Source organism: Ochotona curzoniae, unplaced genomic scaffold, assembly GCF_017591425.1.
Source record: "Ochotona curzoniae isolate NIBS_2020 unplaced genomic scaffold, NIBS_Ocur_1.0 scaffold_4683, whole genome shotgun sequence".
Classification (NCBI taxonomy): domain Eukaryota; kingdom Metazoa; phylum Chordata; class Mammalia; order Lagomorpha; family Ochotonidae; genus Ochotona; species Ochotona curzoniae.
The window spans coordinates 6748981-6809928 of record NW_024467121.1 but is presented as its reverse complement, the minus strand read 5'-3'; the positions used below and the strand labels follow the sequence as shown (position 1 = coordinate 6809928).

Below are 60948 nucleotides of genomic sequence, written 5' to 3'. Positions count from 1 at the left end.
AGTTACATGTTCCTATTCAAGAACTGAGGAAATTGTGGCAAAGAAGCAAAATAGGTTCAATGAAGCATTAAACAAACAAACTAACAAACCAAAATCATGAGCACTGCCAGCCTGATACAGGGCAAAAAACAAATGAGGCAATCTCAGGTCTGGTGAAGCTTCTAAAAAGTTGTAAGGGAGCTACTCACTACTGGGAAACGATGATAGAGATGAACCTGGAAATGCCACCAACACTGCAGTTTGAGAAGAACAAAAGCAAAAACATACAGGGGCAGATCTGAATAGAAAGCTGGATTGGACACACTGAGCCCACCACCTGCTCTTTGGGCCTCCTGAAGAAACCCATACATGCCAGACAAGTAATGGATATCTCTAAAAGGCACACACGTCCCGACTAACCAAGACTCCTATCTCAAATGACAAGGACAGCGCAAACGCTGTGTGTCTTTCAGAGGTTACTGAAACCCGTGCTGGTCCTGCAACAGCTTCCGTGGTGAAAACGCACACAGAGCCTGAGATCAATGGCATTCTTGTCGATGCCTATCCTTGCTCTTAAATCCCAGGAAATGTGTGACTTGCCAGCTGGCAAGGCCAAGTCAGCGCAGGCACGACTGCTCACCAGGGTGGCGGCCTTCGCTTCGGTGAGGACAGGCAGCGAGGCTGGCGGGTGCTGGGGTGTGCAGCTCCACACGCTGCTCGGGTCTCGCAAAGCCAGGGAGCAGAGGAGAGCCTTCCTGACACCGTAACAATGGGCTCTGAGGCTCAGCCTCGCGCCTCCTCCCAGAGAGCACCAGGGTTTCTTTCAAGCGCCCAGTGTTGTTTCTCTTTCAGCTGCCTCCCGCTTCAGTCGGCCTCAGTCACCAGGCCAATTCTGCTTGCCTGTGCCTGTGGAATTGGCGGAAAGAACGAAGCGTCTCCCAAACAGCATCTCTCAGGCATAGGAGGTTGAAGAGGTGCGTGTGCAGATGCGGGCAGGTGTGTGTGGCTTTTAAAAGAACAACCACCCATGTCCTAAAACCCTTTAATTGTCTTTTTAAAAAACCCACCTTTAGAGAAAGTTCTATTGCATACAAGTGACAAGTAGTTCCTCGTATATTGAAGCCACTAATTTTAAAGTACTCTTAAAAGTATTTTTAAAGTACTGTATTAATCCAGAAAAGATGACCTAAAGGTGTCTTGCAGTGAGTAAAACAAAATTTAGAAAGAGCTTTCATGTTTGGCATTCATGGATGCTTTGCAGTTTCGGTATAAAGATGCGACTTTAATTAGTAAATGGTTGATAGCTGTCCACTCGCTGCAGAAGTGTATCTGAAAACCCAGGGGAGTAATACCTAGAAGACAAACATGGTGGTTAGATCTTCACGGAAAGACTTGGCACCAGGGGCACCAAAGTTTAATACAAAGTAATTATCTAAAAATTATTCTGTCAAGCCCCAAATACAGCCTGAACAATCATGCTGACGATGCCCCAGTCTTGCTAGAGGCATGAGGAAAAGAGAGTGCTAGCCCACGGTAGAGAAAGCAAAGCCAGGCAGCGATGGGATAGGCAGGTGGTGACAAGGGCAAGCTGCTCACGCTGGGGGGCTTGTCAGAGAGACTACGTATTGTATGGAGTGACTAAGGTTGGGTTCAGAGCCCAGCTGATACACTTGTTATGGAGGTTAGACCCCCCAGACTATTGTAAATCAAGTTCTGACATTAACGATCCCGTTAAGGATTCTCATCAGACCTGGTGACCCATAGAGACAGATTCTAGGAGTATAACGCACACTGAAGAACTATTTAGTAAATAGTCAACAAATACTTCTATCACACTAATCTAGAAAGGTAACTGTTTTCGTTGGTTCTTGGCCATATGTATACATATATTTACATTTATAAATTGAACATTTCATAAATGATTTACTAAAAATATTAAATTACTGATTAATGAGGTATGGGATGTATTACATGCCACAGAAAGAATTTATATGCATATAAAAGTATGTCAAGTAAAATATGGCAGTCATTCTAGAATATGATAAATGGGTTTTTTAAATTGAAGGGAAATAACAATTTCACAATTTCCCCAGCACTCAAAGAAATTAAGCCTGCAAAGGCATTTTCTCCAGAAAAAGCCTAACTTCAGGGACTTGCTTCGTTCTTTGTTATCATGACATTAGATGTTTGATTTAAAAGCTCATACCGGACGTGACACTAATTTCTCCCAAAGCTCGTCAGGTCAGGATGAGCGAATCAGGACCGTTTTCTCAACACTGTGCTTGTAGGCAGTTGGGGTTAAACAATGACACACGCCCATGCATGAAAAGACACCTTGGGGGTGGCCAAGCAGCTGGCAGTTAAGGTGCCAGTGTCCCAGAGCAGAGTGCCTGGGACTTGATGCCCACCTTGGGTTCCTGACACCAGTCTCCTGAGGGGAACTGGGCCACCCTCATGAGAGAGCTGGCTTGAGTTTCTGGCTCCCCCGAAAATCCCATGCCAACCAGTGCCCAGCTAAGTTCTCATCAGGAAAAAGTCTGGTATCCTGTGTAGCAGTAAAAGTCATTGAAACCTAACCAGAGCAATGTCTGCATTTTGTGTATTTGAAAAGAGAGAGAGAGAATGGAAGGGAAGGGGACAAAAAAAATTCACCTGACAAGAATTTATCATCAAAATCAAGGGAAAATTCTGTGGCTAAGAGCTGCTGTTTTGTTTTCCAACATCATTACAACATTCGGTCTCATACACCTAATGCCTTTAATTTCGGTAAGAAACAGAAGTGCGGAAGGACAATAACAGATGTTTACCAAATTGAATTCTTCCTGTGTGGAAGCCCTTTGGCTAAACATTATCTCATTTAATTCTAGCTCAATGAAACAGATAATTATCTTTATCCACATTCTTGCAGATGCACAACTGTGGCTTAAAGGGTTAAATATTATCTCTGAAGTCAGGCAGTAATTACTTGCTGCTGAGATCCCGGTGCGGGTCTGTTTGACACCTCAGCCATAGTTATTAGCCATACCCACAGAAAAGAGGCCGCGAGGACACAGGGGCTCCTCCCTCCAGCTGCCGGCGCTGCTGCCTGTCCCATCTCTGAATGGCCTTCAAGAGGGTACCCTTGCTTGCAGACCCATGCACACTGCAGGCTAGTATTATTAGATTGTTATGGTGCCAGAAGTGCGCTGAGTGGCAGGCTGCACGAAGGCCTCCTTGCCCAAATTAGATGCTTCCCCAAAGCCACTTCCCCTCCTTCATCTGGGCAGAGACCCAAAAGACAGAGGAGGGTTAAAAAAAAACACCTGCTGGGTGTGAAGGGGCCAGGCTTCAGCTCTGGCCTGGGCCTCTTTCCTCCTAAACCAACTGCCTTTCTGAAAAACATCCGAAGATTACTAAAGTTGGGAAAGCAATACAAAATCAATATTTAGGCTAATGACAGACGAGAGACCGGATCCCTCCATAAGCTAACTTGTAAAGGACTCCCTCCCTTGGGAGAGTGACCCCCACACCAGCCACCCCACCCGCAGCACTTCTTGAGAATTACATCATTGCAAAAATAAACCATTTTAAAATTACATTTGTCTATTTTCATAGAAAGACAGTGTTTCAAATATGATAAGTACCATATTACAGATTCCAACACTTTAGAAAACCATCAGAAACTTGAAAAAGCCAATCAATCAAAATTCTCCATGTAGATTCACTCAGATTTAATCTCCTCCCCTCCCCCACCGCTTCTCTAGAGGAAGAGAGAGAGAGAGAGAGAGAGAGAGTAACGCATCTTCTGATTCACTCCCCAAATGCCTGCAACAGGAGGGCTGGACCAGCCCGGAGCCAGGAGCCAGGAGTCAGTCTAGGCTCCCACAGGGGTGGCAGGGGTCAGGTCACTTCAGCCAACAGCTGCTGCTGCCCATGCGTGCTTTGGGAGGAAGACTCCTTGCAGAGCCAACCCCTACTCTAAGTCACTGCTCGCGTACTCAGCCAATTCTTAAAATGTTATCCTGGTTCACAGAATTCGAAAAGTTAAAAATTGACAATGGCATTTTGACAAAACACTTGATTAAATTGTAATATCACAGAGCTTTTTAAATTTCCTCCAGTGCTCAATTAAAATATGCCCAAAAGAGAGCAGTAAAAACATAAATAAAAAGTTTCAAAAAGCCTTTCTTTTAAAGAAAATACATTGGTTGATTATAATAGGTCATTCCATTTGGGGGTCCATTTCTCTATAGTTTTATGTTATAAAATTGCACTGAAAGGTTTCTTTTAAACTTACAAAATTCTCCCCGAAGAGACATATATTCCATGCATAAAAATTCAACTTAATTTTTCTTACTAAAATATTTTTGTTTCCTTTATGTAGTAGTTCACACATTTTATATTATATACTTTTAATATATTTGTATGTTTTATATATAGTAGTTTTGCACATTATGCTATACTACTCCTTTGCTACATTATATAGATTTATACATATTTTTTTCAGAGGTGACACACTGGAACCACTTTAGTCAAGGAGTTCTTGTGAGCCTCTCAAAATGCATTTTCTCACTCCTCTCTCTACAATTCTGGCTTTCAAAATAAGCAAACAGATTTCTCTAAAAACAGAAATTTATGTTTTCTACTAATAATGTGAAGGATTAGAGGAGCATAAATAAGCACATTTTTATTTTTGTAAGCATTTATCAAGGTTCAGTTTTTTGGAATCAATTTTCCAGGCAATTTTGTTTTTACTTATTTGTGGTTTAATGGTATCATTGTCCATTAGGGTTATACGGACTAAGGGGCTTAGGTCTAACACTCTGCAAATCAATGTCATTAAAAAAAAAAATATATATATATATATATATATCAGGGCCTGGTACGGTAGCCCAGCAGCTAAAGTCCTCACCTTACACATGCCAGGATCCCATATGGATGCCAGTTCTAATCCTAGCAGTTCCATTTCCCATCCAGCTCCCTGTTTGTGGCCTGGGAAAGCAGTCAGGATGGCCCAAAGCCTTGGGACTCTGCACTCGCATGGGAGACCCAGAAGGGCCTCCTGGCTCCTGGCTTCAGATCAGCTCAGCTCTGGCTATTGATGCTACTTGGGGAGTGAATCAGTGGACAGGCAATCTCCCTCTCTGTCTCTCCCCCTCTCTGTATATCTGACTTTCCAATCAAAATAAAACAAATCTTTAAAAAACATATTAGCCTTGAAAGTAGCATTCTACAACAATACTAGAGAGAACTGCATATTATAAAGAACATCATTTAAGTAAAATTTGGTATTTAAATGCCAACTGCCTTTCCCTCTCTCCTTTTCACTCATAGTAACCCTGTTCATGTACAAGGGAGCTTAGGGCAGAGAGATAATAGGCAGAGAACTACGAAAATCTAAATCTACAGGCCTCTTCTAAATTAGATATGCACCACTTAGCAACTGCTGGTCTAATCTGAACTCCATATTTGTGTACTCACTAGTAAACACATGTGAGAGTAAAATGAGAACATCTGAAAGAGCTCTCCAAGTCGGTATGAAAATCTGCGTGTCAATCAGATCGCCATTTATTACACGGCTTGTAAGGGTGGAGATGAGATCAGGAATCCCATGATAGGACACGCTAGCCTCACGTATTCCAAAGTACATGTTTTGACAGCAGATATGAATCTGGATTTGAAATCAGAAAAAGTACATTATGTTTTTTTAAAATTATTTGAGAATCAGAGTCAGAATCACGGAAAAAGAACAACAGCGTGTCTATCCCCTGATTCACCCTGCCGATGTTTGCAACAGCCGGAAGCCAGGTACTCCAACAGGGCACACAGGTCTCAGCCACAGGACGAAATGCCTACCCCTGTAAGAGAGAACTTGTCCAAGTCCCTTGTCCCCACCTTACTATTTCTTCTGGGTAGCAATTGTTAATATTGTTGATGTACTCCTGAAGGAGAGAGCCAGGTTCTGCTTTTATCTCTTGAATCTTTTTAAGTCCACCACTTGTCACAAAAAGTCGCCGAGCTTTACTGTCATGCGGCAGCACCTGGAAGGAAGAAACACAGGAACGTGTCAGCTCTGCTGCTCTGGGTCAGAGCCTTGCAGAGTCATCGCAGTGCGACGGAGAGAATGCAGGAGAGAGTGTGAGCCCAAATCCACTGCTGATCTGAAGTGAAACGCAGCACCGCCCCCCTCCCCCCCCCCCCGCGAAGTCCTTTAGATTTCTTAGATCGTTGAGGTAGATTACAGGGCGGGAATGCCATTCAAGGTGCTGGAAAGCCATGCCAAGTCATGGCACCGCTTGCGATGCTACAGGCAAGCACCTGTAGAGCAAGATGCATCCCAGAAGCCTCCCTGGCCCCCTAACTGGTCAGTCCACATCTCAAGCTTTGTTTCAGGGACATCAAAGCAGTCACACTGGGCCGACAGGCTTCCTGCAGAATGTCCTCTTCCACCACCTACCCTCATCCCTGGGTTATCACCTCCTTGTTAAAACTCAGCTTTTTAAAACTCAGCTCAAGTGTTCAAGTCTTCTCTGGGACACTTGCACACCCTAAGCTAAGGATGAACTGGATCCTGGTCCCCCTGCACCCCCCCCCATCTCCTCCACCCCAAACACTCTGTGAAAGCGCTATCAGTGCATTGCCACTGATAAATTAATTACCCGCTTATAGGTCTGTCATGCATAAATGTCACTGAAGGCAGAAACTATGCATTCATTCATTCAGTGACTCATTCAGTCATTTCCCTCATGCCCAGTGACCGACAGATGCTCAACAGATGTTTAACAAATGAATGAGTGAACCAAGCAATGGGCAAAGAAAAGCAGATTATGGAGACAGATGTTAAGGAGATAGTAATCAGAAAGGTAGAGATCAGCAAATCCAAAAGAGGATTTTAAAAAGCAACCTTTGAGAATGTATGGGGGCAGGAAGGACTAATCACTAATTTGTGATCAAATGTGAAAGTACTGCACACTAAAGCATGAGCAGGTGCATGGCAAAGGCGCATGGTGTGGAAAGCACATTGCTACAGGTGAGGCAAGCTTGTGTGGGGGGGGGGCGGGGGGGGCGGTGAGAAAGTCAATTCTGCATTCAAACTTGAGCGAGGGGCCAGTCCTGTGGCACAGCCAGTTGAGCTGCCACCTGTGATGCAGGAACCCCCTATGAGCCAGCAAACCAGTGGCAATTTAAGTCTTGGCTGCTTAGCTTCCTAATCAGCTCCCTGCTAACACGCTGGGAAAGCATCAGGAGGTGGCCCAAATGCTTGGGCCCTTGTACCCATGTAGGAGACTAAGGAAAAGCTCCTGACTCCTGCTTTCAACCTGCTCCAAACTCTGGCTTTCGTAGTTATTTGGGATGTGAACCACCGGATGGAAGATTCATTTTGTCTGTCTCTGTTAACTGTTTCACATCAATCAATCTTAATAAGAGAACTGGATCCATTTTCCCCTGGATAATTTAGCTGTTTTTCTGCATTATTGGTTGTTAGTTGATTTCTCAAGGGTAGATCCCAGTGAATTTCCTTTGTCCAGGTTAACTCAGAGAGGGAAAAAAATGACCAATTTTTCTTGAAAGAAGAGATGAACTCAGAAGGGCACCTTGAGACAGCTTCAAGAGAATGGCTGCTTCCTGTGACCTGTGGCACTGGAGGCTGAGCAGCTGGAGGCTGAGCAGCTGGAGGCTGAGAGAAGCACTAAGAAAACCGAGGCTGCCAGAATCTGCCTTTCAGATGGGCGCTGGGAACCAAGTCTACCTAGCTAGAACGACAGACAGTTGTCTGTTATTTACAGAAATACAACCTGCAAACAGCACTTCGCTTCCTGCAGCATTAAAATGAAATTGCTCCATTCCAGTTAAGCAAAGCATTTTAGCAAGTCACTTGCATGCTTTATCACCTAAGACACAATTTTATAAATTACTCCTCAGCCTTTTGGTTAAGATTAAAAGTAAGAAATGACATTCTGGTTTTTTCTGGTTTTACATGTAACCTCTGTTGGGATCCAGTTCTTGTTGTGGAGCCTCTTGTTTAATCTTGATAAAGATCCCGTGATATAAGCACTCTTTGTGCTTCTATTTTGGGGGCGGGTTAACTGACTCCAGGGCTGGAGTGCCCATATGCTGTGCTCTGTCACCTGCCAGACCCCCGTCCCTGGAGTGTTTGGGGTGGAGCAAGATGTAACAGCCACCTGACCACCTCATCCCTCATCCCTCGGTGCCAGCGGTGGTAATCTCTGCTGGATGCGTTTACCTCCAGCAGCCTGACCTGTCTTCCCTAGCACGGCTGTCATTTATAAGATCTTTGCAGCATCCCCAAGGTGACAGAGACTTAAAAGACACGGTGAACATTACTCAAAGTTACCATCTATGTGAATTATTTGTACTAAAAACCTTATGTATTGGTATACTACTTCTTCAGAACACTGAGGACAAAAACAATATGGAGCTGGTGAAAACAATGAGTGTTTTATTTGTGTGTCAATTGTGCAACCCGTGCCACCTTCCCCAGTGGTGCAGATCAGTGCAAGGTCTCAGTGCAGAACAGAGCTCAGATGTACCCGAACATTTCTCACCTTACTGAATTGCTCCAGCACGTGCTTGAGGATGTTGGGGGGTGCGTCATACAGGAGGGGCTCGAGGGCTGGGAGGTAGATGCACTTCTGGAGGATGTTCTTGATGGCTTTTTCACTCTAACAAAATGTGAACAAAATGTGAGTGGGTCAATGGAAGCACCTCAAGAATTAATTCATCATGTCTCAAAGTCCTGGAACTTGAAGATAAAATGCATTTCCCAGTCCATCCTGCAACTATCTTGTTTTAAAAATAGTTGTCAGGAAAACTCCTTCCACTTTGGATTAGTCATCACACGAAGCCCTGCCAGCTGTCTTGGTGTTAAGCCCTGAGTGCCACACTGTGTCATTGAAAAGACCTGGGAGAAAATTAAAGTTTTAAAGCACAAAGCTATAGCCTGTGAATTAAGATGTATCTTATTTTACTAATATAAATTTTAAACATATGGAAACTGAAATAATGAATCCATCCTGTTTCATTTAGTCAGCTAACAGGAGCAAAATAACTTAGTGTATTCTAACCTGTCATTGTCAGGTAATCTCTCCAAGCCAAAACGTTTCTCAGCTTCCATGCATGCGGTTAAACAGGTCCACTGTGGGCATTACTCACTGAGCACTCACAGAGAGCTGCTACGGATCATGGAGCAGAGACTTTCCCAGCCAAAGAGAAAAGCACAACAGATTCAGTTTCCTCAACTGCTGAGAAAAGCTCCTCTCGGCAACAGGAAATATCCCCCCTCCACACACACACATGCACACACTTCCCACTTTCCCAGTGCGCTCTTCCAAGTGACACCACACACAGTACCGCCCCCCTGGCCCCCTGCTGAAACTGCTTTACCACCAAGACCATGCTGGTTTCACGAAGGCCTGCTTCCCTGAAGTTTCACAACAAGTGGGTGTGGCTGCTCTGTGCTGGAAACCAGTCTGCCTGTGAGGTTCCGTGCTTCGGTGCATCCTTGGGGTCCTCCCTGTTAACCTGTTCTCACTCTGAGTTTTTGGGATCAGAATGCTTAGTGACACTCTCAGAGAAAAGCATCTTTAATTCCCACACCATGAGTTTTATAATCAATCAGTAAATGGGTTCAGAAAATACTTTCACAGCGTGTGTGTTATCAGTTGAAGATCTCTTCAATGTAAGATTTCCCAGAGACCCAGACTGAGGAGTCTTGAATCTCTTACCTCTCAACATCATTTGTCTTCAAATGTTGTTTTATGAATCAGATGGAATACAATGATATAAGAAAAGAAAGAAAGAATCCAACCTTTTTTTCCCCCCCTTAAGTAGAATAACCAACATTGGCTCATTCCCAACACACCTTACCGCATCAATGCAAGCTACCTTGATATGATGCAGATCTTAGCAGGCCAACCTAATTACTCCTATCAGACACATGATTTACTAACTGCATAGCAGAAATCACATCCACCGTGCCACACTCTGATTTTAGCAGTTCCCAGTTGATGATGCACTGTCAAGTCACGAACAAAGAATTCTAGTAGGAGTTCAATGACACAGGAAATTCACAAGCTATTACTGGTTTTCATTTAGAATAACTCTGCTCAGTTTGCTACTATATTCTTCCAGAGAGGAATTATGTGTGTGCTGTGATTAATAATCAGCTGTATCATCCACTATTAGCTAATTGAGGTTGTGTTTACTTGTCTAATTCTGACCTTAGGACTTCTTTTTAGCAACTTTATATTGAGATATAATTTACTTACTTTAAATTCACTCGGTTCAAATACACTATTTAATGATTGTTAACAAGTTTATAAAATTATGCAATCATCTTCTCAATCTAATTTCAGAACACTTTTCCTCATCTCCCAAAATAAACCTCATGCCTGTGCAAAATCTTTTCCTGCTACCCATCACCAGCCAGGGGCAGACAACTACCTGGTCTACCTTCGATAGGATATTTGACTTTTCTGGACATTTTGTAGATATGAAATTACACAATACATGAGTTCATTCCCCAGATGATGACAATGGCCAGCACTGGGCCACGCTGAAATCAGAATCCAGGAGCTTCATCCAGGTTTCCCTTTTTTTTTAGCTGTTGCTATTAAACAGGCTTAATTCATTTTATTTTTCTTCTGTAAAAACCTGTGTTGTAGCCAAAGCGGGAGCCTGGATTCTCTGCACACAAACTCTGGTGTGGATCTCTACAGGATGGAATTCCTGATAGGAATACATGGTCAGGAGATCAGGGGTCAGGCGGCTGTAGTCTTGGAGATGGCATCAAAGGGCTCAGAGTGACCCTGCAGTCCTTGACCGAGATGTGGCAGCGGTCAGTGCCAGCCACCAGTGGTAGCTTCTTGGACACAGGGGCCGAGACTTTGGCTGCCTCTAGGGGTAGAAAGGAGACACTAACTACCACAAAGCCCCTGGTCACTATGTGACAGTGCAGTATGGGACTGACAGATTTTGTTCCTCATCACAGCCTTTCCATACAGGCACAGTGGAGACTTTGGTCAGGTGATGGACCCCTGGACAGTGGTGGCTGGCTCCCTGGAGGACTTCACACCCAGGCTGACAAGATCACTGTGGTCTCTGATAGCACCAGCACAATCTTAAAATCCCAATTCTCCAGTGATGCCCTGAGGACAAAGTTAGTCTCAGTTAGACTCCTCGACAAGCAGGGGGAGAGACAGATCTTCTCTGGGGACTTGGTTCTCATGTCCATAGTCAGGCACTCTAGGTTAGTGTCAAGGAGCCACTCCTAGCACTTCTCTGATGCTGCTGCCAGAGCATCCCATTCCAGGACCCTCCTGCTGCACCAGCATTGCCCGCCATTTGGTGTTCTCTTACGGAAGTTTCAGGGTATCTTTAGAAGCACCAAACTTTTAAATTTTAATGAAACGTTAACAAGTTTCTCTCCATGCCCCGCTTTATCACTTGAGTTTTAGGCACCATATTCAAGAGCTTATTCCATAATCTAAGGTCATGAAAATGTGCTCCTTTTTCTCTATGGGGTTGTAGTTGTGGGGTTTACATTTCAATTTGTGATAAAATTCTGATCAGCTTTTTATGACTACAATGAAATACATGCAGTGGACCATTTACCAAGGAAGGAGAGTTTCTATTTTGGAGACTACCAAGTCCAAGATCAAATGGGCCTCACGTATCTGTTGGGGAGATCTTTGTGACTGTATTGCAACATGGTAAAAGGCACACGGTATGAGCGTATAGGAGAGGAGATGATCATAAGACCAGATGAGAAAATAAAGAGAGACTGAGTGGGGTCAAATTCGGGCTTTTAAAACAATCCTCTTAGGAGAACTACCTTCTGAAGCAGTTTCTCTGACCTAAAGACCTTCCACTAGGTGTCACTGCCTAAAGATTCCATCATCTGCCGACGGTGCCACCGTGAGTTGAATAAGCCTTCCACACAAAGGTCTCAGGGCTCATTCAGCATCCAATCCTCTCCAGGGTCCACATTCACATTTCTACAAGAGGATCTAAGAAGTATCCCAGTGCCATTTGTTGCAAAGACTAGTCTTTCCATGTTAAGTTGCCTTGGCACCTTCGTGAAAAGTCAGTTAACTAACCATAAGAGAATCTATTCTATATTCTCAATCCCATTCATTTGTTTTTCTGCAAGCAAGTACCACATCACCTTGAATTGGAGCCATCGGCTATAGCTTGGTAGCACATTTTGAAACTGGATACTGTAAAAAACACAGTAGGAGACAACACCACTATTTTTTAACCTCAGCTATACCTAAAAACAGTAATTAACATAATAGAATTGTCAGTACTACGTGAATACTTGCTACAACTTCAGTGTTCTTTCACAGAAAAGGGGAATGATAAGAAATATTCATTGTTGCTTTCCTTTATGGGTGATTTTTGCTAAAAACTGTTTCAATGTTTTAAAACTTTAACAAAAAGTTAAGCTGGAAAAACATTCTGGTTCAGAGTTTCCGTTATTAAAACGGAGGGGGAGTATGGGGAGCTTGATTCCCTGACCTTCAGCGAGGCAGAGCTCTCTCAGATCTGACATTAAAAAACTAACAATAAAATTACACATAAACTCGATTTCCTTAAAATTTGAAATTTTTATGCTGTAAACGATACCGCCAAGGAAGTATTTTGATGACTCACAAAACCAGAGAAAATACATGCAAATCACAGATCTTATTTGACCTTTTTGAAAACTCAATATTAAAATATAAATAATCCAATTTTAAGATATGCAAGGATAGGGCCTGAAGATACATTTCTCCAAAGAAGATATTTGAGTGATCAATACAAATATGAAAATATTCTCAGCTTCATTAGTTATTAGGGAGCTACAAATCAAAAACCATGAGGTTGCAGTTCATATCCACTAAGATGGTTCTCAGCAAAAATAAGATAATAATAAAGTTGCCAAGGTTGAAGAAAAATTGGAAGCCTCATGTATAGGTTGTGATAATGTAAAATGGCACAGCCACATTAGAAAACAGTCTGGTTGACAATCACTAATGATCTAGAATGTTCACCTGTGGAAATGAAAATATGCCAAAAAGTTATAGACAAAGAGAATTGTTTTGGTGCAAAAAAGGGAAAGCCAGGCATAGTTTTTTCATAATATATGTTTTTCCATGAGCTTTTTGGAGACCCTTCAAGTCTGCTCAATAAACATATCCACACAAAAACTTGAAAAACAACCTCCACTGCAAATTATTCATCATAGCCAAAAAAGGGTGAAAATGACCAATTATCCAACAACTAGCGAATGAGTAAGCAAAACATGGTACATTAATACCATAGGATATTGTATACCAATAAGAAGGAACAAAATACTAATAAACACAACAACACAGAAGAGCCTGGACACTCACACTCAGTAAAAGCGCCATCCAAATGAATCAGTGATTCTACCTAAATGACATAGCCAGAAGAGGGAAATCCACAGAGCTAGAAAGCAAATAAATGGCTGCCTGGAGCCAGGCATAGGGCATGTGGGATGACTGCTAACGGGTACAGCATTTCTTTTATGAGGAAAGAAATGTGCTAAAATTAGATTGTATTGATGATCTCACTATTCTGTCCATTCACTAACAACCACACTTTAAGTGGGTGAGTTATAGACTACATGAGTTATATCTCAATAAAACTACCAAAAAGTGAAAGAGGCACTATGAGCACATGAACGATGAATCAAGGAATCATCTTAGAAATGGTTTTGCAATGAAACAATCAACTGACTCAGACACCAAACTGAGATGGAACACTGCAACACGATGTCTCTAAATTGAAAGCACAGATGTCTGAATATTCTCAACATATGTGTAGGTAAGCTTATTGAGTGTTTGAAATAATCCGGGCGCAGGCACATGGTGAGGCTGTGTGACGAGAGAGGAACTCCAACGGGCTGTTGGCTGGATCTTTTTACATTGGAACCAGTTTGAATATGCTTACAGAACCAGATGCACTTTTTGTGGAGCTGGGGAGGAGGGTGAACTTCAATATGGCTTTATAATTGAGATGCTGCCACCGAGTAGCAAATAAGAAACACCATTAGATAATTCAGGACACTCTTGGATACACTTCCCTACTGAGACAATGTCAAATCAAACGGGCTTGAAGGAACTTCATCCTAAAGCCTTTAAAACAACAACTGAAGAGAGACTTTGGGGAAGGAAAAAGAAAGATCAAGGCTGTACAATAGGAAAATGTTTGAATGACCTAAAGCCTTGGAAACACTGTCCACGGGAGAATGACTTACAAAGATGCCACTTTATGATTTAAAACCCAAACTATTTCCTGAGAGCAAATAGTGCATCAAATGTAGGCAGAAGGAGCTTAACTTTCATTAAGTAACCTAATAAAATCACCTTTGTTAAACTAAAACCCAGTAAGAGCTGTCTTCAGAAAATGAAGCTGTCAGATTTATCTCACTCCAGAGGCATTTCAACAACATAACATCATGCTCATTCTTTCAAAATCAAGTTATGGAGCGCTCCCGAGGATCCAGGACATGCGCAGTGTGCAAGGATCTCTCAGCCCCAGTCACCACACAGTTAGTGATTCACATGTGAGCTCTTCTCTTCCAACACAGCATTTCAAACCATGAAAGACACTGAAAGCTGTTAAACGCAGGAATTTGCAAGGATGGAGAGCACCTTTTTTCCTATGGACAGTCTCTACGCTGAGCATGGTTACTGTTGTAGCCTGGAGACAGCCTGTCCCAAAGGCTCTCACGAGAGACAAGAAAAGGATGAGGAGGAAAAAGCTGGATGGGAAAGGAGAAACAAAATGATGATAATGGGTTACAGAAATAGGAGGCTGAACGGGGACTACCGAGAAAGGCTAAGATGATATGGCTATGTAAATTGACACACTTGGATAAATCAAAACTGAATGTTTCTCACCTGACCAAGAGTCAGATTGGTCTAAGCAGAAAAGACCCAAGCGGGCACACAGGCTTCCACTCCAGCTCTACCAAGCCTTGCCAAGGACCACACCTGGCACTGGGGACATGTGAGGGCAGCCCTGAGCTCTCAGTCGCTTGCTACTCGGATCCACAAAGTCTTAGACAAATTTTCAAAATGCTAATCTCGGAAATCAACTTCCCACACTGAGTTTGCAGAGCAGTAACATGCAGATCTAACCACATAAATGTAAATGCACCATTATGAAGCTTTTACGTCAAATAAATGATGCATCATCTGTGGCTTTCAGATTCCCTTGCTGTCTTGTTGTTGACATCCAAAGTTTCAGCAGTGTGTTTTTCTATTTGTTAATTTGCTCGTTTAAGTAAAATTTAGACAACTTCATTTGCTGATGTTAATTTTATCTTGAATGTTTACTTTTTTGCGTGTGATTTCTTCTCAGTTTGGCCAGTTCTGTAGGCTGCATTCAAAGTCAGTTTCCCAACAAGAGGTATATTGGATCACATCTTGTCCTTTTTCTCAATTTTTAAAATTATTAAACAACCCATTTGACTTTTTACTCATATTTGTGAATCATTTTAACAGATGATGATTTAAAAAAGAGATGATGATTTTTTTCAGAAAATTTGCCTTTAAAAATACACAATTTTAAAATGTGCAAATTAGTTAAATTTGTGGGTGATTCCTTTTTAAAAGAACAATTTAAGACACACAGCTGAAAGATGAGGGTGCCTGGTGGCTAGGAGAGCTGGAACACACAGAACCCTCTCTCACAGGTCTCATTTCTTAAATGTGACTTCAAATCCCATCTTAAATTCTCTCCAGACTCAACTTTCAAAATGTAAAATGGACCCACATTCTTGGTAGCAAATTTTAACTCAATCTTTCCCTCATAAGGAAAACCAACAGGGCTGTAAGATGCCATAGCCAGATCCTCATTTGGATCAGCCATTTTGCATTTATGGAGTCCTTTTCTTAAAGACTAGCACTGATTTTTTTTTTTTTTTTTTTTTTTTTAGAGACAAGGACAGCCGTGTTCAAAGAGTGACCTTAATCCGGATAGATTTGTATTTCTTGCTTCCTAAAAACAATATTGTTCATTACACAACCTCAAGTATTTAAAATCACAGATTTGCAAACACACGTCAAAACAGACCTGCATTTAAGCATGTACTTACTTTCACCTGAAGGTCCTCGGAGCTCTCTGCCGACATGTACAAGGAGAGCAGGACTGGCAAAGTGTTGGTGACAGCCACGGCGCGGGCGTGCTCATGAGTGTGTCTCCCAACCTGCCCTAACGCCCAAGCGGTAGCGGCCTTAATGTGATCTTCTGGCTCTTCTGACAGGCAGATTGACAACTGGGGTACACCCTGTGGTGTTGATCAAAAGAGCAAGTGTTAGGAAGCTCGAGCAGGATTAAAGAGTCTTCCACATCGCTCAAACATAAGAAGAAATCATTTCAGCCTTCATCCCCTTTTTCCCCTAAATGGCTCAATAAATGAGCACATCACAGCGGCTGTCATTGCTTTAAGTCAATAAAATGACTCCAACTAAATTACCTTAATTATCTGTAACAATCCGACCAACTAAGAATATCTCCACTAGCTTCCCCCCCTCTAATAGGGGAGCATTTAACCAGACAACAGATGCTGCAGACTGGGAAATAGGCAAAATTCAATTCCACTGTGACACTCGGGAAACATCTAGGAGTTTTGAAATTTTGCATTTGCCTTTGTCAAAAAAATGTCATTTTAGAATCTTCCAAGAATAGCCATTTTGTCAAGTCTAACAAAGCTGAGAACAACAACAAAAAACGATTGTAGAATTAAAATCAAATGAATGGAGTAAAAAAGGATCTTAAGTGTCTTTTACATGAAATACTTTCACAAATTCCAGAAACACAAGGAACTTCAAAAAGTTCATTGCAACTTAAAGACAACATGAACTTTTCACACACTTTGGGAACCCCCTGATAGCACATAAATATTTTTTCAATTAATTCTGGGAATTTTCCATTAACTTTTATACTTTTGCCTTTTTTTCCCCATGATTGAATGTGAAAGTAGATATGACCTGTGTGTTATGCTATAAGAATGTGCTTACATTTCACCCTGTAGGCAATTTCCAATGTTATCTATGTAAGAAAGCAGGAGAGGCTGAAGGGTTCTGCATGAATCCCATTTCATAAACCCACAGAAGAACCAAATAATCAGACCAAATCCTAACTCTGGATTCTGTAGAGGCATCATTTTCTAACTCCAGACTCCGGTCATCACCTTAAATTTAGTATCACATGCCAACATCATCATGCACCCTTTTTTTTTCTTCCACGATTTGATGTGGTTATTAAGACCAGTTCCTCAAGACACCTGCCAGATTTCCTCCCTTTCCTTAGTGTGTCTGCCAGCATAAGAGGTCAGACCTGTCTTCCACATGCAGCAGCTTCCAGGAAAGTCCACACACCCAGGGTGTTGTCACAAGACCGACCAGGGAGGAGCAGGGGCTGGCCCCTCACCCAGGGCCACCCTTGGAGCTCGGTGCTCCATGGGTCTCGCTGTCAGGAAAGCAAGCTGCACAGCCGGCAGGGGTGCACTACCTGAGGGTGAACAACCACTGTCAGTCCTGACCCTGCTGCAGGGGACACTGTGTGGTTTGTCGCCAGCTACATCTGCCACCTTGACCTTCAGCTCATTGGAAAACACAAGCAGTCTGGGAGCGGCCAGTGCCAACAACTGCTGCTCCTTTTATCAGTCTCCCTGTGAAGGTGCTGTCTGACCATCCACACAGGGACCAGGGATCAAGAAGAGCTGCTGGGCACGGCAGGATGATTCAATGGCTAAATTCTGGCCTTATAAGCACCAGGATCCCATATGAACACTGATTTATGTCCTATCCAGCTCCCTGATTGTGGCCTGGGAAAGCAGTGGAGGATGGCCTAAAGCCTTGGGACCCTGCACCTGTGTGGGAGACCAGGAAGAAGTTCCTGGTTCCTGGATTCGGATCGGCTTTGGCCCTCATGGCCATTTGAGGAGTGAATAAGAGGATGGAAGATCTGTCTCTCCATAAATCTGATCTGTCCTTCCAATACAAATAAATCTTTTTAAAAATAAGATAAAAAGGAAGAAGAGCTGTCCTGTAGTCACCAGCAGGGCACTGCGCTCTCATCAGAATACAAGGGACAAGAGCAGCACACAGGAACAAAGACGGGAATCCGTGTGGTCCAGGCAGGAAGCAGCCATCCGGGTGAGGAGGAGGCGGAGAGCACCTGCGCTTCTCTGCAGCGTATAGCAGCGGCTGCTCCACACTGGGGAGAAGGCAGACTCAGCATCCACACCCGTGTTTTCTGAGTAACTGCGATGGGACAGGGCTTGTCCTAAATGTGGTAGGCTCACACTAAGTTGTGAATTGAGCTAGCCAAGTTCCTGAAGAAAAAAATAAATAAATGAACAGAAACACTGCTATCTGACATCACAGACATGTAAAAAGATAAATCAGGTTGTGAAAGCTGAAGAAGGGAAACTGGATAAAGAGGGAGAATTTAGCCACCATCACTCTCTGCTCAGATGACAGAAAAGGGAAAATACAGACATCTAAGCATAGTTACTACTGGTATGACTTTTACAACAGTTTTACTGTTATTATTCTTATCTACTGATTTATTTAAGAGGCAGAGAAGAAAGAAAGAAAGAAAGAAAGAAAGAAAGAAAGAAAGAAAGAAAGAAAGAAAGAAAGAAAGAAAGAAAGAAAGAAAGAAAGAAAGAAAGAAAGAAAGAGAGAAGGCCCGACATGGTGGCCTAGCAGCTAAAGTCCTTGCCTTGCATGCACCGGGGTACCCCATATGGGTGCCGGTTCTAACCCTGGTGGCTCAACTTCCCATCCAGCTCCCCACATGTGGCCTGGGAAAGCAGTCAAGGAAAGTCCAAAGCCTTGGTACACTGCACGTGAATGGGAGATCCAGAAGAGGCTCCAGGCTCCTGGCTTCAGATTGGTTAACCTCTGGCCATTGTGGTTACTTGGGGAGTAGATCATTAGATAGAGGATCTCCCTCTCTGTCGCTCCTCCTCTCTGTATATCTGACTTGCAATAAAAACAAAATAATTCTTAAAAAGGAAAGGAGAAGGAAAGAGCTGTGCCTGTCTGCTGATTTACTTCCCAAATATCCACAGTGGCCAGGGGTAGGCCAGCCTAAAGTAAAGTGCCTAGAACTCCACCTGTGCCTTCCACATGTGTGGCAGAGTCCTAGGTACTTGAAGCATTTTCTGATGTCTCGCAGGGAATGTATCAGCAGGAAGCTAGAGTTAGGAGCCAGAGCTGGGGTCCTGTTACTCCGATGTGACATGTGGACATCCTAATAGGTCTCCTCCCTGCTAGGTCAAGCACTCACCCCTCCAGAGTTACTTTTAATCCAAGTTTGCTTTGCACATTGTGTAAGTAGGCACAATCCTCCAACATGTCGATATACCTAACATCTGTACACACATAATATTCAAAAGAGTTGACAGCTTATTGGCATTAAACACTACCCAAGACTTGATTAAACTTCACTTATTTCAAGGATTGCTTTGGAAAACTTACCAATAAACATTGAAATCAGCATTGAAACAGGGTTTTTTTTTTTTTCAGGATGTTCTTTTGCTCTGATTAGTAATAAGTGGTATCTGTGGAAGAATATCAAGTGTGGTCTTGCCTCAGAACATCTTACTGTACTGACCGGAGAGAAATGAAGGGCACCAACCTTGGAAATGATGACGGCCATTGCCAGGTTCTCGGAATGAGCCGCCACGTAACCAAGCATCATGATGCCGGGCAGCCTTATGTTCCCTTTGCAGGACCCGATGCAATCAATCACAGCAGCCACTCCTCCTCTGTTAACTATCAGTTGGGACAGCTAAGGGAAAGAGAGCAGGGTAAGTGGGACCATAAAGCATAAGATGATCTTCAAACATTAGGTTAGTGTTGCCGCTCTCATTTAGGACCAGATAAGAACCAGTAAAAACAGAAATACTGGGACCCGGAGCAGTGCAGGAGAATGAATGAATGAATCAGATTAATCCCTGGATGCTGAAAGACACGGTCAAACTTGAAATATGCCCACTGAATGATGCCCCCTTTGCCAGCCATGAGGATTGGTTGGGAGCACTTCAATTTTGAAAACTCTCACCCAAATAAAGAAGTCAGGTGAAATAAAGGATGAGAACTTTAAAAGTGCAATGAAATGAGAATGGATTAGTCAACACATACACAGAGAAGAAAGATATGCCTTCAAAACCAACCCAGTCATGCTTTGACTCTATCCTTCAATTCAGAACTCAGAGCAGGAAATGCCTGTTAACAGTAGCTGTGAGAGTGGGTGCCGCAGGTATGTGTGATAATCTCATCACTCCCAGCGGACACAAAATGGTAAGGATATCAGGGTCCACAGCCCCACAATCCAGACATGGAAAACTGGGAATGATGGGAAACTGGAGTTGTAAACTCCAACTCCATTAACTTAACCTCGCTGTTCTCAACTGGGTGCAACATTCCTCTGGGGAATTCAGTAAAGTACAGAGACATTCCTGTTGTCATTGCCTTGAGGAGGGGAGCTGTTGCTCCATACTTTCCCTGCAAGGTGCCCACATCCACTGTGCTGAGCCAAGGGATGCCCTGAGCGCTCCAGCTCACGGGGTTCAGCCCTCAGGGACCCATAAGCAAACGGATGCTTGACTGAAAACAGACTCACTCTGTTACTGGACCTGGGCCCCTTGCTTCTGTCTCACCTCGGGTGTATGTTTTGCAATCTCTCTGATTAACGTAGAAGCATTCTTCTTCACGTAGTCGTCTTTGTCCTTCAGGCAGGTAAGAACAACTGGGAAAATCTCTGCTTCAACCACCATCTCTGCAAGGTCCACCGAGTGCTTCGCGATCTGACTGAGTGCAGACAGGACCTGACGCTGGCGGGTGGAGAAACAGAAGCCAAGCTGACCTGGACTCTGGTCACCCGTGGCAAAGTCCAGGCGCCCCTGTCACAGCGTTATACACATCCAAACGACTTGAGGCCAAAGCAAAAGCAATGACACAGTGAACATAACCAAGGATTTCTGAGGCTTGAGGCATTCACATCCTAGGTACACACTCAAGCTTTAAAAATTTTCTGATTTTTCAAGAGTTCTCTGCTGACTATTTCAGAACTTTATCTAATCAGATGATTGAAGAATATGACTTTTGGATGAACACTAGGTCTTAATTATAAAATATGCATGCAATAATTTAGGACTTGCACCATTAAACATGAGCAACATCATATTTGGGGCATGGTATTGACAACAACTCAAAGAACCTCCCATTGTTTAGTTAGCAGTAATGGTTTAAAAACTTTACAGAATACCTATTAGGAGATAACAGCATAATTAATGTCTGCTAACTGAAAGTTAGATCTTAGAAAGCTATGACAAAGATTAATATAAATATAGCAATTTTCAGAAAAAAACATAAAAATTATGGTGAGGGCTAGAAAACCTTCTGTCCCCCCAACCCTAATAGTCAATCATTATCCCGACTGTGAGATTCTCAATTCTTTATTTTGGTGTTCGAGTTAACAATGTTGCAATTTCTAATTCAGCATCACACTGTTTTCCCAGTTGCATTTTTGTTGTCTAATCCTTAGTGACTTTCATGTATTAAGAGACCAAACATGTTACAGCCTCCTATCTGCTTTCCATGATAACTGGCTAATTGTTTTAGGTGGACACGTGCTTCCTTCCTCTGGATTTGTCAGAAGCCAAGCTTGTGCATGGTTTTGCCCTTGCTTCTCGATACCTTCAGTTTCGCATCGGGACTGACGATCATCTGGGCTAAGTGAGCGATGGCTCCCGCATCCACCACGGTGTGTGCTAATTCTGGACAATGCTTGGCGATATCACTGAGGGCCGAAGCGGCGATCCTTTTCAAAGCAATCTCTGGCTCCTGGATACAGAGGACTAAAAGAGGGACGGCTCCCTCATCCACCACAGCTTGTGACAGTTCTGTGGGTCCAAGAAAAGTAATTAAGTGAGTATGGGTGACTGACCCTGGTGCAAGCCATTTTTCACCCTGACAGATACAGCAAAGACAAAAGGGGGAGGGTGCACTTCACTCTCTCGACATCTGCATTTCAAATCCGCCTTCCTGGTCTCATAAACCATGTGGGCCAATCCCGAGCTGAAAAGAGCACAGGTCAATAGATGCACCTCCATTTACATGAGCACATTTGAGGTAGATTAGGCTGAAATGGCTTGTTATTCTTTTTTTTTTTTTTAAGAGAGTAAGCAGATGTCAGCTGTTTAAGCTCTGACAATTCTGCACTTCTCAATAGGCAAGCATTTTCTGCATGGTTTACGATAACAGAGAAAATTAAAGTACCAAAAATTTACCAACCACACTAATTAGGCATTATTTTGTGCTATTTACATGAGTAAACATGAACATGAATCTTGTGCCAATAATGTTGATTTTTAAGTTCTTTTCATCTCATGGGATTTTTAGGAGATTAAAAAAAAAACAATACAAAACTTAAAATTGCACTTTACTGTACATATAAAAATACTTTCATAAATGAGACTCACAATAAATACACATACTTTTATATGTATAAATGTTACAAAATAAATTTATCTTAACTTCCTAACATGTCAGAAATCAGGCAAGTATTTTTTGAACATGTTGGTTTACTCATGTGATCAAGAGTAACAGCTGTGAAAGTAACATGTTTGAAATTCTAGAGAGTGGGAGAAAGGCATAAGGTCCCACAGAGATCTATAGGTTCTATTCTTATCTCATACACCCATTCTATCCTCTCTTCCTGGCAAATTATGTCTTTATCTTCCCAGATGTATAGTGTTTAAATAATATACAAATGTTGTAATTGTCAAGCTTAGGTATCTATTCAGCATATCACTGCAAGTCTCTAATTTGAAGAAAATACAGTATTTAATTTTTTTAAAAGATTAGTAAGATCTAATTTTCTGAACAAAAATAAGGTTAACACATGCAGGTTAATGTCAACATTGTTTTGCTGAAATTATCATAATTATCTTAGAAGTCTCACTATTGTATAAATGATTCACTTCTTTCACTAAGCGAGTATTCATGGAAGGTTATTATGTGCCAGGCTCACTCGACTTTGGGGCGGTGACACTCTGCTGTAAATCAACACCACATTCATTAACAGCTATATATTTGGATGTTTAAGTCTGCTGTGAAATATGGTATAAAATGGGAAGGTCTTATGAGATCTCAAACACCAGAGGCAGAGAAGAGGAACATGTTTCTGGGGTTTTTCAAAAGGTCAGTGGCAAAGCAGGCCGGCACGTCAAGCGAGCAAGACGACAGCTCTTTAGAAGCAACCTGGGCAATGCTATTGCCAACAGCCTGAAGAAGACAGTAGGTCAAACAGGTGATCGGCGCGTCTTGCCCCTCCCCAACTCTACACCACCCAAGGGAAATGGCAGGAACTAGAGGGTACGATGCATGTGATGTCTAAACTTACACTTACGTTTTCTATTAATTAGTAACAAGTAACTTAGAAATTCAAGTTATACAGGCATTGTATAAAAATCCACTTTGTTTCCCGAGAGTGTGAGGATCACTGAATCTACTTGTATGTTTTCACTTTTGTAGCTTCTAACACTAAAAAATATGCAATAAACCCACAACGATTTTAAAATGCTGTTAACAAAAACTTAAAGTGCATTTTAAAAAATATAGTTTTCTCATTCTCATCCATTATACCTTTCCTTTGATCAGTTTAGTTAACGTACCATTTCCTCCTCCCATTTGTATGCTACTCTTTTTAGTACTAAGGCAAACTTTGTTCTTCTGACTTTGGGAAGCCTAGACACTGCTTAGGACACCTGGATCCCATAGCAGGTGCCTGCTTGCTGTTCTGGCTCTACTTCTCATTCAGCTTCTGGCTAACGGGCACTCTGAGGGGAAAGCAGATGATGGCTCAAATATTTGGATCACTGCCATTCACCAAAGAAACCCAGACTCAGTTCCTGGCACTCAGCATTTCCCTATATATAAATCTCTCTCTCTCTCTCTCTCTCTCTCACACACACACACACACACACACATACACACACACACACTGCCTTTCAAATAAAATTAACATGAAAAACATTTCTAGAAGTAGTAATATTGTCCAACCACCTTCATACAGATGCTGGTGTAAGACGGTGTTTATACAGACAACAATGCAACAGGTTTAACTAATGTACCTCATACTATGCATGACATACTCCACAAGCTAACTGCTTTGTCCCACCTCCATCACTCTTATTTCTATGACACATCTTTCTTTTCCTTGTCATCGCTTTCTCTGCAGTTTCTGTGCCCAGGTGCTACTGATGTCTGCCTGTAGCCTTTGTCAACTAAGGCATGGGCTTGTGCGCCAATCCTGGCTAACGGGGTCTGAGTGGAAGTCAGTGAGGAAGCTCTTGTGCAAAGTTTGCCTCTGTGGCAATCCCAGACACGTGGGAGACAGCAGCACCTCTTCTTGGCTGGGCATGGTCATGCCTGCAGCTCACATCTGGAATTCCTATATCCATTTTGCAACTCTAAAATCACCAATATGCTGAGGATAGCTGAGTGCAAAAATGAAAACCAGCTGGGCCCTCCATGACGCTGTTCAGATGCCTGATGGACTTCGGGACTGCCCTGGCTATGAACTTTGTGTCCAATGAAATAAAAAGCATCCTTAACATGGGAGTCCCTTGACACTGACATTGTGCCACTGACAGCTCAAAGTATCCTGATACCATTTGTTCCTCTCATGCGTGGTGTATGTCCGTGGTTTCTTCTATTCCTTCAGTCATCCAGTATTCACGCAGTGCAATGGTGTGCCGGAAACTTGCTGAGATCTTGGGGAAGTAAGGTCAGAGGGAAGCGTCCACCTGTTCAGAAGACCCAGCTTGCAGCCAAAACGTGACCCATCATTACAAGGACCCAGCAAAGCTGAGTCACCTTCGGTGATGCACAAGGCAATATGGGCAGGCTGTCATTTGGGGAAATCCTTTTCATCTGATTTCTTACCCATCCCCTTTCCCCTCTCCCCCACCTTTCTATCCTAAGAAAAGCAGTAGGACCAACATGTATACAGAACTCTGCACATCCAAAAATATTATTTCCCATGGGAGAAATCTCACAGAACTTACTCTCACTTAAGATTGAGTTTACCCATATATTCATTTTTTAAAGATTTATTTATTTTTATTGGAAAGGCGGATATACAGAGAAGAGGAGAGACAGAGAGGAAGATCTTCCGTCTGATGGTTCACTCCCCCAAGCTGCCGCAACAGCCGGAACTGAGCCAATCTGAAGCCAGGAGCCAGGAGCTCTTCCGGGTCTCCCACACACGTGTAGGGTCCCAAGGCTTTGTCCTCAACCGTCCTCAACTGCTTTCCCAGGACACAAGCAGGGGGCTGGATGGGAAGCAGGGCCACTGGGATTAGAAACAGTGACCATATGGGATCTCGGCGGATGTAAGGTGAGGACTTTAACCCTATGCTATTGTGCCGGGCCCTACCCATATATTCAATTAATGATCATATTTACGAGCTCAAAAGACTTATGGGATGGACACTGCAGCACAACAGCTGAAGCCACCTCAAGCAGCTTCCTGCAGATGGTCACCTTAGGGGGCAGCAGATAATGGCTCAAATACTTGGGTTCCTGTCACTCCCATGCAAGACCTGCTGGCATTCCTGGCTCCCAGCTTTGGCCTGGCCCAGTCCCTGCTGCTGTGGCCATTGGGGTGTGAACCAGTACAAGGAAGATCTGTCTCCTTATCTCTTTTTCTTGTTCACTCTGTCTTCAAATAAAGAAAACATTTAAAAAAGAAGTAGACAAAGAATAAATTTTCAGAAACAAAAGATGTGTAGACCTAGATATGTATAAAAAGGTGACAAAACAAAAAAAACAATGATCCAAGAAATTTATAATTTAGGGCCCAGGTGGTAGCCTAGCAGTCAAAAGTTCTTGCCTTGGGCCCGGCGCGGTGGCGCAGTGGTTAAGGTCCTCGCCTTGGATGCCCGGGATCCCATATGGGCGCCGGTTCTATCCCAGCAGCCCCGCTTCCCTTCCAGCTCCCTGCCTGTGGCCTGGGAAAGCAGTCGAGGACAGCCCAAAGCTTTGGGACTCTGCACCCATGTGGGAGACCCGGAAGAGGCTCCTGGCTTCGGACCGGCGCGGCCGTTGCGCTCACTTGGGGAGTGAATCATCGGACGGAAGATCTTCCTCTCTGTCTCTCCTCTCTGTATATCCGCCTTTCCAATAAAAAAATAATAATAAAAATAAATCTTAAAAAAAAAAGTCCTTGCCTTGCATGCACCAAGGTCCCATATGGATGCCAGTTTGTGTCCCAGAGGCCCCACCTCCCATCCAGCTCCCTGCTTGTGGCCTGGTAAAGCAGTCAAGGACGACCCAAAGCCTTGGGCCCTGTGCCCGTGTGGGAGACCCAGAGGAAATTCTAGGCTCCTGGCTTCCAATCAGTGCAGCTCCGGCCGTTGAGGGAGCTGTTTGGGGTGTGAATTATCGGATGGAAGATCTTCCTCTCTGTCTCTCTTCCTCTCTGTACATCTGACTTTCCACCACCAACAACAAAAAAGAAATTTATCTTTTAAAAAAATTATATCGTATTTGAAGTTTTAAAATGTATTTAATATAAATCTTACATATGTAATTGTATCATATTAATAATATATAATGTATAATACATGACACAGAGAGAGTGTAGAGGGAGAGAGATATTCCATTGGCTGGTTTACTCCTCATGTGGCCTACCACAACTGGAACTGGGACAGGCTAAGAAATGTGGAGGGGGCAGGAGCTCCGTCTTTGAGCTGGGACTGTTGCCTTCCAGGATGTGCAACAGCAGGAAGCCGCAAAGGAAGCTAGGACCAAACCTAGGCACTCCAGTATGGGGTGCAGCCATTGCACATAGTGTTTTAACCACTGTGCCAAGTGCCTGGTCTGAAAATTAGCTTTCAAAAAATTTGTCTTCTGACATGTAACAGCGTTTCACATAATTATTCATTGTTACATTATTCATTACTTAGAAGAAATGAAAATGAAATAAAAAACATCAAAACACATGGGATGCAACCAAAAAAAAAAAGATAGTATGGAATGGGTTATTGCATTTACAATTTGCATGATGGTTTCCTTATTGTTCATTTCTAACCATTTTTAGACTGTATATTTTTAGACAGTAAAATGATCCTTACAAATATTAAGGCCGTTTATTGCATGCCTCTAGACTATTACATTTTTGGTGCTGAGTTGGTGGTGTGCTGTTTTCAGTGAAGAGATAACGAGTTCTACTTGGCCTTGTGAGTAGCTCATAGTCGAGTGAAGGAACTAAGGCATGCTCTCCCTGGGACTTTGACGAGGTGTGGCAGGTTGCATCTCACTCCACTGCCTCTCGCAGTTTCTAGAATTCTTCACAATAGCAGCTTCTTGACTAGTGGCAGTGACAGTGTGGGTGTTTTTTTTTTTTTTTTTGAAGATTTATTTTATTTTTATTGGCAAGTCAGATACACAGAGAAGAGAGAAAGAAAGGAAGATCTTCTGTCCATTGATTCACTCACCAAGTGGTCGCAACAGCTCTGAGCTGTGCCGATCTGAAGCCAGGAGCTGAGCCTCTTCCAGGTTTCCCACGCGGGTACAGGTTCCCAAAGTTGGGGCCATCCTATACTGCTTTCCCAGACCACAAGCAGGGAGCTGGATGGGAAGCACGGCTGCCAGGGATATAACCAGTGACCAAATGGGATCCTGGTGCATGCCAGGCGAGGACTTTAGCCACTAGGCTACTGTGCCAGGCCCGGTGGCAGTTTTGCTGTTTGCCCAATTGCATATTCTTACCAATTTCATCCCTGGCTACCTGGGAACCTAGGGTTTGCTTGCTTTTTGGTTTTATTTTTGTTTTGGCTTGCTTGGCTTCATCCTACCTAAAGAAAAGGTGAAGTCACATTTGTCTCTCACTGAGAGTATGAAAAGCATTGTAATTTAACAGATCAAAATCTTCAACAAAGAACAACAAAGGCCTCAATGCAACTTTCACGTTTAACATGAGAGAAAGTGGATTAAGAAAAGGAAACTTTTACAGTCCACAACATTTGCAACCTGAGTACTGGAAGACACTGGCTGGACAGGACGTGAGGGCTGAGTCCCACCTGCTGAGGAGCGGCAAGGACAGCAGGAATGCTCACCAGCAGGCACGGGCACGGCTGGCACCTGCAATTACCCCGCAAGCTAAGGGGATCGCACCTTTGCCAGGGCTCTCTGGGCCTCAGCTCTCTTGATGATGATCTGCTTTCAGATTTGCAATTTGATAAACATGTATTTATTTGAGAGGCAGGTGGTTGTGACTCCAGTAACTGGGTTCCTGTCACTCACTGGGGGACCCACACCGAGACCCTGCCTCTGCCTCCGGGCATCTGGGAAACGGACACGCAGGCAAATTCCAATCTCTTTCTCTACCTCTCAGATAAATAAACTTTTAGAAAATTGTAATGGGCTGGCTTTGACATCTAGCCCTGAAAAACATACAGCTAAAACCTTTCTGAAATAGAGCAGATTAAGAAATACGTTAGAAAGGTGTCTACCAATGATGATAGAGAGCTTACACTTACAATAATCAGCCACCCTATTCAACCAAAATTGGTATGATTACATAAAATTAAGATGCAAGAAAATAAAATCAGTCACCAAAGTTGAGCATATTCTACATGTGATTTTAGTAACATGCTTTCCAAACACTAGAAAAGAAATTCCTTTTTTGGTCTAATCCAGCTGTTTACAGCTGCTTTCGTTGTATTCACAGGGAACTGAAAGTTTCAAAGAGCAAACCTTGTCTTCTCTCTTGCAGGTCAGGAATCTGGGAGGAGCTTAGCCAGGAAGGCAGTGGAGCAGTGTGGGTTCATCACCTCTCAGCAGGCTCTGATCCAGGTGTCAGCAGAGCCCGAGGTCCTGGCAGGATCTGACTCCAGTATCTTCCGGGACAGTGTTTAGAAGCCTTGCTCCTTGCCGGTGGGCTCCCCAAGGGCCCAACAGGAGGAGGCCTTTGCCAGAGTGAGCAATCCAAAAGACAAGGCACAAGGCAGGAGCTGCAGACAGTGGCACACCTCACTCATGCCACATTTCATCAGGGCAGAGGAGCCACCAGGATTTGAGCAGCAGAAGGCAGCACCACTGAGAACCATCCAGAAGCCGGCTCCCACCAAACCTGTGTTCTGCACCTACATGACGAGCAAGAGAGGCGCCATCCTTCCTTCGTTCCACAGGTGACAGCAGGCCCTGTAGCTGTAAGTCGGAGCCGAGATTGGTATCTCTGATGACAGGTGGGAGTGAGAAAAATGAGCAGAGGGAGTTTGCATCTCATTATGAGAAAGTCTCACACATGGTTTTTGTTTCTCTTCTCCTCTTCCGTTGCTACACACATGTCATTTTTCCTGCTCACATCAAGTCCACCCTTCCCTCTGCAGCCTTCAGAGCTGTTGGTTTTAACCCTGATATGCAAGCTGGCTGAGAGTTCAAGAGTTAACATATATACACACATTTGCATTGCAGACAAAATAAGTCTGGCTCCTTTAAAAAGTCAAGTGAGTCAAATAAGCCATTGATCCAGTTAATGGAGCTTTAGTGAGAAATTGCAATCAGCTGGGATGCATAGAGAGCGCTTGGGGAGCTCAACCATGGAGAGCAAGGGCCTGCCTTGCAGTATGGCAAATCAAGTCACTGATTGTGTCGCTGGCATCCCACGAAAGGTTCAAGTCCCAGCAGCTCCACTTCTGACCCAGCTTCCTGCTAAATTTGCCTAGGAAAGCAGTGGATAGCACAAGGACTTAAGACGGTCCATGTGCGAGACCGGAATGGAGTTCCTGGCCCAGCCCTGGCTGCTGTAGCCATTTGGAGAGTGAACCAGCAAATTGAAGATCTCTGGCTTCCTCTCTGTTGCTCTGCCTTTAAAAATAAATAAATAAATAAATAAATAACTCTTTAAGAAAGAAAAATTAAAAGCAGCTTCAAACACAATAAGGAAAAGTCAAATTAGTAGGCCGAGATCATGACTTAGGCATGACCATGGAATGCAGTAGGTAGTCCAGTTTAGTACTAGGCTTTTTAAAATATACATTTATTTTTATCTGAAAGGTGGATTTTACACAGAGAGGAGAGCTGGAGAGATTTTTTCATCCGCTACTACCCAAATGGCCATAATGGCCAGAGCTCAGCTGATCCAAAGCCAGGAGCCTGGAAAAGTTTGCCCTGTGTTTTGACGAAAGTGGTTCCGGGTCATGACCTCCCCCGAGATGTTCCTTGGGCTTCCGCTACCCACTTTTGTTCCTGAGGCTGGAGCTAACCCAGGGTTCTTAACTACTGGAGAGCATCCCACTGAGCCAGTCAGCCATAGCTCAGGACGTGTGTTCGGTGTTGCGTTGGGTTGTTGGTTACAATGAAGTAAGGAAGTTCTTTTCATTCATGTGACATATCAGTTTGTTCTTGTTATGTAACACAAACATTAGCAGCTTACGAAAAACATCACTTTGTTATCTCAGGTTCTGTGGCTCAGGAGCCCAGGAACCACTTCACTTGACAATTTGGGGCTCAGAGCCTCTGGTGCAGCTGCAGCCAGCTGGGAGCGGCAGTGGCAGTCAGCTGATGGCCTCTTGCTCTTGCAGTTGTTGGGAGGCCCCGGGTAGCAGGTGGCCGCCGCACAGCTAGGTCCGTACTCCGTGGGCCTTTCTGTGGGGTCCTCAGGACGTGGCAGCTGGACCTAGAGCATGTGAGCTGATGGATGCTCTCACTGTTCGTAGTCTACTCTCAATAGTGACACAGCAGGACTTCCGCTGGTCTCAAACTAACCCTAGGACCACATGCGGAGGACTACACAAAGATATCAAGATCAAGACCAAAACACAAATCCTTGAGTCTGGGCAAACAGGTCCTGCGCGCACGCGCACACATACACATACACATATACACCTGAGAAATAAGTTACAGGTCCAGAAATGAAATTGCTGAGGGAAATAGCATGGGTGTTTGTTTAGGCTCTTGATTTTCTTAATTAGACCACTGATATTATCTGATCAAAACCAATAAAATAGTAAAGATATTTTAAGTTCCAGCTATCCCAGGCTTCCAATCCAGCCTGCTCTTAATGCTCCTGGGAGACACCTGAGACAGCTCAAGTACATGGGTTTCTGCTACCCCCATCTGGGAGGTCTGGATGGAGTTCCTTGGCTCCTGAATTTAGCTTGTTCTAGGCCCGACTGCTGTGGGAAATCGCAGCATCAGCCAGGGGTGGAAGATACTGTCTCTCCATGTGTCATTTTGCTTTTTGAATAAACAAACTTTTAAAAAGTCAAATACAAGTAGTTTCATAGAGACCAGCCTAACACATGTTGTGAAGCTGTTTTCCAAAGGGGTTTCTTAATGTGGATCTCCATAAATACATAAGACCAGCAGTTTGGCCCACATATCTCACATTGTAGCTCTCACTTCAAGTAAGTAATTGCTGGACGCTGAAGCAACGTTTACTTCTCCCCCAATGATATTTCTAGTTCCATACTTCTTATCTGTGTACTAGTTTACAGTCATTGGCAAAATACAAATATTATGTGTGGCTCTTTGAGACTACAACGTGAGACTAGCATCATTGCCTCTTAGAAGTACCTACCAAACACAGGCAGAGTAATTCCACTGGCCAAAGAAATGTGGCCCACATAAATGTAACTTAGAATTTGAAAGTAGCCACACTTAAAAAGTAAAAGGAAATGGGTAGAATTAACTTGAAAATATCGTAATGTGATCTGTCTGAAATGTAATTTCAGCATGCAATCTATATTTTAAATCTTTATCATATTAAACCCTGGAATCATGTGTGTATTTTGTGCTTTAAATTCAATTCGGGTGCTTAGTTTTTAATTTTATTTTTAATATTGTTTACATAGTTGAGAGGCATGTACACCCAATTGGGCTTCCAATTAGGGATGGGTGGATTGAGGTATGGAGGAAGGTGAGTGGGGCAAATGTTTCAATTTATTTATCTTCCTCCTGTGTCCGAAGGGAATAAAGGGAGGGGCTACTTTCCTGGCTGTAAAACTGCACCACCCTGGAGATAGGGCATGTCAAACTACAGCACCCCATGGAGAGGGCATGGCCCTTTGATGATGCCTTAGAGACCTTCATATGGGGAAGAATGTTCCAAGGGTGTTACTTGAATGGTTTTGATAGTTCTGCACCAGAATGAGAAAATCGGTCTTCACAGACACAGTGGATGCCATAGCCTAGTTGGGCTGAATCCCCTTTAACCCTAACCAGATCTGCTCCTAGCCCCAGTGTGTCAGAATGCTCTGCAGCCTAGCATGATTTACCCTACATCCCATGTAGCTCTCATGCACATCCATGGATGCTGCAGCTTAGTTCAGCTCGATCCATCCCCAGACCCAACCCTTATGTATGCCAACAGGTGCAACAGCCTTGTTCACCCCCAGCTCTGGCTTACATACTCACCAGTGGGAGCTGTAGCCCAGCAGGGAAGTGCCTACAGTGCCTCTGCCAGGCATGTTCCCAACCTATCCCAGCCTGGCCCACTACCAGGCCCAGCCCATATGCTGGCTGATGGGTACTGCAGCCCTGCCTAGATCTGTCCCGGCTCTCACTCACCAGTAGAAGCAGCAGCCAAGCAGAGGAGTTCCCTACCAGGTCTGCTCCCAGCCATGCCAGCAGGTATTGCACCTTGGCTCAGCCTGGCCTGCTCTTGCTAGAGGGTGTAGTAACTGCTTAGTTTTCATACATGCTCAATAGATCTCACAAAGCTCACAGCTGGAGAAGGCTCAACTACCAAAGCTGATTCAATCATACCTCGAGTTTTCTCTTAACTACACTGAGTTCCAATTGTAAAATGGGAATTAAAATGACATTTAAAATTTGGCTGCTCAGAAGCACTAGCCACTTGTTCAAATGTGCAACAAGTCACGACCAGTAACTTACCACAGTGATGAAATCATCCTGTGAAATCTAAAGAGATCCAGAGCAATATTCAATGGCTAGTTTATAGCACTAAGACACAAATGGTTAGGCTATCTTCGTAAGCTAGAGTGTGTATCTAGAACAAAATGTGCCAATTCTTATTCTATACATTCAGAACAAACCAGCAAAATAGGTGTCAAAAGTTAACTGCAGAATCAGCTGACAAAAATAACAGCTCTTATTTTCTAATGGATTTAAAAACCAATGGTAAGACACATTTCTGAGCAAGTCTTATTTCAAAGTGCAATTAAACTAACAAAGTCCTGAGCTTTTGATAAACACTCTTGTAGATGTTTATAAGGACGCAGTTGGAATACTTTCATGCTTCAAAATCTAATGTGCTTCTAGAAACACAAATGAAAGTCAAAATGGGTTTTTTTCTTCAATTTCTAGGAGGTGTGGTATGTAGATTGATAACGTGAATGACTGGAAAATAAGCCAAGTCAAGAAATAAATTTGTTCAAACCCAAGAAGCATGCCACGAGGCCCTGTTTGAGCCTGTTTTGTTTCCACACTGCTCATGCACCATCATCCCAGAGCTTCACGCACCCTCACGCATTTGGTGATATTTCTCCCACAGGTGCTGGAGCAGGAACAGAGCCTCTGACTAAAGGAGTTTCAGGGGCTACCAGAGGAGGTATTTGATGAAGCATAGAGCTTCCTTTCCTCTTACAACTGTATACGTCACCTCCTCCTGTATTTCTGCACCAACAGTATATTGATTAAATACATTGGTTTCATAAAGTTTTTAAGAAGAAAAAAAAAAAGCAGGGGGCAGATGTTGTGGCACAGAGGGTTAAGCTTTCAAGTGTCTGGTTAAGGCCCACCTCTGTTTCCAGCTCAGCTTCCTGATAATGTGCTACAGAAGCAGCAGGTGTTGGTGACTGATGCAGAAGATGTGGAGCGAACTCCTGACCCTTGGCTTTGGCCCAGCCCAGCTCTGGCTGTTGCAGCCACATAGGGAGCAAGCCAGGAGATGGAAGATAATCACTAAAAACAAAAAATTTTCTCCTGTACAAAATGTACCACATGATTCATCTTTCAGTTAATACAATGCATAGTTACCTAATGCATTAGATACATTTTTTAAATACAGTACTTTATATTCCTGTCTAGAGTTTGCCCAGAGTTCTGGACGATCCTTTCTGTTTATTATATTAATTGTTATAACTCAGAAATTATCTTAACCAATTTATATTGTAATAAGAAAAGATGTAGCACACACGAGTTCCTTAAATGCAGCAGCCAAGAGTCACAAAGCCACCCAGCTGCCATTTGTCAGGAATGGGACTCTAACTCAAATCTATCTGATGCTATGAGTATTAGTGGCTACAATTTTACTTTACTCTTCCAAATTCCAAACCATGCTACAAGTGAAACATATTTTCACTGACATCTTAATTTGTGGTTTGCTGATCACTGGCAAAGTTCATCATTTTTGCCTATATCGGTTTAAAAAACTGTTGTGTTTCTTCTTAGGTTGTTTGTCCATGAGCTGTGTCGACAAAGGGATGGGAGAAGTTCTGTCCCCGAGTGTTTCTAAGTGAGTCACAAGGGGCCAAGGCCACTTTGGATAACATCCCTGAGCTGTTACTTCTTAGGAGAAGCAAAGGGCTCCTTCTCTCCTTCTCCTTCCTGCCCCATCAGAGATGAATATAAATTATATCCACATGTGATATGACTCCTGGCTGGTCTAGAACACCCTGTCACACATGACAACAAAGACCCAATAGCCTTGGAGGGCTGACAAACTAAAGTTATCTTCCTAACTGAGCCAGTTTTCCACTCCACTTACACCCCCACAGTTCCACTTTTATTGCCTCCCCTTCTTTCAGTCTCTCTTAGGCTTGTTCAGAAAGAGACTGAAGTGCATAGATTTTTTTTCTTTTTTTTTTTATATGTGATCCAATAAATTTGGCCATCATTCAGAATTTCTCTCTCATAATGAACAGAAACATCATTAAAAGCCCATCGATGGCTTAGTAAGCAAAACCAGATGTATCCAATCAATCCGAGCAGTAATAATCCTGTTTTAAAACATGCTCCATTACCTGCATTATGTCTTGCAATATATCCCAGGGCCCAGGCTGCAGCCTCCTTGACTCCGGGGTCAAAATCTTCCAAGCACATCACCAGGATGTCCAGCGCTCCGCAGTCCACCACGGCCTGAGCCAGCTGTGGAGAGTGCTTGCCGACCGCACGGAACACGAACACGGCTGCTTTCTTGTAGAAACGCTGCAGAGGCAGGACAGGCAAACCCCAGGAGGCCCAAATCAATGACATCAACACAGAGAAGGCTCAGAAGCTTCTGGATACAGAAAACAGAAAACACCCCAGCATACCCCATCATGGTCATATTGGCTGTTTGAGGTCCCCACCACCCTCACCAGCACTTGTGTTCAGCAGCGTAACTGAAAACCAGGTAAACTTGAAATTACAGCACAAGGCTTTATTCGGAGGCATGCACATAGAGATTGTATAAATAAAATAAAATAAAGTAGTAGCATAAGCATTTGTTCACCAATGCATAGGGAAATAACCAGATTGTGCATGTCAGCCTTTCAAGGGAAAGCTAGTGTGGCACGTGGGACCAGTGGGACAGACGGCCTGTGCAGCTAATCTCTCTGGCGGCCAACCAGCTCATTCCCCTCCTTGGAACCCTGCATCTGCGTAGGGGACCTAGAAGAAGCTCCTGGCTCCTGGCTTCGGCCACCTGGGGAGTGAATCGAGGAATGGAAGATCTTTCTCTCTGTCTCTCCTTTTCTCTGTAAATCTGACATTCCAATAAAAATAAATAACCCTTGTAAAAAAAAAAAACCACAAGACTTGGTACCTCATAAATCAAGAGATTAAATACAGAGAAATGACTTATAGCTAACAGGTGAAGGAGACAGACATGTAAAAATGCCTCATGTCCCCCAATGTTCTCACTGCCATCTCATTTTTCTGCCCCTGAGTTGGTTTTGTTGTTGTTGTTTTTAAGATTTATTTTTCTTGGAAAGCCAGAGAGAAGGAGAGAAGGACAGAGAAACATCTTCTGGTTCACTTCCCAAATGACCACAATGGCTAAAGCTGAGCTGATCTGAAGCCAGAAACCAGGAGTTCCTTCTGGGTCTCCCATGTGGGTGCAGGCTCCCAAGGCTTTGGGACATTCTCCAATGCTTTCCCAGGCACAAACAAGGATTAAGCAATTGAGCCATTGTGCCTGCCAACACCCCCCCCCCTTATTGTGCTCTCTATATAATTAATAGACATATATCCAAACCTAGAAAACAGCCAAGAGCCTTTTATGTGGCCTATATAGGCAGGTTTTGCTCTGAAAGGTAAGAGCCAAGTGCCTAGGAAAAAGAAAGTCCAACGACAGGAGAATCCATAACAAAAATAGAATTTCTGTGACTCCTTGTTGAGCCATTACAAGCATTAGTAAATGGTCTGTCCATCTATAAAACCAAAGAAAATTTCTGCAAAATTTGGATTTATTTTTATTTATTTTTGTAGCCTGGTAAAATAGATATAATTCTAATTATCCTTCTAACAGTTATAATGTGTGTAATTCAGCAAAATCTAGTGCTTTCTCTGTATTGTGCAACCGTCACTACAACCTAGTTTGAGAATGCTGTCATTGCCCCAGCAAGCCACGCCTGGCGGGTTGAGCAATCACTCCCCATTCCTTTCTCTCCTGGCCCCCGGGCACACCACAGATCTGTTTCTGTCTCTATGGATTTGCATATTCTGGATATTACATGAAAATAGAATCCTACAATCTGTGGCCTTTCCAGCCTGGCTTCCTTCACTTGGCATGGCATTTGTAAGGGCTCGTCTGTGAGGCGGTTAGCAATGCCTTATTCCTTTTGATACCTGGATCAGCAAACTCTGCTTATCTGTTCATCTGCTGATGGACTGAACCTGCTTCCGCCTTTGGGCTGTTGTGACTAATGCTGCTATGAACGTTTGTGTACATATTTTATTTGAACACCTGTTTTCAATTCTTTTGGATACAGAATTAGGAGTGGAGTTGCTGAGTCATATGGTAACAATGTTTAATTTGCTGTGGACCTGCCAAACTGTTTCTTAGGGCAGCTGAACCATTTTACATTCCTGCCAGCCAGGGATGATGAGCCTAGTTCCTCAACATCCTGAGCAACACTTGTGCTTCTGATGCATGTATTTTCTCAATTGTAGCCATCCTGCTAAGTGTGAAGAGATGACACTCTATTATCGTTTTGATTTGCATTTTCTATGACTAATGCCATTTGAGTATTTTTCATATGCTGATTGGCTTTTTGTAGATATTCATTGGGGTCTATGGCCAGACCACCCTGAACATACCCGATCTCATCAGATATTCATTGGGGAGATGCTAATTTAAATTATTTGTCCATTTTTCAATTGAGCTGTCTTTTTTTCTACCCAAATAGGGATTTCATCTTAAAGCCAAACGTCAGGAAAGATGTAGTGCATGGTTATGAAAAACCAGTAGAACAGTTCAAAACCCTACCTACAGAAGGTCCTTAGTGATCACAGCAGCCAGGCAGGCGACACTGTACAGAAACGCTGAGTGGTGCCAGAGAGGGGAAGAAAGCCGGGGTACCTTTACACGGAGCTTGCAAGATCTGACTTGCTTGTACACTTGGTAACAAATGCTTTATCAAACCTTCCATTAAACACATTCTCTCTCTCCTTGGGATTGCTTTTCTACCCCTTGCTTCAAGGCCTCTTTTCACTGTTGCCACTAACCAGGTTTCACCTGCATACCAGGAGTCCTGAAAGCAACCATTTATTTGTGTAGGACCCAACAAAACTCCCTAAAACAGATCCTAGAGCTTTGTCTAACGCTCTCACAAACAGAAATATAACTTTCCGTAGAATTTCCTGGAAAGGTTTAAATCTGTTTCCTTCCTATATTAACAATAGTGGCAAAAAAAAAAAAAACAACTACATACTAGCCTAAGAGCAAAAAACAGTAGAGATATTTTGATTCAATTGAAGGTTGTATTATCATTCTAAAAATTCTGATACCTATAAACAGTAGTGCCTACACTACTGAATTTTTTTTTAAAAAGTCTCTAAAACACAGGGAGCAGAGCGATGGCTCTACTGGCTAATCATCCACCAGCAGCTAGCTCTAGTCCCAGCTGCTACACTTCCCATCCAGCTCTCTGCTTGAGCTCTGGGAAAGCAGCAGAGGACGGCCCAAAGCTTTAGGACCAGGAAGAAGTTCTTGACTTTGGATCATCTCAGCTCAAGCTTTTGCAGCCTTTTGGGGAATGAACCAGCAGATGGAAAATCTTTCCCTCTCTGTCTCTCCTTCTCTCTGTAAATCTGCCTTTCCAATAAAAATAAATAAATCATAAAACAAACAAAACAAAATAAAAACCCTCAAATAAAACCCTCAAAATAAACCCTCAAAATAAAAAACCTTCAAATAAAACCCTCAAAATAAAAACCCTCCAAATAAAAACACGCAACTTCATGTTTTAAAAATTGTTACCTTAGGGGGTAGGCATTTGGCTTAGCTAGTTGAAATACCTTCATCACCTATGAGAGCACCTAGACTCAACTAGCACCTTAGGTGCTGACGCCAGCCTCCTGGGAGGCGGAGGCGATGGCTCAGGTTACCGGGTTCTGGCCACCAATGGGAGAAACTTCATTTCAGTTCCCATTTCCTGGCTGTGGGCCAGCTCAGCTCTGACCCTTATGGCCATTTAGAGAGTGAACCAGCAAGCAGATAGCTCTCTCTGATTCTGCTCCCTGAAAAAATAAAATCAAATTCTTACATTCTGCTCAGACATCGAATAAACAAGCTGTGGAAGAATGTCGCCCTTCACAACTGCTTCTGCCAGGTCTTCGTTGTAGTTGGCCAGCCTCCCAAGGGCGAGTGCAGCCGTCTGTTGAATGGAAGGGACTACGTCCAGAAGTAGCGGCCGCAGCAAAGACATGACACCTGAGTTAAATCCCGAAAAAGCAGGAATCAGCAAACTTTAAATTAAAAAGTAAACATGTAATTCAGCTTCCACACAGACAAGAAGATTAAAGGTAAAAATCACACCCATACACGCTACCCATTAAGAACTAATAGGACATTCGGATACCCCTCACTGGCCAAGACACAGAATTATGAAACGCACAGTGCCACACGGAAGCCACAAAAGCTTTGGAGCCCAGTCAGAGGCGTTGCCCTGAGGAAGGCTGTGGAGGTCGTGGTGGGCAGGAAGGGTTTTGTGCCCCTTTGCAAATCTTGTCTTTTGAGACCCAAGCCAGGTCCTTTCTTCTCGCTGAAGTCTTTCGTTTGGTGCTGCTGCTTTTTCCAACTGAATTTACACTTCATTGTAGAAATTTTATCAGGATTTTATCTCAGAGTGAGGGAGCTGGCAGGGCCACTTGGCTAGGGCCTCACATTCACCAAAAAAAAAATGTATGAGTACTATTACCAAATAAATTCTTCAAGTTAAGGAAGCAAAATGTGTTATCAGCTCTCATAAGTTCATCCTAGGACTAAATACATAGTAGGAATTGAATCATTATCATTTCAACAATTGATGGTTTTTGATATGATATTTTAGAGTGATTTTAAGTAAGCGCTAGCTTTGTTTAAACAAACTCTATTGAGCACTTCCACACTATACAAGCATTGGGCTCAGACTTTCCAAAACAATTCACTAAACTTTCCTAGCAAACCCTGTTCGTCTGTCTGTTTTACAGATAAGGAAATTGGGGATGACTAACAAATGGCAGAGTAAGGTTAGAATTCAAACAATCCTCCTTATTGTTAAATAATGTCAGTATGTATTGAAAATCGAAAGGATAGGAGAAAGGAAGTCAATAGGCACGTTTTGGTACTTTCATGAGGTAGTCCATCTTTTTTCTTATTTACTTCACCTTGCTATAAAATCTGGAAAGACGTTAGGTATTCCTTCTGTTTTACTGTGCTGTGGTAGGCTAAGGTTACAGGGAAGGTGGGACCAACCCAAACCCAACAAAGCATTCTTTGGCTTTGCAAACTTAATTTACACCAGGTTATTCAACTTACTGTCACTACATCTTTCCTTGAAAGCATATTTGAGTGACGCATAAAAGCAAATGAGGTCAGGATTGCTTTATAATGTACTATGCAGACATAGTGGAAATACAGCAAAAAGAAAACATTCGCAATAACACTAGTAGGTCAAAGTAAGAGAGACGGTTCTACCAGAAGAGTCACAGCAGAGAACAATGGTGCTTGTCAGACCTGCCCAGCTTTCCCCATGTTCCGGTTTCACTTGGTCGTCCTTTTCTGTCCCAGCTGGCTAGACGAGCTCATCCTGTGGAAGTCCACAGTCCCAAGGATGGCTCCCACACAAGCTAGCTGGCTGGCCCCGCAGGCACCCAGGCTCTTGCTCACTCTGTGTCAAAGTTCATGTTACCTAAGCCCCACCCTCATGAGCGTTGCCTTTACAGCTACACTTTAAGAAAATAATTTCTGAAATATCTCACGACACAGAATAAGGTATTGAAATGACAGCTGTTGATATGTTATTTCTAGAAGATCGTACACAAGGGCTCCAGCACTCCATATGAGCACCAGTTCACATCCCAGCTGCCGCCCCTGGCCATCCAGCTCCCTAATAATGACCTATGAAAGCAACAGAGAATAACTCAAGTCCTTGGGTCCCTGCATCCATGTGGGAAGTATGGAAAGAAGCTTCTGGCTCCTGGTTTTGGATCAACCAGGATGATTGGGGACTGAACCAGGGGATGACACATCTGTCTCTCTCTCTCTTTGTAACTGCTTTTCAAAAGAAAAATATAATAAATCATTAAAAAAAAATAATATTGGATTTGACAGTTTGTTGAGCTCTTCTTTGTAGTTTGCTCTGTTTTACCTTGTTTTATGTGATAAAACGTTGACAATAAAAGTGATACATGCTAAAATGTAAACAAGACAATTTTCCATTAGAAAGTGCACAGCTGTGTGATGCTGTGTGCCTTCACAATGTGGCATAGCCACTACCATTGACGAACTGCCCAGCACATGCATCATCCCATCTTCCCTTCAGGATTCCAATTTTTTCACATCCTCAGGAATCTGTTATTTTCACACTCTTTTTACTGTTTTGAACATAGCCACCCTAAGGAGTGTAAGGTGGCATCTCCCAGATTTGATTTGCATTTCCCTAGCACTCATGATGTTGACCATTTTCTCATGTGCTTTATTGGCCATTTGTGCACCTTCTTTGGAGAAATGCCTACAAAAGCCCTTTACCTATTTTTGAATTGAGTTGTTTTTGTGGTCACTGTCATCAGATTATTTGACATCTTATTATAAGTATGCATCATTTTATTTAATAGAGGTCAATACTCAGTCAACTTACAAACTTTTCACAAGAAATTTGTTCATGAGGCAAAAATATATAAAGTATGCTTGGAATAGTTTCCATGCTTTTCTTTTGCCTGATTGTTCTAGTATTCCCTTTCCCTTGCCCACTTCATACATTTAGGTAAAGGTTGTGTTTCATTGTTTTTACAGATACAATTAGGAAATAAATCCAGCCAATCCATGCTGAGTTTTTCACATTGGATTATTTTTAAAATTAAGTATGTATGTTTAAGAATTTAAAGAGTTGCCCAGCACAGTAGCTTAGCAGCTAACGTCCCCTCCTTGCACTCATCAGGATCCCATTAGGGTGCCAGTTCTAATCCTGCCATCCCTAATTTCCATCCAGCTCCCTGCTTGTGGCCGGGGAAAGCAGTAGAGGACAGCCCAATGCCTTGGGACCCTGCAGCCATGTGGAAGACCAGGAAGAGGCTCCTGGCTCCTGGCTTTGGATAGGCACAACTCTGGCCGTTGCAGCCACTTGGGGAGTGAATCAGCGGACAGAAGATCTTCCTGTCTCTCCTCCTCTCTGTATATCTGACTTTCTAATAAAAAATAAAAGAAATATTTTTTAAAAATTTAAAGTGTGAGTTTACTTTTCTGGGGTTATAGTACTTAATTTTAAGTATTTATTGTTGGTTATAGTATTCAGCCAATCTATCATAGATTTCCCAATATTTGAAATTTCAGTTTATAGTTTTCATGCTTTCTCTCTGACATCCCAATATAAGTAAAATATAACATAAAAATAAGTAAAATGTAATATACAAAATAAGCATGAATGTTTGCCAACTGAACATTTGATCTATTTAAATCTTGATAAAGATTTCTTGTTGCCCTAGTCATCCTACCACCTGCTTTTTTCTGAAAACTTCATTTACTCAAAATAAAGTGATAGAGTGAAGGAAAGGAAAAAGAGTTCTTATACCCGCTGGTTCACTTCCCAAATGATTGAACTGTCCAGGGATGAGTCATGTTAAGAGCCAGTCATTCCATCCAGGTCTCCCATGTGGGTGGCAGGGGTCCAAGCACTTGGGCATCTTTCCCAGACGTATTAACAGGCAGCTGAATGGAAAACAGAACAGTCCAGACTTTGATGCAGGATGCTGGTGTCATAAACGGGTGCTTAACCCACTGTGCCACAACACTGCTCCCATCTTCCTTTATTTGTTAAGTTTTTAAGTTTATATTTATTTTTTTCATTGTGGTAAAACTTATATAGAATTTTTATTATTTGAACTGTTATTGAGTATACAAGTCAGAGGCATTTAGTACACTGGAGTACACACCAAAGGATCAAATGATAATTGTAGATTTACCTTTTGCTGGATCCAATTAACAATTATACATTTGCATTGAAAAAATGAGAGGCAGAAAGAAAAAGAGAGGGAGAGCACCAACTCCCATCTGCTGGTTCACTGCCTCCAACATTCTGAACAGTCCTGAGCTTCCCCAGCCACAGGCAACAGCCAAGAACTCCATCCAGGACTTCCCATGGAAGATGCGGGTGGGAGTGGGCAGGAGCCTGATGAATGGAGACATCACTGTTACCTTTCAGGATCCACGGTAACAGGAAGCTGCAATCAGGAGCCATAGTCAGAAGTAGAATCCGGATCCATGCAACTCTAAACTGTCATGTTGCTGCTAGGCTAAACATCTGCCCTCACGTTTAACTCTTTGAGGAACTGTCAAACTGTTTTCCATTGTAGTTTTATATTCCCACCATCAAAGCACAAGTGTTCCAGCTTTTGTGCATTCTCATCAACATTTGCTTTTGGTTTGGCTTCTTCGAAAGAGCCATCCTAATGAGCACGAAGTGGTGTTTCGTTGTGGTTTTTATTTGCATTCCCCTAACGACTGGTGACGTATTGAGTCTCTTATCATGTGCTTATTCGTCATTTTTCTTCCTTGGAGTAACTTATCAAGTCCTTTGCTCATTTTTGAACTGGATTGTTTTGCTGTTGCTGCTGAGCTGTGCAGGTTCACGTTCTGATTATGCATCTCTTCCTCACCTTTTGCCTTACAAATTTTTTCTCTTGCTCTGAAGGCTGCATTTACACTCTCTCGGTAGTGTCCTTTGAACCTCTCTTTTGCTTTTTATTCCTAAATTGATTTCTACCACTTATTTTTCTTTCCAATTCCATTCAAATTAATAGATTAGTAAAATTCAGATATGTATTATTTCAAAGTTTACAAAACTTAAAAAAAAATTAAAATCCCAGCATTATGTTTGATTTTCAGCTGCAGTAAACTTTAGCTATGAAACTCCTGTTCATTCACACTTTTGGAAGAAGTGGTTTTTCTCATCCAGTTAACCAATTACACTACCAAGGATTCACCAGTGAACTCTCAGTGTTTCTATCTGACCGAAGCATTCTGTTTGGGGTCCAAGGAGAGCATCATGGATACCTCCTGCTTTAGAAGGATACATGCCTCCCTGTATCCTAAGGCAACAGAGTGAGGTAGTTCAGAGCATGTGCCTAGAGGGAGAGGCATTGAGTTATAACCTGGGCTCTGCCACCGCCTACCTCTGGGACCTCTGCAAGGACACTTAGCAGCTTGGTGCTTGATTTCCTCAATCGCAAAAAAAAAAAAAAAAAAAAAAAGGAAAAATATTAGGGCCAGGCCAGGACTAAAATGGTGAGAATGAAAAGTTAAAATTTCTAATATGCTAGGAAGATTACCTGGGATAAAATAAATACCATTGGTTCCTATAAAACTATAGCACTCATCAGTTTCCCAAGTTGAGTGTATTTTTACCTTATTATTAGTAAATGTCCCATTAATAAATACCTTTTATTATAATTACGAGGTGTTTTAGGTTTCACAGTCCCATAGGCAGAGTCCTTTTTTAAAACCATATATTGTAGAACTGGTATAGAATGAATAATTCATTCATGAAACCGCTAATAAGAATCTACAAAGTGTTGAAACTGAAAATGTTCTTGATCTTAAGCAATTCATAAAGGAGTGTAAAAGATAATACCAACACACAATGCATGCAAATGTAGACATAGAGCTTTTCTGCAAATATACAACAGAACACTGAATCCAGGCTTTGAGGAACACTGAGGTGACCAGGCAGAAGTAACATCCAACGTCAGAAGGCTGTTAGGCTGAGTGCCGGCTGAAACCAATCGGAGCAAGTGGAGAGGGACAGGATTGGGGAATATTCCAATCAGAATGAATTCATGTGCAGAAGTAGAAAACATCTGACATGCCAATAAAGCTGAGTTGGCAGCGTGGCTGTACTGTATGTGAGGAGGTAAGAGGCTGGGAAATGAGAGAAAGAGATCCATGGAGACATCTCTGAGGTGTCAAGAAAATGACTGAAATATTTTGAACTTTGCCTAAGCATTAATGTCAGTGCAAGGAGAGGATCAAACCTGCTGTGTATAAGGAAGGACCACTCTGGGTACAGCGGGCAGAAAGGGTGGCAGGGGGACAAGGGTGGAGGTGCGATCACCATGCAGGAAGTCAACAGGAACCGAGCAGATTTGAAGAGAGCCTGGGGAGTGGCACCAACCAAAGGAAAGCAGAGAAGTGAATGGCCAAGGAGAGGTTTATGAAGAGGGAGGAATCAGGAATGCTGCCATGTTGGACAAAAGAAGCCTGTTGCAGACTATTGAAGAGACCTCAATAAATTCATACTGGCCTGAAAAATAAAGTATGAGGGTTGGTGTGACAAGAAATAAAGCCAGAAAGGCCATCTGAGGGCTGGATTAGATCATCTGTGGCTCACATTAAATCCTGGGATATTGTTCCAAGTGGGATGGGATGACGGTCGCCACACTGACTCTCAGGGAGCTGAATACATCAAAGAGTGAACAGTTCCCAGGTGTGCCATGTATGGCTACTGCTTGGGCACTGCACACATCAAGGGTATGCTACTCCTGGGCATCAGGTGGCAAGCTGCTCCCTGAGGCTGCGCACCATGGCAGCGATCCTTGACAGCACTCTATGTGGTTCTTGAGTTTGTTTTACATGAATAACTTCTTGTAGCCTCAATAAAGTTCATAAACATCTCTGAAACACAGCTTGTATTAAAAAAAAAAAAGCAAAAACCTTCTTTTCTACTTCTCAAATTACATAGCACAGTCTGACTATTCAGCTACTCCTTACTTAAACACATGTTGCTTTTTGCCCTTGAAATGGTCATCCACCTTAATATTACTTTAAGTATTATTTGTTCCTCTACTACAGTCTGTTTACAATCACACTTACCAACCTTACTTGAAGGGAATTTTACATTTTTATTCCTATGATTCCTTCATTTATATGACTATGTTTTTACTGCAGAAAGTTTCACAACACATGTGAACTACATATAATTTGCTCTCATTTCCTTTGTTGGTCATATTTTACTTGAAAATATCTGTGCTCCTCTCTTGCCTTTTTTAGAACAAGAATTTTCAAGTCATGATTGGTTTCTTTGATTATACACCTCTAGCCACGACTGCTACATTTGATTTTGGCATGGCATATCCTGTTTGCCTTGTTTTCTGGTAACATTGCTTTTCACTGCCACAATCATAAAGTCAATTATGATTCAAAATGCTGGGTGATCAGTTTCTATCAGGGTGAGTTAAGAACTAAGTTGAGGCAGCCTGCAACTTCACTAGAAAGCAAGAGACCACATCACAGACTTGCTTATTTCCTTAACAACTGCTTCTCTGGCATATTTCCCATGTGCCAAGCGCTCTGCTAAGAAATGCACGGATACTAACCCACTTAATCCTCACTCAATCCTCTGAAGTAGGATTTACTATCTATAGCTTCAGGGTTGACCTCTCCCATTTCTCCTCTTCGCTGTCAATCACACCCCATCCACCAATGAAAACTGGCCAACGTGTGTGGGATGCATCCAAAGGCTAGAATCCACTGAATTCCTATTTTAACAGGAAAACTATCACAATTGTCTTCCATGATTGCTGTATTAAAGGGATCCTTGTTTTTTTTTCAGTACAGTTGACCCTTGACATGATCACAGCCACTGCTGGCTGTGAGATCGTAAACAGAGTGGAAATACAGATCAAAACATTAATGGCAAGTTCAATTTACCTTACACTCCAGATGAAATGATGGGAATGAATAAACATGAGACACGCTTTTAATATCATTTGCATATGATCATACAAGTTCTGTATATCCAGACCTTTGTCTCCAGAACAGATTTCTCCTTGTCTCCAGCTTGCTACATTCACACTGCTTATCACAGTCACTGATGCGGGGATATCTCCAACACGCTTGCATCTCAACTTTGTAAGAGTGAAATGCCTTTTGTAGCCCTGGTTAACAACTCCATGTGCCTGCGAGACAAGAAGCCAAAGGGTCGGCTCGCTTCCACCTCTAACCTGCCGCTTCTCCAAAGGAACTAGCTTCTGCAGACTTTACCTTCCCGATGTCTCTTCTGCAACATAACTGCTGAAATAAAAAGGAACATACAGTCTTGGGGAGCCAGTCGTGACCTCTTCTATCCTAGTCTCCGCACTACTGTTATTATCATCTTTTTGAATGGACCCAATCACTGCCCTAATTAAAACCCTCAGGGATTCTGCACCAGTTACAGGAGAAACCTAAGCTCCACATGAAACCCTCTGTGATCCAGCCTGCTTTCTTCTCCAGCCACAGCCGACTTTTCCTCGACTTGTTACTCCTGGGTCCAGCCACACCTACACACTGGTTCTTTCTGTCTACACCACCTTTTTGTTGTTCCCTCCACCTGAGTGCAGTTCCATGCCGCTAAGCCCTGAGAAGGCAGCGCGGACAGCATCAACTCCTCCCAGATGTTTTCATTGACCACTGCCCCTCCTTCCTAAAGCCTGAGTTAGGTGCCCTTCAAATAAAAGCTGTTTACATTTCTCCCCAGTAACAAATAAACTCCCTGAGGGCAGACATCAGGCAGTTATTTTCAAATAATCAGCCTTGAAGCATTCATCCGGTACTTGGATACTCCACAAACATTTCTTAAATGTTGAATGAGTTAATGTGAAGATTAATGCGGTTTTTCTCTCCTTTCAGGTAAATTAGTTAAATTAAAGCAAAATGGATGACATTATGTTGAGAGGTACTTTTTAAAATAGGAAATCAGATATCTGTGAGTCACTGGTAACCTTAAATTCACAAGTCTCTAATAAACTCAGACAAGTCTTAAGTCAAACGTCCCCTCACACTTCCCCTAAGCCAGGTACCCACTCGTGTCCTGGTAACTAGAAGTTACTGAAGATCAGTAGAGACAAGCACTTGGTGGCTCCCTCGTGTCTGCCCTGGAGGATCACAGCATTCCCAATGGGATAAAAGGAAGTATGCAGAGGAATCTCCCCAAAGTGACGATGAAGCAGGGCACACACACAGAACATCACATCACATCACATCACATCACATCACATCACATCACATCACATCACATCACATCACATCACATCACATCAGCCGCGGCTGAGCCAGCCAAGTGCAGTGAAGCTATCCAGAAACTCACAGACAGGCACCTGCCGAACAGGAGCAGGCATGCTCCCAGGCGAGCCAGAGTTCCTGGAAAACGGGAGCGTGCTGAGACTTAGCTCTGTGCGTGTGCTGTTGCTGTGGAGTGAGGCTGCCAAGCAGTATCTTGGGTGACACATACGGCTGCAGTGCTGTTTCGTGCCAGATTCAGGCAGAACAGCCTGCCTGCCGGCGTCAACAGCTCAGCTGCGCACAGCCCCCTTGGCCATTCCTTGGTTCCCTCGTTGGACACTAATGCTGGCCATGCTGCTGCATTAGATAAAACTCCAGTGTCACACGGCTATCCTCTGAAACTGAGTCTACAACTCCTAATTCCTTTGGAATGAATAAAAGCTGGACCTCGCACAGTAGCCTAGTGGCTAAAGTCCTTGCCTTGCATGCACCAGGATCCCATATGGGTGCCAGTTCATATCCAGGCTGCTCCACTTCCGATTCCAGCTCCTACTTGTGGCCTGGGAAAGCAGAGGACAACCCAAAACCTTGTGACCCTGCACCCGTGTGGGAGACCCAGAAGAAGCTCCTGGCTTCTGGCTTCAGATTGTCTCAGATCTAGCCTTTGCAGCCACTTAAGACATGAACCAGTGGATGAAAGGTCCTTCTGTCTCTCCTCCTCTCTGTAACTCTGCCTTTCCAATAAATAATAATAATAATAATTTTAAAAAGAGAATGAATAAAAGCTGATATTGCTTTTTGACTGACATTGATTTTTGTTCCTTTATATTCCCACTAAAACAGACAGCTGCTTCTCCCCAAAATCAGGCTTCTTTTCCCTGGCCTCTTCCAGGTCAACAGCTCCTCTCAGGTAAACCTGCTGTTTCTTCCCCAGTCACCGGCTGCCAGAAACTCACTGGTGTGCACAATGAATGCAAGCTTGGTATTTAGCATCGGAAGTAAATGGCAGCTGATGCTCTTGGTGGCCAGTGGAGGAGCTCTGTTGTCCAAGTCTGTGGTGGGAAGCACAAGCCAGGGCTCCCAGTGCAGCAAGGGGGCTTACCCACAGCATGCAGCCACCTCCTGCCGACAGGGGACATTCCTGTTACAACTACACAAAGAATGGGAAAAAAAATAAACAAACCTTTAAAAAAATAAAATAGTAAATCAATAAGACCAGATCTTAAAAAGCAAAAAATAATAAACTGTTCACTTACCCCAAATCATTCCACAGACATAATTTCATTTTAGTTTGAAAGTTGAAAGACACAAATTTTGAATTAGTCCTTTCTTTCTTTTTAAGATTTATTTTTATTGGAAAGTCAGATATACAAAGAGGAGGAAAGACAGAGAAGAAGATCTTCCAGCCGATGATTCACTCCCCAAGTGGCCGCAACGACCGGTGCTGTGCCGATCTGAAGTCGGGAGCTTCTTCTGGGTCTCCCACACTTGTGCAGGGTCCCAAAGCCTTGGGCCTTGACTGCTTTCCCAGGCCACAAGCAGAGAGCTGGGTGGGAAGTGGAGCAGCCGGGACATGCACCAGCACCCATATGGGATTCTGGGCCTGCAAGGTGAGGATTTAGCCACTAGGCTATTGTGCCAGGCCCAGTCCCTTTTCTGTTACGCTTTCTCTTTCATCGTGTACCTATCACATCCATCTGTCTGCAGAAGATTAGAATAGGTAGAAATGGGAAGTTAGACCGGAACTAGCAGAACATGGCTTGAGGCTTTGAGCCCCTGCACCACGTGGGAGACGTGCCCAGCTCTGGCTGTTTGAGGCCACTTGAGGAGTGAGCCGCTGGATGGAAGATCTCTTTGGCTGTCCCTCCCTCTCTCTGTAACTGACTTTCAAGTGCTTTGAAAGAACCCTTTGTTTGAAAAGACTTTCCTTGGGAGTCAGAGGAGTCTATCAGGCACCTTCCTCTTAGCTGGACTCCACCCCACCTCCAAGGCCCCTCAGCAGGCTCTCGATCTAAGCAGATTCTCAGACTGACAATGCTCCCTCAAGGCCACCTTGCTCCTCAGCTTCCAGTGTTTTACAGACTTTCAGGTGCTTTGAAAGAATCCTTTGTTTGAAAAGACTTTCCTTGGGAGTCAGAGGAGTCTAACGGCCCACCCTTAAGCCCTAAATATTACTCCCACTCCCTCAAGCCACATCAATAATCTTTAAAAATGTGTTTATTTTTACTTGAAAGGCAGATTTTACAGAGAGAGAGGTATTCTATGCACTGGTTGACTCCCCAAATGGCCACAACCACCAGAGCTGGGTCAGTCCACACCAGGAGTCAAGCTCCCACACGGGCGCAGGAGCCCAAGGCCTTGAATCATCCTCCCCCTGCTTCCCCAGGCCATAAGAAGGGAGCTGAATCAGAAGTGCAGACATCAGAACTTGAACTGGTATCCATTCAGGATGCTGGCACCATGGGCAGAGGCTTAGCTTATTTCACTACACCACTGCCCCCAGACCACCAGGAACTTCCCAGTTAAGATTAGTCCCCCACTCAAATTCCCATGATGACCCCCAAGAACACCTCAACAACCAGAGTTACACAATTATTGGACATCTGATAATCGTTGGTGCTGTGGCATATCGGGTTAAAGTAACATTTTGGACAACAGAATCCTATACTGGACAACTAGTTTGAGTGTTTTTGATCTGGCTTCCTGCTACTGTACCTATGAAGGCAACAGAAGATGGCTCAAGTGCTTGGGCCTGGAGTAACCCCAGGCATTGTGGCTGTTTGGGGAGGGAACCAGCAGATGGAAGAGTTCTCTCTTTACCCCTCTGTGTCTGTCACACTGCACTGGAAGGAAGGAAGGAAGGAAAGAAGGAAGGAAGGAAGGAAGCAAGGAAGGAAAGAAGGAAGGAAGGAAGGGAGGGAGGGAGGGAGGGAGAGAGAGAGAGAGAGAAAGAAAGAAAGAAAAAAGAACAAAGAACAAGCTATTTTTATGAGTTATTTATTTTATTGGACAGGCAGATACACAGAGAGAAAGATCTGTCTGCTAATTCACTCCCCAAGTGGCTGCAATAGCCAGAGCTGATTTAATCCAAAGCCAGGAGCCAAGAGCTTCTTCTGGGTCTCCCACTCGGGTGTAGGGTCCCAAGGCTTTGGGCTGTCCTCCTGCACCCAGATGGGATCCTGGCACATGCAAGGTGAGGACTTCAGCCACTAGGCTACTGTGCTAGGCCCTCAAATCAGCTATTTTTAAGAAACCTAAACATAGAGCTTGTTTCAACAGTTAACATCAAGTTTTATTAAGAACTCATGGGGCCAGGTGTGGTGGCCTAGCGGCTAAAGTCCTCACTTTGAACACACCAGGATCCCATATGGGCACCAGTTCTAATCTGGTGGCCCTGCTTCCCATCCAGCTCCCTGCTGTGGCCTGGGAAAGCAGTTGAAGACGGGCCCAATGCCTTGGGACCCTGCACCCGAGTGGGAGACCCATAAAAAGCTCCTGGCTTCTGGCTTCAGATTGGCTCAGCTCTGGTCATTGCAGTCACTTGGGGAGTGAATCATCGAACGGAAGATCTTCCTCTCTGTCTCTCCTCCTCTCTGTATATCTGACTTGGCAATAAAAATAAATAAATCTTTTTAAAAAAAGAACTGAAATCATCTAGAAATACTTTACTAATTCCTAAAGGGTAAAGCTAAAACAAAAACAAAACACATGATAAAGCAGAAATGAAGAAGCAGGTTTTGTTCCAGTTCAGCCACTAACTCGCTGTGTAATGAGGACAATTATCCAAGCTTCCTTGGATTTTAAGAAAGGCCTAAGCTGTTAGATTCTGATTTTTAAACAGATGTGTACGTACATTGCCATCTTTGTGGTTATAGCAGGTAAAGCCATCACCTTTAATGCTGGCATCCCACACAGACACCCATCATACACTGCTCCACTTCCTCTTCAGACCTCCGCTGACCTAAGAAAAGTAGCAGAGCAAGGTGCAACTGTTTGGACTCCTGCACCAGTGTGGGAGACCCAGATGCAACTCCTGACTCTTGGCTTCAGCTTGGCCTGTCCATGGCTGTTACGGCTATCTGAGAAGTAAACCAGTGAATGGAAGATCTCTCTCTGTCTCTCTCTCTCTCTCTCTCTGTGACTTTCAAATAAATAAATAAATCTTTTTAAAAATGTACACTTGCAAAAACAATTTGCTTTTTGTTTTCTTTAAACATCTTGAACTCCTATTCTTTGCTAAACATTGTGGTAGGCATGGAATTTAAAGCTCGAGGGGGGAAAACAAACTAAATAATCACAGCTGTGGTAAGAAAGAGAAATCACAGGAGCAACGGCAGTATAAATCACGCCACTTCACTCACTGCAAGGGATCCAAGGACTGGCACTCACAACACCCACATTTACTTATGTGTTGATCAGAATGCAGCACCTGGGTTTGAGACCCTGCTCCACTCTTTATTTCACCTTCTTGCTATTACACACACCCAGGAAGGCTGAAAGGTGGCTCAAGTGGTTTGGTCCTGGTTGTCCACGAGGGAAACTTGCCCTGGGTTCCTGACTGGTCTATCCTCAGCCATTGGGGGTCACTGGGAGACCGAGCCAGTCCATGAAAAGCTGTTCTCTCTCTGCTTCCCTCCTCACTTCTCAGATGAATAAATGGGAATGAGTGGAAATCACTTGGGCAGAGAACTAGAGGGAAAGCTTCGAGGCAGCAGAGGAAAGGCCCTAAGATAGCATTCAACTGTCAAATGGAATTACGGTAGAGCAAAGCAATTTTTCTAAAACTTTGGGGACAAAAATCAAAGATTTCATCTATAAGAGTAAAATGTAACCCACAGGGACCAGTGTTGTGGCACAGAGGGCAAAACTGCCACCTGCAATGCCAGATTTCTGCATAGGTGCCAGTTTGAGTCCCGGCTGCACCACTTCAGATGCCCCTCCCTGTTTACTAGCATAGGAAAGCAGTGGAGAATCACCCATGTAGGGGGCCAAGAAGAAGCTCCTGATTCCTGGCTTCAGACCAGCCCAGATCCAGCCCTGGCATGTATTCGATGAGCAAAGCAGTAGACAGAAAGTATCTCTCTGTGTCTCTGTCTCTCCCTCTCTTTCTGTAATTCTGCCCTCCGAATAAATAAATAAATAATCTTTAAAAAATGTTTAACCTACAAAAGTTGCCATTTTGAAGCTCAACTTTTATAGGTTCATTCATAACTTGAATTTTTTCAATTATCTATTTTTTTCCAAAATCCAACAGATCTTAGCCCTTGCTCTGTTTTCTCTTTCTCTCTAAGATTTATTTATTTATTTAAAACACAGAGTCATAGAGAAGTAAAGGAAGAGAAAGATGGAGAAAGAAATTTTTCATCCACTAGGTTCCTTCTCCAAATGACCACAACTGCTGGGGCTGGACCAGGCCAAGGGCAAAAGCCAGAAACCCCACACTGGTCTCTCCCATAGACGACAGGGGTTCAAGTACCTGGACCAGCCTCTGTTGCACAGGTTCACAAGCAGGGAGCTGGGCTGGAAGTGGAGCAGATGGAACCTGAACTGCTCAGATGGGATACTGCGCTACCACACAATGCTAGCCCCAACAAATAAGTCTTTTAAAAAAAAAAATCCATGTAGACAGAGTTGGGAACATAGAAAATTCTGAACACTCTTGCGTTTAGGACATACTGTCAAGTGCATACAAGTTCCGAATTGCTATAGCCCCCCAGCATATTTTTCCTTTAAACATATGTAGTAAATCTCTCTATCATTATCTTTTTAAAAAGTCAATGTTTTAGTAAATTGTCCTCCACATTGGTAACTATAAGTTCTTTATATCAATAAAATAGATTCGAACTTAAATAGCATGATTGTTTCATTTTTGAAGTCACTTTGATGATTTTCCTTTGTTTCGATACCCATTGAGGCTGCAAGTTTTTAAGAGAGTTTTACACACATAATAGTTTTAAATACATTATAAATGCTTACTAAGATCTCTTTTTATAGCACACCAGAGTTTTAGTTTATCTGAAGACTTTCAGTATGCTCCAGAGAAGTAATTTAAAATAAATTTATGTCAACAACATATATTGCTTGTTTTCATGAATTCTGAATCCACTTAGTTGCCTTAAGTGGCAAATAAGCTTTCTGCACATGCACATTTAAAGCATGATGTAATCTTCTTTATTACTATTCTTCTGAAAATGTGCCTAACTACTGACTTGCTATGTCTTACCAGTTTATTACATGTTATATGTAAAGCATTACAGAATATTTTTAAGCTTTACCTCAGTTGTATAAAGATCAGGCTTAAAAGAATTTTTTTTTTTTTGTAACTAAACAGTTTAAAAAAAGTTTTCTGAGTTTTGTTGCTTATTTCAGAAGACCTCCTAAACACACCTAAGGGTGGCCTGGTATTTCAATATGCCAAAAAATGTTTCTTAATTTTTAAAACTAAACAACCAGCTGCAATTGTTGAAAATGTATACTTGGTAAGCCACAGTGTATTATCTTTATGATTATAATCGTGTGTTACTAATTATTAAGGGAGAAGAAGATTCAAAATTCATTTTTAAATAGCCGCAAGATGTAATGGTTCAAATATACATGCTTTGAGGGATCACAAAAATATTTAATAAACATTAATTTTTAATGTTTTTATGCATGTTCTTTTGATTTAGAAGGAATAAAATCTCAATTTCTTTAAAAAAACAAAATTTTCAAGGTTATAAATGTTTTGTACAAAGCTGTGTTTCATAGAAACTTTGATTAGAAATCAAACATTCTTTTCCAAATACTCTGAATGGGAAATCTTACAACACTTCGTTGTAATTACACTTGCAATGACATTGAACATATTTAATAAGACAAGCCATCTAATTAGCACTTCAAAGACACAATAAGATCAGAAATTTTAAGTGAGAAAAATCTATTGACAATCTTCATCTTTAAAATTCTTTTCATATAGATGAACTCAATGATTATTAGAGAATTACTGGTTTGATCAGAACATCATGATATATTTCATGTTATCTTGATCTGTGATATATATTTACATATCCCATATATAGTGAAAGGGAAGAAAACACTGAAAATCTTCCCATTTATATAGGCAATATGCTCAAGTTAGGAATGCAATGCTTTGCAATGTGATACCAAAATGAAGACACTTACTGAAAAAAATGTAAGTCGTGGTAATTTTTTTAAAAGAACAAGCCATTTGCATGGTTAAGTTATTGACTATTGTAAAGAAAACTCTTCATTAAAAATTACATCTTTCTTTTTAATTAAAAGAAAAATAGTGTATTACTCGTTTATGGATGCTATATTTCAAATTACTAAAGAAATGCTTGAATTTAACCTAGATAATCTGAAATTCATTCCCTGTTCCTCAGGGTGGAAAAAAAATCTTAGCATGCCATTAAGACATTGGAGTGCAGACAGTTCTAAAACTTTAAGTTGTATTCCTTTTGGGTTTCATTCCTTCATAAGCAAGAATGTAAATGTAAGAGCTCATAGTAAGTCATGGCTGAAAAACTGCAATCATCACTTAACCTTAAGTTCATTCTACAGTCTACACTGCACTCTTATGAAAGAGGCAAACTGCTCCTATTGTGCTAAAAAGTGGTACTCCTATACTTCAATCTTTCCTTATAAAAATGTTTAAAAATATATCAATTATTTGACCATTTAAAACAGTAAGTTTGAATTTGTCTTTGCAAATATTGACCAGAAAGCAAATGTTCCTCTGTACTGACAAGGCCATTGAGTAGGACTGGGGATGGGAGGAGTGGACTTGAACTATTAACAGCATTTAAAAATGTGATGTGCTCTAACAATCTAATCAGTATATTTGAAACACTACGAGCACAGTATAATTCTGGGCACTTTGAGTCTGAATGCAAGTATACAAAAGAGAGAGACAGAGTGAAAGAGAAAATTCATCCACAGGAAAGAACTACAAAAAACAAAATGATCACTTTGGAGATTGACAGAATTTTGAGAAATGCAGAATAGGCTTGGGAAGGGCAGGTGGGTGTGGTGCACCAGGGAGACTGGTAATGATGAAAGTGTGCTGCCTCTGGACCAAACAAAGGAGCACAAGTAAGGCCAGGAGAACCTGGCTACATTCTACAGGTTTCTATCAAGGTCAGCACCCCAGCTAAGGTGTGGTCTGCCAGTTTGGCAAGCTACTATCACTGGGGAAACTGAGTGCAGGGGTTGGGCGGAGTCCCTTGATACCATCTCTTACAACTGCTTATGAATCCGCAATTATCTCCAACTGGAGGCTAGAAAGTTCTAGAGGTTAGAAAATGCACCTTCTCTGTTCTAAATACTACCCCCCCCACACACACACAGCAGTCAAAACACATGCGGAATAAACACCAAAACCCCAGCGACAAGGGAAATCACAGATGTAATTCCCCTTAAAAAAAAAAGCATTCTCTACAAATATCCTTGTTCTGTCATTATTCTTTATTTCTCTGTTGATTTAGATTAGTTTTAATCATCACACTCTATAAACAAGATTTCTCACGAATAGTAGTAATAAAATGCCACCTAACAGTTCAGTGGCAGAACCACCCTTGGTCACACAGAGGGAGGACCATGATTTTTCTCTGTCTGTTCATTTTCACAGATGATAAGACCCCTCTCTCCTTCCGTCCCACTGCCTTCTCCTTGACTTCGGACTCAGAGACTGCGGTGATAGATACCATAAGGATTTAGGCAAAGGCAGGCTTTTAGCCACTTTAAATCTCTTGGAAAAGATTCAAGCATATTCCCCTTTCATTAATGTGAACTGAGAAATAATGTGCAAACCACTCTGGAATTCCTTTGCTGTGAAGAATTCGAAGGCGATCAAAGGCACGGTGACATGCACTGGCACCCGGATAAAATGTATCTGATTAGGGTAGATTCTCATTTATGTAAAATGACTTCCAGGCAATTCGTAAGGCCTTGACTTTCAACCTGACACTTGCCAGACGTCAATGAAGAAGGAAATTGGAACTCTGGGCCCCTCTTACCAGTCTGGAAACTTCATCCCAAGGATCCGCTCAGGAGAAGGGGCGCTTCTACAAGCCTTTGTGGGTTGAGGGCGTAGGAAGCTTAGGGACACGTTCCTCGCGACCCCATCCCGCTGCTCCCGCAAAAGTTCAGCCAGAAGCTGGAATGAGGTGGGGAGCTGAGGCACTGGGAAGGGAGGCCAGACGCGCTGGGCGAGGAGAGGCTGGGGATAGCCCCAGAGGGTATAAGGCAGACCTGAAGGAGCAGGGTCGCCCAGGGTATGAGGAGCGGGCTGAGGAGGCAGGAGCACGGCGCCCACGGGGTCGGGAGTCAGCTCACCCGCGTTCTGCAGGATCTCGATGTTTTGGGGTCTGTTGGCCAGCTCGGCGACCATCTGCACGAACTGGGCGCGGGCTTTCTGGTACTGCTCGAACACTGTGGAGGAGTCAGAGTCGGTGTTGCTGCCCCGTGACCCGGACCAGCCCGCTGGGGCGCCCCACGCGCTCCCCGGCCCTACCTTGAAACACCTGCCTCTGGCTCATGGCGCTTGCCGCTGCTCCTGGCTCCTGGGCGCCCGGGGAACCCGTGAATCCGCGAGAGGCACAGCCGCAGCTGCCACCGTGCCGCCGTCGGGGTCCGTTTCTGTGTACACGCGTCGCCCGCGCAACCGACGGGATCGGGACGCGGCCGTCTCGCGGCGACGGCCAGTCCCCGGCCTGACGTCACGGCCCCCGCGCCCGCGCAGGGCGGCGAGAACACGGCCAGCCCCGGGGGAACTCCGCCGGCAGGGGCGGTCCCGGCGAGCGCCCATCCCGCCTGGCTGCTGCGGGGATGGTGCACCTGCCAGAGCCGCTGCAGGGCGTCGGTGAGGGCTGCCATGTTTTGTACAAACCGACCCCCACCTGCCTGACTTTGGGCCTTTGGGCCCGACAGGGACAGGCACGGGGAGAGCCCCGCCGCACCCGAAGGGAGCGTGGGTGGAGGGTGAGCAGCGAAAAAAGCAAACTTGAGGGCCGGCCGGGCTTCGGGCTTCGATGGTCAAAAGACACGTCCCACTTGATAGTGTCATCTCAAGGGTACAGGACTGCCAGCGTGGCACTTGCAGTTTCAGGATTCCCGGCGCATACACAGGAAACAGAGAGCAAGACGCGGCTAGATGTATATGTATATATGCTCTGCCTTCCGCGGCTTTTCCCTAAGTGCTGCTGATTGGCTGTTTCCTTGCTTTCATGTTGATTTCAAAATACATTTTGTATGGTCTTGGAGTTTAGGCTTCATTTTTTGTGTGTGTGGCTGAATGACATTTGCAGAAGAGAGAATCTTAACCTGGGGAACCAGGTGTCCCTAGCTTACATAACTTAAGTCCGTTTTGTTAACAAAATAGGAGTCCTTTGTCACTGGTTCCTAACTCCTCTTTGTAAACCATTACCAAATGTTCAGTGTGGACCTCAGAGTCACCAGAAACCACTTTGACCAGCAGTAGGATGGGTACCTAGTCACCGCTGGGACTTGAACAGTGCCAGCAGAGCAAACTTCTGGGTATCTCTCCTCCAAGAGCAAAGAGCCTGCAAACTTATTTGAAGTGACCCTTGCTGAAGTCTGATGAAGTCCCGATCCTTTGTGGAGCTCTTGATAGGTGGGGAAGGAGCCAACCATCAGAGAAAAGTGGTTGCACTGAGGCAGGTTCCTGATACTCCCCGAGCAAGTCCTTGTCCTTAGCTTCCTAGGTCAGAAGCCAGTTAAAGCCCCCATCTCTCTACTGAACTTTAAACCACTTCCCTAAGGGAACAGCTCCTTTGAAGTGTCTGTGGGTTCCTATTTAGGGAGATGGGGGGGAGAAGGATTGAGAAAATAATTAAGATTACCATTAAACCAAGGTTAGTTGTTTCAACTCCTTGTTTGCATCATTGAAAGAAAATTCCCTTAACACTACAAAGGTTCCTGTTTGATTTCAGGTCCTGAACAATTCAAAAACCCAAGCTACCACTTCTACCATTTTTAGTAAATGCCTGGCTAGGTATTGTGGGAATGGAGGTAGGGTCTTGATCTATAGACATAAAGCAATCCACTTAGGGAATGTGACAAAGTTCACGTGTTGGGTTAATTATTCAAAAATACAGAGAATTGTATTTGTCATTAACAATGATTGGGACTTGAACTGTAGTTTTCCTAAGGTGTGTGTGGGAGGGGACGCAATATAACACATCCACTTCACATCTGAAATTGGAAATATTAAAGACACTAACATCTGCTGTTTATTCTAGTTCTAAAATTCTTGAAAGTCTATTAGAAAATGTTAACTTGGAATGGTAATGTATCCATAAATCAGCAATTCAGATATAAAACATGGTAAACAGATATGCAGGTTACTGATAAGCAAGCCAGTCCATATTTTCTGATACATTTGCCAAATTACTAACTTAAAATAGTGTTGTTTGACCAATTTAATGAAAAACCCATGACCATACACACTTTTAGCCTAATAGGTAAGCAGTGAAAAATAAAACTCTTCAAAGGGGATAGCTCAGGTTGGGTTTTTTTTTTTTTTAAGTATTATTAAACTCCAATGCCTTTTTAAATCTCGGGCTACTTTATCTGACACATGAAATATTATCTGACCAACTTGCAAAAATGTTTCCATGAAATGTTTTCTTGGAAGCTTTGGGCTCCTTCTATGAAAAGCTAATCATAGTGCTTTACTTCAAAAATCATTTTTTACTCAATTCCTCCTTCCCTTTGGCAAAGAAGACTGAGACCACACCAGTATAAAGCCAGTTTTAAAATTTTCTGTTCTTCTACAGATCTCCTTTGCTACACACACATTTTCTGAAAGTTTTAAAGCTTGGTTAACTTCAATATATATGTATTGTTCCCAGCTCTTGGCTGGATTTTAAAAGTTAAAGCATAATTAATATATGCTATATAAGTATTCACATCCACAACTCAAAAACTGCCATTACAGTGAATCGAGGCAAACACATATTAAACACCAATGTATACCAAGCACTTTTAAATTGAGATTATGCCTCACTCTATGACAGGAAATCTACTAAGAGACAGATGTTAATTCATTTTTCTAGTTAATCGATAGCCTGTACTAATTCAGTCAATAAGTATATACAGTGTTAAAAACTGTAATTGCTTAAGCAGCTGTAAGTACTTAGGGGAAAAACGGGGGGGAAGGGGGGTCTTAGGGCAAAGTAGGTGAAGCGGTGAGATTATCTAAAACATTTAAGTAATGAAAGGTTTGCTTGTTGTAAAAATTAGCTGAGTTCCATCTAGACAATAAATGTCCTACTCCGAAAGAATTAAAATGTCAGCACTCTAAAGGCATTCAATTAGCAACTGCATGTAGTCCTACAAGTTTTGAAGATTTTACTAAGGCAAAAATCTAAAATCTAAAATTACCCTAATGAGTCTGTATTCACATACTTCTATTATAAAGATCTTACCTGTTGCCTAGACAAGTTAGTTGCCCTGAATGTGTTTGATGTGTTTGATAAGGACGGCGCAAACAGGACTATGGCACTTTAGAATAAAGTCCCTATATTCTGGGAAATAGCATCCCTGTGTCTGAGAACATCCCGCTGCGCCGCCGAGCTAGTCAGGGACTTGGACTTCCCCGTCAGGATGGAGGTGAGCACTTCTATCCGTCCTTTAGGTCTTACTTCCTGTCCTTGGCTTTTCAGCCCTAATTCTGAAGTCAACTCTAGAAAGTTTGTTTCTTTTGAGCATTACGGTGAACAGTGACAGGGCAATGACTTAGCTGGCCCTCAAAGTGCAAAATATATAGCTTCCCTTCCAGGAATTTACTGATGCAGAAATCCAAGTCATCTTTTCCACTCGCAAAGAAAGCAAGGACTGGGGGGATTCCGGTGATGAATGTTTTTGCTGCCCTCTTCCCCGCCCCCAAAGGACGCCCGCACATAACAAGCTTTGCTCCCCCCAGACGACACTACTTAGCACAAAATGACTGGTACTAAAATTTCATGCCTTTAGCATAGAAATCCAAAACACAGCATAACATTTTAAAGACAATAATGTCATTTCTAAAAGAAATACATATGTATTTATATGTATATAAATATATTCATATATATTATTTGCGTTATTTTTTCTAAGTAACTAAAACCTGTGCTTCAGCCTCCCGCTCCTGACTCCCAAGCACCTCTCCCGCCCTCCCAACCCTCTAGGATATCCGCGTTTTTGCACTTGGTCAGAGCGGGATACCACATCTTCCTCCACTTTTTT

The 60948-nt window shown here is 43.0% G+C and overlaps 1 protein-coding gene across 2 annotated transcripts; it reads right to left on the bottom strand.

Annotated features, from left to right (window-relative positions):
* Positions 1–928: 928 nt before the first annotated feature.
* SPAG6 (sperm associated antigen 6) lies at positions 929–57239 on the bottom strand. 2 transcript variants are annotated; one of them, XM_040968084.1, is made up of 11 exons: positions 57215–57239; positions 57037–57132; positions 38735–38901; positions 35009–35192; positions 21708–21913; positions 20669–20842; positions 19645–19797; positions 16088–16279; positions 8526–8642; positions 5854–5999; positions 929–1331 (listed from the first exon to the last, which is right to left on the bottom strand). In XM_040968084.1, the coding sequence occupies exons 1-11, from the start codon at positions 57237–57239 to the stop codon at positions 1262–1264; spliced, it is 1530 nt and encodes a 509-aa protein (XP_040824018.1). In that variant the 3' UTR covers positions 929–1261. The 2 variants fall into 2 exon arrangements, with proteins under 2 accessions (XP_040824018.1, XP_040824019.1); XM_040968085.1 differs by lacking the exon at positions 5854–5999.
* Between the last annotated feature and the right edge of the window lie 3709 nt (positions 57240–60948).

Excerpts from the sequence above, each read along its gene's own strand:
- SPAG6 (XM_040968084.1), bottom strand. The coding sequence starts at position 57,239 with ATGAGCCAGAGGCAGGTGTTTCAAG. Across the intron at positions 38,902-57,036 it reads CGAGATCCTGCAGAACGCGG|GTGTCATGTCTTTGCTGCGG; the intron begins GTGAGCTGACTC and ends GATTTAACTCAG. Across the intron at positions 35,193-38,734 it reads ATTCGATGTCTGAGCAGAAT|CGTTTCTACAAGAAAGCAGC; the intron begins GTAAGAATTTGA and ends CTGCCTCTGCAG.